Source organism: Helianthus annuus, chromosome 16 (assembly GCF_002127325.2).
Source record: "Helianthus annuus cultivar XRQ/B chromosome 16, HanXRQr2.0-SUNRISE, whole genome shotgun sequence".
NCBI classification, from domain to species: Eukaryota; Viridiplantae; Streptophyta; class Magnoliopsida; order Asterales; family Asteraceae; genus Helianthus; species Helianthus annuus.
In genome coordinates, this window is record NC_035448.2 from 44,842,051 (window position 1) to 44,914,139 (window position 72,089).

The following is a 72,089-nucleotide window of genomic DNA, read 5'->3' on the forward strand; positions in this document are numbered from 1 at the left end:
GAACACCAAACCGCTCTCAACAAAGCCGCTCTCCAGGCTCAAGCCGATCTTGATGCTGCCCATGCTCAACACGAACAGGATATGGTCAGCTACCGGGAAAGCCTCAAAAGTTCCGTCGTCATTTCTCTCCTCCAGGCCAGGCTAAAGATGGCCTACGAAGCCAAAACACTAGGCTTCGAATGCCCTTCTTGGGACATAAGTGCTTGGGAAACAAAGCTAAAGAACCTTGGCGGCACTTCTACCAAACCTGCTGCTGAAGAATCTTCAAAAGCAGTTGAAAAACCAACCGGTGCTAAGAAGGATGCTGAGGCGGATCCCGAGACGGATGCTGCTGAAACTACTATGAACTAAGAAGGCGCTGCTTCCTAAAACTTATTTTCTTTAAATGTGAGAATTATGCTTTCGTTTGAACAATTTTATTTCTTATCCTATGAACAGTTTCTATTTCGGTATTAAGACAATGTGATAGCCGGAGGTGGATGGGTCCTAGGTTTTAGGATGAAACCTTCGGTTATCAACTGGTATTGCTTATCTCCAATAAATTCGTCCTTCAATTGACTTGTTATTGTTTTCTGTATTTCTCAGTATAGATTTTAGCCTTGCAAAATTTCGTACAACTATCTTTTGAAAATAACCTGATCAATATACTCAGTGATATATTATGAAAAACTTCTATAGAATTTCTAAAAACTCAATCAACTTTAGAGAAAACTTCTAAAAGATAGTCCACTTTCCAATACTTGTTTGATCAAGATTTTAATTTCAAACTAGTATTACTTCCAAATATTTTAATCATATATTTTGAAACATATTTTGAAAATACATTTTGAGAATATATCCCGAAAATTTATTCTAATCAGGATGCTTGAGCTTTTGTCAAACATAGTTTCAAAAACTCAAATGATTTAAATAACGTCTACAAAGGAAAGATCATACCGGGAATAGAGTGTAACCCTATTCTCAAACTTCAATCCTTTTGCAACTTTTCCAACGAAGATGTCCCCTGTCTGAGACACTTAGTGTACTAGGTCCAAGCTTTATCCTTTGAGCTTTATACAATTGCTCTAGAAGGAATTTCCCCTGTGCATGAAGTCTTTAAACACTTAGAATAATTTAGAACATTAGTTCCAACTGTATAGATAATTCTTTTATTACAGGGGTAAAACCCAAAGATATACTGGGGATAAATCCTTAGTATCCTGGGGAGAATCCCAAATTTTCATGCGCTACAGGCGGGAGTGTATAAACTCCAAGACTTAGAAAGGTGAAAACCTTTAAACCTTAGAGAGTATGAAAATACCCATTCGCGAGAGAGGGTGATCAATCCTCATATACCTTAAGGATCCAGGGCACCCATTCGCGAGAGAGGGTGATCAATCCTCATATACCTTAAGGATCCAGGGCATAGCCAACAGTAACGAAATTGTCAGCCACTTTTACATGAACTGGTCCCGCCACCTTGAACTATCCCTGGATAACTTGCGCTCCAGGCGGGGTGTTTAAACCCAATTCGTGAGAAAGGTGAATACCTTTAAACCTGTGAAGGGATCAGGATCCCTTAAACGTGAGAGAGGGGGCCAATCCTCTAATCTTTCGAAGTATCCTGCGTGTGTATCTTGGAGCTACATCCCGAATAATATTCTGCAAAACAACCTTAAACTAAGGTGGGTGTTAGCTTGGCTAACACCCCTCCGATGCTTAAGTTAGTATTGAGTTCAAATAAAATAAATTATATTTAAAAGAGACAGAATTCATACCATCTTGAGTTAGAAATTAAGTTCTAAACTCACTTGAAATAGGCTTTGAGATGTATATCATTCCAGGATCTTGGTAGCATATCCCCCTCCATATTCTTAAGTCGGTACGCTCCTTTTCCTGATTCTGATTCAATCTCGTAGGGTCCTTCCCATTTTGGAGCTAATTTTCCATCGGCTGGATTGGTAGTATTCTGAAAAGCTTTTCTCAACACCCAATCTCCGACTTGAAACCTCCTAGTTGTTATATTTTTGTTGTATGCTCTGGATATCCTCTGTTGATATGCCGCCATCCTTAGCTTTGCTGCATCCCTTGTTTCATCCACAGTGTCTAACTCATGGCACAGGGGTTCAGGATTCTGCTCAGGATCCTGAAGATTGGATCTTGCCGTAGGTATCACCATCTCTGTTGGAATTACTGCCTCTGTTCCAAATACCAAAGAAAATGGGGTTTGGCCCGTTGCATTTTTCACCGTTGTTCTATCAGCCCACAAAACAAAGGGTAGTTCTTCTGCCCATCTTCCTTTTTTGGCTCCTAATCTCTTCTTTAAATTGTTGACAATTATCTTATTTGAGGATTCAGCTTGCCCATTTGCTTGAGGATGTACCGGGGTAGACGTAATCATTTTGATTCCCCAACTTTTGCAAAAGTCAGTAGTCCTCTTGCTTATAAACTGGGATCCATTATCACAAATGATTTCAGCTGGTACTCCAAACCTGGTCAGGATATTTCTCTTTATAAAGGATACTACTTCCTGGTCTCTGACTGGCACAAATGCTTCAGCTTCCACCCACTTGGAGAAATAATCAGTCATTGCCAACATAAAGACTTTTCCTCCTGGAGCTTTTGCTAATTTCCCTACTATGTCCATCCCCCATTTCATGAATGGCCAAGGGGAAACTATAGGATACAATGGTTCAGCTAGTTGGTGCAGAATGTTGCTATGCCTCTGACATGCGTCACATCTTCGAGCATATTCCGCAACATCTTTCTTCATTGTCGGCCAATAGTATCATGTCCTTGATACTTTCGAAAATAATGACCTGCCCCCAGCATGGTTACCACAATCCGCTTCATGTATATCCTGGAGTACCTCTTTGGTCTCGGGATCTTCCAGGCACCTCAGATACGGACCTTCAAGAGATTTCTTGTACAAAACGTTATTTATAATAGTAAATCATGAAACCTTCATCCTAAAGGCCTTAGGATTCTCATCTTTGGGGATATGTCCATCCTTGAGATATCTTGTGATTGGAGCCGTCCAGGACTTAGGATCTGATGTGCGTGTAGTGTAATATATTTTTGGTATATATTTTAAGCCCTTTTTACACTTTTTAGCCAAGTTTTAAATTTATAAAACACGATATTTACTAACACTAAACACACATATGGGCAAGTGCACCCATCGTGGACGTAGTATAGTGTTGGTAAGATACCGAGGTCGTCCATGTGACAACTCGAACTTTAGACTTGCTTTGTGTAACGATACGTGTTTATGTGAACCTTATTTGATTGAATGAATGTTACGGTTAAATGTTTAAATGTTGCGTTATTGGACCACACAACACTACACCCGATCCATAAATCAATTGGGCTTTACTATTGTTTGCAAACCCACTCGGCCAACATAGTGGACTCGAGACCCATGTGGGGTTTCGGCCCACACCTACTCTACGTATAAATACACATCCACATCTTAGGGTTTTAGTTTTTACAATCTTTGCAACCACAAAGCAACACACACACAAGCTCTCTCTCCCTCTCTCTCGGAAATCGTCTCTCTCTCGGAACCGGAGATCACACCTTTGAAGTTCTCGGATCCGTCTTTTGTTTTACATCTCGGTTAGTATCAAACTTTTGGTTACGTGTTTATATGTTGTTGTTAGTAATAGGATTTGCATGATTTAGGGATTATTGTTACATGATTATTGCTTATGAACCGGATTGTAAGTTGATGTTAATTCTGATTTCTAATCGATCCATGTATGTGTTAATCGGTTAGGATGAACGATAGGTCTGCATGATTGAAACCAAACAAAATAAGATATAACCGATTACTATATGTTTGATTACGATCCGGTTGTATGTTTGCTTGAAGATGAATTCACTGTTCTTAGTGGATATGAATGCTCATGATCGCTGATTAACTATTGTTTGATTTGGAAATTGATTGTGTTTGATCTGAATTGTGAAACTTCTTAATTGTTAGCTGATTTTTCGGAGCTGACTGAATTGTTGATAAAGAAACCGTTACATAGCTTGTTGCGACACGGATTGCGAGTCGAGACCGAGTTTGCGAGTCCAGTTGCGACTCGGAACCTCACACCCAGCAGCACAAGCCGAAACCATGGTTGCGAGTCCCGTTGCGACTCGTAACCAGACCATGACGAACCGAGACCACCTGTTGCGACTCGTAACCAGCTGTTGCGACTCATAACCCGGTTGCGACTCGAGATCGCTGGTTGCGACTCGAGACCACCTTTGCACGTGCACTGTTTTGGGCTTTCACTGTCACGGGCCCAATCGTTTGGGCCAAATGATTTGGACTTATGACTGGTATGTTATTGGGCTGTTATGTGCTAATTGTTGGACCCGGCGTTTTATACTTGAACTGTTTAGATTGGGCTTTGATGTTTGGACCGAGTACATTGGGCTCATATCTTGAAACGCACAAGAATGTTAACGCTATGCTCTTACCTGTTCACATGCATATGTGATTCTTGCCATGATTATATGTGTATACATACGTGTAGCTTATACGTGCAATAGTTGAGTACGAACCTAACTTGCATAAGTAACCATGATAGGACGTGGTTGATCTCTTACTGTATACTTGAGCATTTTACTGTCTGCCGAGCAAACCCAGGTGAGTTCACACTCCTACTAAGGCATGGGATTCCCGGGTCGTGGGAATGGGATAAAGGTTACAATTGACTAAGAACGTACATATGCTTTTCCTAGACTATCACCTACCATGATCCTCGGATGTCAGGACGGTTCCGTAGGTTAGAATAACACCTACGTGGTCATATGCCAATTACTGCCTCGGAGGTCAGGCACGCACGTAAAACCTACGTGTACGCATTATTTACTTCTATCCTCAGTACAAAGGATACGTACGTGAAACCCACGTACACCCCCGCGTCTCCTATCCTCGGTTGTGAAGGATACGTGCGTAAAACCTACGTACACCCCATACGCGCTACTGTTCTCGGAAGAAGAACAGGGATGATACGAGTAGTTGATACGAATAGTCTAGTGGTCACATAACATGGGAAGCCCCCACCTATATAACTTATTATCAGCCCAGTAGAGCCACCCGTTACTTACTGTTATGCACTTACTTACTGTGAACTCGCTCAACTAGTTTGTTGATCATTCTGTTACATGCCTTGCAGATCGTTAGGTACATGGAGCTTGCACAAAGAGGAGCCGGTCGTTGTGGACAAGGATCGTATTACTTTGTTAAACACTTATGTCATTTCAGTATCTTTAACTTGGGTTTATAACAATGCTTCCGCTACTTAAAAAATGCTTGGTTTTGAAACATCGATCATGTCATGAAGAACTACTTTAATAACTTTTATTATTATTAAATGCTATGTTTGATATGATTGATGGCTTGATCCTCAACGATCCACAACGACGCTTTTGCTCCACGTGCAAGACTCGACATCTTAGGTAATAAGGTTTATGTATATTGCCTACTTGCTAGAAATACTTAGAACTTTGCTCGTGGTATGCTTAGATTACAGTGCTCACTATTTGCTATTGCTTGAGAAACCCTTGCGTGCTTACACTTTTCTGTCATCGCACTATTCGCGAACTTTTCTCACCTATTTCGCCTTTGACATGAAGATCAATGGCTAGAAGAATTAACATGACACAAGCCCAGTTAGAGGCTCTCGTTCAAGCTCAAGTTGCTGCGGCAGTTGCAGCAGCTCAAGCAGGTAGTATATCCTGCAGTATAGGCACACACTAGGATCCCTAGATCCTACATTCACTCTCGTATTTAACTTTGCCCTATTCGTACACAATAGGTCAACACGCGCAGCAGCCTGTCTGCACTTTCAAGAACTTCATGGACTGTCGTCCAAACTCTTTCAGCGGCACAGAGGGGGCGGTGGGACTCCTCCACTGGTTCGAAAAGCTAGAGTCCGTATTCGAAATGTGCGAGTGCCCTGAGGCTCGCAAGGTCAAGTTCGCCACCGGCACTTTAGAAGGAATCGCGTTAACCTGGTGGAACGCGCAGGTGCAAATTCTGGGGTTGGCAGCTGCTAACGCCACACCCTGGAACGATTTTAAGGAGCTTATCAAGAGAGAGTATTGTACGCGTGAAGATATTCACAAGCTAGAAGACGAGCTGTATAATCTGAAAATGGTTGGGTCGGAGATTGAAGCGTATACCAAGCGGTCAAACGAGCTGGCCGTGCTGTGTCCAACTATGGTCGACCCTCCATACAAGCGCATTGAGATGTATCTCAAGGGGTTGGCACCAGAAATCCAGAGCCACGTTACCTCGGCTAACCTCGACAACATCCAGGAAATCCAGCGTCTCGCACATCGCATCACCGATCAGGCAGTGGATCAGAATAAACTGCCTAAGCGTGTCAGCGCTACTGCTACAGTCACTCCTTCAGCTACTCCCGTTACCCTCAGTGACAACAAGAGGAAATGGGAGGGGGATTCAAGCAAAGCATCAGTTTCGGTTCAGTCCCAGAATCAGCAGCGAAAGACTGACAACTATCAAAGCCCTAACCAACAATCGTCAGGTAGCCACAGGCAGGGTGGATATCGCGGAAATCTTCCAAAGTGCAACAACTGCAACAGGCACCACAACGGCCAGTGTACCAAGGGTCGTTGTCAAAGATGCCTCAAGATGGGTCACGAGGCCAAAGACTGCAGAAGCCTTCGTCCTGCGAACCAAAATCAGCAGCAGCCTCACGTTCAGCCTAACCAACAACAGGGCAACAAGGGATGCTACAATTGTGGTGCTGAAGGCCACATCAAGAGACACTGCCCACAGCTCAACAGGAACCAGAACAACAACAACAATCAGGGCAATGGCAACAACAACAATGGGGGAAACAACAACGGCAACGAGGCAAGGGGCCGTGCATTCGTACTAGGTCGTGGCGACGCAGTGAACGATCCCAACGTTGTTATGGGTAAGTTTCTCCTCGACAATATTTACGTTACTGTTTTGTTTGATTCGGGTGCGGATACAAGCTATATGTCTGTGAAAATGTGTCAACTGCTAAAACGTGCACCAACACTTTTACCCACCAAACATGTAGTAGAGTTAGCTAACGGTAAAAGTCTGGAAGCCACGCATGTAGTTCAGGGTTGTAATCTTATCTTAGCTGGTCAAGCCTTCTCTATTGATCTCATTCCCATAGTTTTGGGAAGTTTCGACGTCGTGATTGGGATGGATTGGTTATCCCAACACCAGGCAGAAATCTTATGCAGTGAGAAGATCATTCGTATTCCACGTTCTGGTCAAGAACCTCTCGAAGTCCAAGGCGACAAGAGTGGTGCTGTGGTTGGCATCATCTCATTCTTGAAGGCTCAGAAGTGCTTACGTAAAGGTCACACAGCCATTTTGGCTCTTGTTTCAGACGCATCAGTAAAGGAAAAGAAATTGGAGGATATGTCACACCCCCAAAATCCACACGCGGAGTATCACCGCTTGGGAGCGTGACTGACCAGGATCAAGCCACCAATCATATTGAACATGTAATTAATATTAAGTAAAATAAATGTAAACCATCCATTCAATAAGATAGGTGTTCAAAACATAACCATAGTTTTAAAGTGTAGCGGAAGCATAGTAAATAAACCAACAATAGTTAATAGTTTTAAATGTCATAATAGTTCAACGTAGAGACCACGATCCTTGCCCACAACGACCCGCTTCTCCAGTGCAAGCTCCAAGTACCTAACGATCTGCAAGGCATGTAACAGAATGATCAACAAACTAGTTGAGCGAGTTCACAGTAAGTAAATGCGTAATAGTAAGTAACGGGTGGCTCTACAGGGCCAATAGTAAGTTATACAAGTGGGGGCTTCCCATGTTATGTGACCACTAGACTATTCGTATCATCCCTGTTCTTCGTCCGAGAACAGTAGCGTGTATAGGGTGTACGTGGGTTTCACGTACGTATCCTTTGTATCGAGGATAGTAATTAGTATATGACCACGTAGGTGTTATCCCAACCTACGGAAGAAGTAAGTAATGCGTACACGTAGGTTTTACGTGCGTGCCTGACATCCGAGGCAGTAATGGCATATGACCACGTAGGTGTTATCCAACCTACGGAACCACGTAGGTGTTATCCCAACCTACGGAACCACGTAGGTTTTATCCCAACCTACGGAACAGTCCTGACATCCGAGGACCATGATAGGTGATAGTCTAGGAAAAGCGTTTGTACGTTATAAGTCAATTGAAACCTTTAACCCATTCCCACGACCCGGGAATCCCATGCCTTAGTAGGAGTGTGAACTCACCTTGGTTTGCTCGGTATGTTTGGTTATGCACTCACAAGTAATTAATCAAGTCCTAGTGTATGCACGTATAACAAATCAGTTCATGTTCACAATGATACGCATGCAATTTAGTGTTCACATAACAGTCAGTTTGCATATCGGCACAACACGTATTATTTCACATTAAATCATCAGCTAGTGTACACGAATACAAATGTTAACATTCATCACCAAGCATAGCATGCCAAATAAATCAAGCATATATCCCATCATTCAAAGTATGTTCATAACCATATATCTTTCGATCCACCCTTATCTTTCGGTACATTAGTGATCTTTCGACACACAGTTATCACAGTTATCCTTCGGACCGAATGTTATGTTTCGAACCAGTGTCATCTTTCGGTCAATGCTATCCTTCGGTCAACACTACTATGGTTCGGTCAAAGCTATCCTTCGGTCAACACTACTATGGTTCGGTCAAAGCTATCCTTCGGTCAACACTACTATGGTTCGGTCAAAGCTATCCTTCGGTCACAACTATGTTTCGAACAACTAGTATCTTTCGGTCAAAATCAGTTACGTTTACTCAAAGTTTCCAAGTTTAACCGTGATTATCAATTAACACAAATTTCACAAATCAGCTAACATCAACAAGATCAAACAAGCATGATTCCCATGTTTATCAAGAACCCTAACCTGAATAACAAAATCATTCAAACTATCCGATTTACACATAGGTGCCGATTACATAAACATGTCCGATTACAATATTCGGCCGATTATAAACCTGATTAACATAAACATCTTAACAACCATGACAATTCAATTCGTATATTATCCGATCATCGTGCAAATAATGTCCGGTTCTAACAACATTCTATCGATTAACAAGCAAGTCCGGCCGGTTATCAGGCATATCCGGCCGATCAACAAAGCTAAATCAACATGTTATCATCAAATCGTATTATCAATCACCCATTTAACAAACATCAATTCCTATCCGGTCGATCACCCTGACCTGATTAACTAGCCGATTAACAAACCAATTCGTAACATTGAACATGAAATCATTTAATCAATCAAAACAATACAATTAAACACTAACCGAAAATCTGGATGACGGAATGAAATCCTTCGAACAGGGAATGGGTCTGCTATGCCGTCACACACACACAAGGAAACTAGGGTTTTTGGAAGTAACTATCGGTTTACATGCATTCACGTATATAAACGTATCACAGGAATGGGCCAAGCCCATTAGAAAGACTGGGCCGAAAGATGTCGAAGGATAGAGTCCTTGGTCGAAGGATATGTTTCGAGATCCTTCGAACCGAAAGTTGATCCTTCGAATCGAAGGATATGTTTCGAGATCCTTCGAACTGTATGTCATGTTTCGTGATCTAGACTAAGTGTTTTAATAATAATTCTAATATTATTTTCCACCACAGCAAGTAATCACATATAGGCAAAACGACAATACGTTTCATTAAAACACAACGCGTACAATTTCAAGTCCACAATCCAAACAACTAAACAGTCAAAGTCAACGCGCATTTAATGCGAAAGTGAAAGTCAGAAACTCGAGTTGTCACATTATCCCCAACTTAAAAGAAATTTCGTCCCGAAATTTGGTACGCACTCACTGAGGAAGCTAGGTAAGTTACATCGTTCACTGGTTTTCCTGGGGTGTCACATCATCCCCCCGTTGATTTGGAATTTCGTCCCGAAATTCAGTAGTAGTAGCTTCAGCCTCAGAAGTGGATGCATTGATTTCGAATAGCTGGGGGTACTTTTCTTTCATCTGATCTTCGCGTTCCCAGGTATACTCTGGACCACGCTGGGAGTTCCAACGAACTCGAACAAGAGGGATTCTCTTGTGTTTGAGGACCTTAACATCCCGGTCCGTGATTTCAACTGGTTCCTCGACGAACTGCAACCGCTCGTCGATAGTGAGTTCCTTAAAAGGAACTATGAGGGTCTCATCTGATAGGCATTTCTTCAGATTCGACACGTGAAATACATTGTGAACTGCACCGAGTTCAGGAGGTAGGTTTAACTTGTAGGCTACTTTGCCAATCTTTTCTAAGATTTCGAATGGTCCGACGTACCGCGGATTCAGTTTGCCTCGTTTACCAAATCGAACCACACCCTTCCAGGGTGAAACTTTCAATAAAACCCGGTCCCCGACCTCAAATTCCAATGGTTTTCTACGCTTGTCCGCGTAGGCTTTCTGACGGTCGCGTGCTGCCGCCATGCGTTGTCGTATCTGCGCAATCTTTTCTGTGGCGTCCACTACAATCTCTGGACCCGTAATCTGGCTATCCCCCACCTCTGCCCAACAGAGAGGTGACCGGCATTTACGTCCGTACAATGCCTCGAATGGAGCGGCTTGAATGCTGGTATGGTAACTGTTATTGTACGAGAACTCCACCAAAGGGAGGTGTTTTTCCCAGCCGTTGCCGAAGTCTATAACGCATGCCCGAAGCATGTCTTCAAGAGTTTGGATCGTTCGTTCAGACTGCCCATCCGTCTGAGGATGATATGCTGTGCTCATGTCTAATCGTGAGCCGAAAGATTTATGCATTGCTTGCCATAGCTCTGACGTGAATCGTGCATCGCGATCCGAAATAATAGAGGTGGGCACTCCGTGCCTCGAAACAACTTCTTTAAGATAGACGTCTGCGAGAGTGGAGAACTTGTCCGTTTCCTTGATCGGCAGGAAGTGTGCAGACTTGGTGAGTCGATCAACTATGACCCATATTGTATCGTTCCCACGCTGAGATCTAGGTAGACCTGTAACAAAATCCATGGAAATTTCTTCCCATTTCCATTGCGGTATCTTAGGCTGCTGAAGTAGACCAGATGGTTTCTGATATTCAACCTTGACTCTCGCACAGGTTAAGCATTTTCCAACGTACGTAGCGATGTGAGCCTTCATACTAGGCCACCAATAAGTAGTGCTGATGTCGTGGTACATTTTATCCGACCCTGGATGTACCGAATAGCGAGACTTGTGAGCTTCATCCATTACAAGTTCGCGTAAACCGCCATAAAGTGGGACCCAAATACGCCCCGTTACATAGTAGGCGCCGTCTTCCTTTTGTTCCATGCGTTGCCTTGAGCCGCGTAAGGCTTCAGCTTTGACGTTTTCGGGTTTCAGTGCTTCTAACTGAGCAGCTCGTATCTGTGCAGGAAGACTGGACTGAATAGTAAGCTGTAGCGCTCGCACGCGCTTAGGTAGAGTGTCTTTCCGACTGAGGGCATCAGCCACAACATTGGCCTTGCCTGGATGATACTTGATGGCGCATTCATAGTCGTTTAGAAGTTCAACCCATCTCCGTTGACGCATATTCAAATCCTTTTGCTTAAGAATATGCTCGAGACTCCTGTGATCGGTGTAAATCGTGCACTTGGTACTGTACAGGTAGTGTCGCCATATCTTAAGCGCGAAAACAACAGCTCCCAGCTCCAAATCGTGCGTCGTATAGTTCCGTTCATGAACCTTGAGTTGCCGAGAAGCGTAGGCTATCACTTTATCACGTTGCATCAACACACAGCCAAGACCCTGGATGGATGCATCACAGTATACCACGAAGTCATCTGTGCCCTCTGGCAATGAAAGAATAGGTGCGCTGCAAAGCCTATCCTTTAAGTACTGAAAAGCGGTCTCTTGCGTATTACCCCATCTGTAAACGACACCTTTCTGTGTTAGCATAGTAAGTGGTTGCGCGATCTTGGAGAAGTCTTTAATAAATCGCCTGTAGTAACCCGCCAAACCCAAGAATTGGCGTATTTCAGTCGGTGTACGCGGTGCTGGCCAGTTTCTGATCGAATCAACCTTGGATGGATCGACATGAATCCCATCCTTGTTCACCACATGGCCTAAGAAGTGGACTTCACGAAGCCAGAAGTCGCATTTTGAAAACTTTGCGTACAGTTGCTCTTTTCGAAGAAGTTCCAAGATAAGACGTAAGTGCTGCTCGTGCTCCTCCTGACTCTTGGAGTAAATCAAAATGTCGTCGATGAAAACGATAACAAACTTATCAAGATAAGGTTTGCACACCCTGTTCATAAGATCCATGAAGACTGCAGGCGCGTTTGTAAGCCCGAATGGCATGACAAGAAACTCGTAATGACCGTAGCGAGTTCTGAAAGCGGTTTTGGAGACGTCCTCATCCCGGACTCTCAGCTGATGATACCCTGACCTTAAATCAATCTTGGAATAGTAACACGACCCTTGCAACTGGTCGAATAGGTCATCTATGCGCGGAAGAGGATAACGGTTCTTCACCGTCACCTTATTGAGTTCGCGGTAGTCGATGCACATCCTGAACGTACCGTCTTTCTTCTTCACAAATAACACTGGAGCTCCCCAAGGCGAAGAGCTTGGACGAATAAAGCCCTTTTCCAAGAGCTCTTGTAGCTGCTTCGACAGTTCTTCCAGTTCGGTTGGAGCTAAACGATACGGTGCGCGGGCTATTGGTGCTGCTCCAGGAGCTAACTCAACCTGAAACTCGACTTGACGATGAGGAGGTAAACCAGGTAAATCTTCAGGAAACACTTGAGGAAAATCACGCACAACTGGTATATCCTCCAGCTTCTTTTCCTTTGCTGATGCGTCAGTGACAAGTGCCAGAATGGCAGTATGCCCCTTTCGTAAACATTTCTGCGCCTTTAAGAATGAGATGATGCCAACCACAGCACCACTCTTGTCACCTTGTACTTCGAGAGGTTCTTGACTGGAGCGAGGAATACGAATAACTTTTTCTTTGCATAAGATCTCCGCATGATGTTGGGATAACCAATCCATACCGATGACGACGTCGAAACTACCCAAAACTATGGGTATGAGATCAATCGAGAAAGTCTGACCCGCTAGAACAATACTACAACCCTTGACTACCTGTGCGGCTTCTACACTTTTACCATTGGCTAGTTCTACGACGTGTTTGGTGTCTAGGGGTGTTGGTGTACGTTTTAATAATTTACTCATTTTCAATGACATATAGCTTGTATCAGCACCCGAATCAAATAAGACAGTAACATAAATATCGTCGAGAAGAAACTTACCCATAACCACATTGGGATCATTCACTGCGTCTCCTCGACCCAACACAAAAGCACGACCACGAGCTTCATTGCCGTTGTTGTTGTTGTTTCCCCCGTTGTTGTTGTTATTGTTCCCGTTGCCCTGATTGTTGTTGTTGTTCCGGTTCCTGTTTAGCTGGGGGCAGTGTCTCTTGATGTGACCTTCAGCACCACAATTATAACACCCCTTGTTGCCCTGTTGCTGATTCTGCTGTGCCGGTGGCTGCTGCTGGTTCTGGTTCGCAGGTCGAGCGCTTCTACAATCTTTGGCCTCATGACCCATCTTGAGGCATCTTTGACAACGAACCTTATTACACTGGCCACTGTGATGTTTGTTGCAGGTGTTACACTTTGGAAGGTTTCCTCGATACCCTCCCTGTCTGTGGCTGCCTGAGGAGTGCTGACTGGGACTCTGGTAACTGTCTGTCTTTCGTTGCTGAGCTTGTGACTGTACTGAAGCTGACCCCTTGCTAGAATCCCCATCCCATTTTCTCTTACTTTCACTGGGAGTAGCAAGTGTAGTAGAAGCAGTAGCGGTAGCAGTAGCACTGACACGCTTAGGCAGTTTATTCTGTTCCACTGCCTGATCGGTGATGCGATGAGCGAGACGCTGGATTTCCTGGATGTTGTTGAGGTTAGCCGAGGTAACGTGGCTCTGTATTTCTGGTGCCAAACCTTTGAGATACAACTCAATACGCTTGTATGGAGGGTCCACCATAGTTGGACATAACACAGCCAACTCATTTGATCTCTTAGTGTAAGCTTCGATCTCCGAACCAACCATTTTCAAGTTATACAACTCGTCCTCCAACTTGTGAATGTCTTCTCTAGTGCAGTATTCCCTCTTGATCAGTTCTTTGAAATCATTCCAGGGTGTGGCGTTAGCAGCTGCCAACCCTAAGATCTGCACTTGTGCGTTCCACCAAGTGAGCGCAATCCCTTCAAGTGTGCCAGTGGCGAACTTCACCCTGCGAGCCTCAGGGCATTCACACATTTCGAAAACCGACTCGAGCTTTTCAAACCAGTGGAGGAGTCCAACTGCTCCCTCCGTGCCACTGAACGAGCTAGGACGACAATCCATGAAATTCTTGAAGGTGCACCCAGGCTGTTGCTGAGCGGGTTGACCTATTGTGTACGAATAGGGCAAAGTTAAGTACGAGAATTAATGTAGGATCTAAAGATCCTAGTGTCTATACTGCAGGGTATACTACCTGCTTGGGCGGCTGCAACTGCCGCAGCAATGAGAGCCTCTAGCTGGGCTTGAGTCATGTTAATTCGTGCGGCCATTGATCTTCACATCAAAGGCAACATAAGTGAGAAAGGTTCGCGAATAGTGCGATGACAGAAGAGTGTAAGCACATAAATATTCTCATGCAATGACAAGTTGTGAGCAAGGTAATGTAAGCATACTACGAGCAAAGTTCTATGCAAATTCTAGCAATGTAGGCAATAATCATAAACCTTATTACCTAGGAAGTTGAGTCTTGCACGTGGAGCGAAGCGTCGTTGTGGATCGTTGAGAGCACTGTTCTGGTTATAGTCTGGTTTTAATAAAAACGTTTTTCCATATTAAAACCAAGTTCTCTATAACCAATGGCTCTGATACCAATCTGTCACACCCCCAAAATCCACACGCGGAGTATCACCGCTTGGGAGCGTGACTGACCAGGATCAAGCCACCAATCATATTGAACATGTAATTAATATTAAGTAAAATAAATGTAAACCATCCATTCAATAAGATAGGTGTTCAAAACATAACCATAGTTTTAAAGTGTAGCGGAAGCATAGTAAATAAACCAACAATAGTTAATAGTTTTAAATGTCATAATAGTTCAATGTAGAGACCACGATCCTTGCCCACAACGACCCGCTTCTCCAGTGCAAGCTCCAAGTACCTAACGATCTGCAAGGCATGTAACAGAATGATCAACAAACTAGTTGAGCGAGTTCACAGTAAGTAAATGCGTAATAGTAAGTAACGGGTGGCTCTACAGGGCCAATAGTAAGTTATACAAGTGGGGGCTTCCCATGTTATGTGACCACTAGACTATTCGTATCATCCCTGTTCTTCGTCCGAGAACAGTAGCGTGTATAGGGTGTACGTGGGTTTCACGTACGTATCCTTTGTATCGAGGATAGTAATTAGTATATGACCACGTAGGTGTTATCCCAACCTACGGAAGAAGTAAGTAATGCGTACACGTAGGTTTTACGTGCGTGCCTGACATCCGAGGCAGTAATGGCATATGACCACGTAGGTGTTATCCAACCTACGGAACCACGTAGGTGTTATCCCAACCTACGGAACCACGTAGGTTTTATCCCAACCTACGGAACAGTCCTGACATCCGAGGACCATGATAGGTGATAGTCTAGGAAAAGCGTTTGTACGTTATAAGTCAATTGAAACCTTTAACCCATTCCCACGACCCGGGAATCCCATGCCTTAGTAGGAGTGTGAACTCACCTTGGTTTGCTCGGTATGTTTGGTTATGCACTCACAAGTAATTAATCAAGTCCTAGTGTATGCACGTATAACAAATCAGTTCATGTTCACAATGATACGCATGCAATTTAGTGTTCACATAACAGTCAGTTTGCATATCGGCACAACACGTATTATTTCACATTAAATCATCAGCTAGTGTACACGAATACAAATGTTAACATTCATCACCAAGCATAGCATGCCAAATAAATCAAGCATATATCCCATCATTCAAAGTATGTTCATAACCATATATCTTTCGATCCACCCTTATCTTTCGGTACATTAGTGATCTTTCGACACACAGTTATCACAGTTATCCTTCGGACCGAATGTTATGTTTCGAACCAGTGTCATCTTTCGGTCAATGCTATCCTTCGGTCAACACTACTATGGTTCGGTCAAAGCTATCCTTCGGTCAACACTACTATGGTTCGGTCAAAGCTATCCTTCGGTCAACACTACTATGGTTCGGTCAAAGCTATCCTTCGGTCACAACTATGTTTCGAACAACTAGTATCTTTCGGTCAAAATCAGTTACGTTTACTCAAAGTTTCCAAGTTTAACCGTGATTATCAATTAACACAAATTTCACAAATCAGCTAACATCAACAAGATCAAACAAGCATGATTCCCATGTTTATCAAGAACCCTAACCTGAATAACAAAATCATTCAAACTATCCGATTTACACATAGGTGCCGATTACATAAACATGTCCGATTACAATATTCGGCCGATTATAAACCTGATTAACATAAACATCTTAACAACCATGACAATTCAATTCGTATATTATCCGATCATCGTGCAAATAATGTCCGGTTCTAACAACATTCTATCGATTAACAAGCAAGTCCGGCCGGTTATCAGGCATATCCGGCCGATCAACAAAGCTAAATCAACATGTTATCATCAAATCGTATTATCAATCACCCATTTAACAAACATCAATTTCTATCCGGTCGATCACCCTGACCTGATTAACTAGCCGATTAACAAACCAATTCGTAACATTGAACATGAAATCATTTAATCAATCAAAACAATACAATTAAACACTAACCGAAAATCTGGATGACGGAATGAAATCCTTCGAACAGGGAATGGGTCTGCTATGCCGTCACACACACACACAAGGAAACTAGGGTTTTTGGAAGTAACTATCGGTTTACATGCATTCACGTATATAAACGTATCACAGGAATGGGCCAAGCCCATTAGAAAGACTGGGCCGAAAGATGTCGAAGGATAGAGTCCTTGGTCGAAGGATATGTTTCGAGATCCTTCGAACCGAAAGTTGATCCTTCGAATCGAAGGATATGTTTCGAGATCCTTCGAACTGTATGTCATGTTTCGTGATCTAGACTAAGTGTTTTAATAATAATTCTAATATTATTTTCCACCACAGCAAGTAATCACATATAGGCAAAACGACAATACGTTTCATTAAAACACAACGCGTACAATTTCAAGTCCACAATCCAAACAACTAAACAGTCAAAGTCAACGCGCATTTAATGCGAAAGTGAAAGTCAGAAACTCGAGTTGTCACAGGATATACCAGTCGTACGTGACTTCCCTCAGGTGTTTCCTGAAGAGTTACCTGGTTTACCGCCTCATCATCAGGTTGAATTTCAGATCGAGCTCGCTCCTGGAGCAGCACCTATAGCTCGCGCGCCATATCGTCTAGCTCCATCAGAATTGGAAGAATTGTCAAGGCAGCTACAAGAGCTCTTGGAAAAGGGCTTCATTCGTCCAAGCTCTTCGCCTTGGGGAGCTCCAGTGCTTTTTGTGAGAAAGAAAGACGGTACGTTCAGGATGTGTATAGACTACAGGGAACTGAACAAGGTGACGGTGAAGAACCGTTATCCTCTTCCACGCATAGACGACTTATTCGACCAGTTGCAAGGGTCGTGTTACTATTCCAAGATCGACCTACGGTCAGGATATCATCAACTGAGAGTCCGCGAGGAGGACGTCTCTAAGACAGCATTCAGAACTCGCTATGGTCACTACGAGTTCTTGGTTATGCCGTTCGGACTTACGAACACACCTGCAGTATTTATGGATCTTATGAACAGGGTGTGCAAACCCTATCTCGACAAGTTCGTCATTGTCTTCATCGACGACATCCTGATTTACTCCAAGAGTCAGGAGGAGCACGAGCAGCATCTTCGCCTTATTTTGGAACTCCTTCGAAAGGAACAGTTGTACGCCAAGCTTTCAAAATGCGACTTCTGGCTTCGTGAAGTCCACTTCTTAGGCCACGTGGTAAACAAGGATGGGATCCATGTCGATCCATCCAAGGTAGATTCGATCAGGAACTGGCCTGCACCGCGTACACCGACAGAAATACGCCAATTCTTGGGTTTGGCAGGCTACTACAGACGGTTTATCAAAGACTTTTCAAAGATCGCGCAACCACTTACACTACTGACACAGAAGGGTGTCACCTACCGTTGGGGCAACACGCAGGAAACTGCTTTTCAGTATCTAAAGGATAGGCTTTGCAGCGCACCTATTCTTTCATTGCCAGAGGGCACAGAAGACTTCGTAGTATATTGTGATGCATCCATCCAGGGTCTTGGATGTGTGTTGATGCAACGTGATAAAGTAGTAGCCTACGCTTCTCGTCAACTAAAGGTTCATGAACGGAACTACACGACGCACGACTTAGAGCTGGGAGCTGTTGTTTTCGCGCTTAAGATATGGCGACACTACCTGTACGGTACCAGGTGCACGATTTACACCGATCACAGGAGTCTCGAGCATATTCTTAAGCAGAAGGATTTGAACATGCGTCAACGACGATGGGTCGAGTTACTTAACGACTACGAATGCGCCATCAAGTACCATCCAGGAAAAGACAATGTTGTGGCTGACGCTCTAAGTCGAAAGGACACCTTACCGAAGCGCGTGCGAGCGCTACAGCTTACAATTCAGTCTAGCCTTCCTGCACAGATACGAAATGCTCAGGTAGAAGCATTGAAGCCCGAAAACGTCAAGGCCGAAGCCTTACGCGGCTCACGACAACAAATGGAACAAAAGGAAGACGACGCCTACTATGTAACGGGCCGGATTTGGGTCCCTCTCTATGGCGGTTTACGCGAACTGGTAATGGATGAAGCTCACAAGTCTCGCTATTCGGTACATCCAGGTTCGGATAAAATGTACCACGACATCAGCACCACTTATTGGTGGCCTAGCATGAAGGCCCACATCGCTACGTACGTTGGAAAATGTTTGACCTGTGCGAGAGTCAAGGTCGAATACCAGAAACCAGCTGGTCTACTTCAGCAGCCTAAAATACCGCAATGGAAATGGGAAGAAATTTCCATGGATTTTGTTACAGGCTTATCTAGATCTCAGCGTGGGAATGATACAATATGGGTCATAGTTGATCGACTCACCAAGTCTGCACACTTCCTGCCGATTAAGGAAACGGACAAGTTCTCCACTCTCGCAGACGTCTATCTTAAAGAAGTTGTTTCGAGGCACGGAGTGCCCACCTCTATTATTTCGGATCGCGATGCACGATTCACGTCAGAGCTATGGCAAGCAATGCATAAATCTTTCGGCTCACGATTAGACATGAGCACAGCATATCATCCTCAGACGGATGGGCAGTCTGAGCGAACGATCCAAACACTTGAAGACATGCTTAGGGCATGCGTTATCGATTTCGGCAACGGCTGGGAAAAGCACCTCCCTTTGGTGGAGTTCTCGTATAATAACAGTTATCACACCAGCATTCAAGCCGCTCCATTCGAGGCATTGTACGGACGTAAATGCCGGTCACCTCTCTGTTGGGCAGAGGTGGGGGATAGTCAAATTACGGGTCCAGAGATTGTAGTGGACGCCACGGAAAAGATAGCACAGATACGACAACGCATGGCGGCAGCACGCGACCGTCAGAAAGCTTACGCGGACAAGCGTAGAAAGCCTTTGGAATTTCAGGTCGGGGACCGGGTTTTACTAAAAGTTTCACCCTGGAAGGGTGTGGTACGTTTTGGCAAAAGGGGCAAACTGAATCCGTGGTACGTCGGACCATTCGAAATCTTAGAAAAGATTGGCAAGGTAGCCTACAAGTTGAACCTACCAGCTGAACTCGGAGCAGTTCACAATGTCTTTCATGTATCGAACTTAAAGAAGTGCCTATCAGATGAAAACCACATCATTCCTTTTAAGGAACTCACTATCGACGAGCGGTTGCAGTTCGTCGAGGAACCAGTTGAAATCACGGACCGGGATGTGAAGGTCCTCAAACACAAGAGAATCCCTCTTGTTCGAGTTCGTTGGAACTCCAAACGTGGCCCAGAGTACACCTGGGAACGCGAAGACAGGATGACAGAAAAGTACCCCCAGTTATTCGAAACCAATGCAACCACTACTGAGGCTGAAGCTACTACTTCGGAATTTCGGGACGAAATTCCAGATCAACGGGGGGAGGATGTGACACCCCAGGAAAACCAGTGAACGCTATAACTTACCTAGCTTCCTCAGTAAGTGCATACCAAATTTCGGGACGAAATTTCCAATTAGTTGGGGATAATGTGACAACTCGAACTTTAGACTTGCTTTGTGTAACGATACGTGTTTATGTGAACCTTATTTGATTGAATGAATGTTACGGTTAAATGTTTAAATGTTGCGTTATTGGACCACACAACACTACACCCGATCCATAAATCAATTGGGCTTTACTATTGTTTGCAAACCCACTCGGCCAACATAGTAGACTCGAGACCCATGTGGGGTTTCGGCCCACACCTACTCTACGTATAAATACACATACACATCTTAGGGTTTTAGTTTTTACAATCTTTGCAACCACAAAGCAACACACACACAAGCTCTCTCTCCCTCTCTCTCGGAAATCGTCTCTCTCTCGGAACCGGAGATCACACCTTTGAAGTTCTCGGATCCGTCTTTTGTTTTACATCTCGGTTAGTATCAAACTTTTGGTTACGTGTTTATATGTTGTTGTTAGTAATAGGATTTGCATGATTTAGGGATTATTGTTACATGATTATTGCTTATGAATCGGATTGTAAGTTGATGTTAATTCTGATTTCTAATCGATCCATGTATGTGTTAATCGGTTAGGATGAACGATAGGTCTGCATGATTGAAACCAAACAAAATAAGATATAACCGATTACTATATGTTTGATTACGATCCGGTTGTATGTTTGCTTGAAGATGAATTCACTGTTCTTAGTGGATATGAATGCTCATGATCGCTGATTAACTATTGTTTGATTTGGAAATTGATTGTGTTTGATCTGAATTGTGAAACTTCTTAATTGTTAGCTGATTTTTCGGAGCTGATTGAATTGTTGATAAAGAAACCGTTACACAGCTTGTTGCGACACGGATTGCGAGTCGAGACCGAGTTTGCGAGTCCAGTTGCGACTCGGAACCTCACACCCAGCAGCACAAGCCGAAACCATGGTTGCGAGTCCCGTTGCGACTCGTAACCAGACCATGACGAACCGAGACCACCTGTTGCGACTCGTAACCAGCTGTTGCGACTCATAACCCGGTTGCGACTCGAGATCGCTGGTTGCGACTCGAGACCACCTTTGCACGTGCACTGTTTTGGGCTTTCACTGTCACGGGCCCAATCGTTTGGGCCAAATGATTTGGACTTATGACTGGTATGTTATTGGGCTGTTATGTGCTAATTGTTGGACCCGGCGTTTTATACTTGAACTGTTTAGATTGGGCTTTGATGTTTGGACCGAGTACATTGGGCTCATATCTTGAAACGCACAAGAATGTTAACGCTATGCTCTTACCTGTTCACATGCATATGTGATTCTTGCCATGATTATATGTGTATACATACGTGTAGCTTATACGTGCAATAGTTGAGTACGAACCTAACTTGCATAAGTAACCATGATAGGACGTGGTTGATCTCTTACTGTATACTTGAGCATTTTACTGTCTGCCGAGCAAACCCAGGTGAGTTCACACTCCTACTAAGGCATGGGATTCCCGGGTCGTGGGAATGGGATAAAGGTTACAATTGACTAAGAACGTACATATGCTTTTCCTAGACTATCACCTACCATGATCCTCGGATGTCAGGACGGTTCCGTAGGTTAGAATAACACCTACGTGGTCATATGCCAATTACTGCCTCGGAGGTCAGGCACGCACGTAAAACCTACGTGTACGCATTATTTACTTCTATCCTCGGTACAAAGGATACGTACGTGAAACCCACGTACACCCCCGCGTCTCCTATCCTCGGTTGTGAAGGATACGTGCGTAAAACCTACGTACACCCCATACGCGCTACTGTTCTCGGAAGAAGAACAGGGATGATACGAGTAGTTGATACGAATAGTCTAGTGGTCACATAACATGGGAAGCCCCCACCTATATAACTTATTATCAGCCCAGTAGAGCCACCCGTTACTTACTGTTATGCACTTACTTACTGTGAACTCGCTCAACTAGTTTGTTGATCATTCTGTTACATGCCTTGCAGATCGTTAGGTACATGGAGCTTGCACAAAGAGGAGCCGGTCGTTGTGGACAAGGATCGTATTACTTTGTTAAACACTTATGTCATTTCAGTATCTTTAACTTGGGTTTATAACAATGCTTCCGCTACTTAAAAAATGCTTGGTTTTGAAACATTGATCATGTCATGAAGAACTACTTTAATAACTTTTATTATTATTAAATGCTATATTTGATATGATTGATGGCTTGATCCTGGTCATGTCACGCTCCCAAGCGGTGGTACTCCGCGTGTGGGAATTTGGGGGTGTGACAGTCCAAGGACACAAGAGCTTTTAGTACCGGTTTATCCTCAACGTCTAATCAAATCAAAATGTTAGAAAAAAGATTTTAAACTAAGAAAATAAAACTAACTAAATGTTGAAAAATAAAATAAAAATAAAAACAGATAGACAAGATGAATCACTTGGATCCGACTCGTGTATTAGTATAACCTTTGATTATTTTCGCACTTTTGCACTTGTTTAAGAGATTTTCTTAGTTATTGTAGTAGTCCCCTCTTTTGAAGGCGACGTTACCCTCAACCCAGTAGTTTGAGTCAGCAAGGATACAATCCTAAAGGGTCAGATTATTGAAAGATAATGAATTAAGTTATTATTGCAAATTATGGTAGGCCCCTCTTTTGGAGGTGACGTTACCCTCGACTAAGTAGTCTGAGTCAGCAGGGATACAGTCCTAAATAGCCGGGTTATAGTATTAATAGTAGCTTACTTATGAGGGGGTCAAAGAGTTTGGATCCCCGCCATCCAATACCTTTGGGTATTGAAGGAGATCCTACTAAATTTGACCAAGGTCCCTTGCAGGACCTCTAAACGCTGAATATGGGCAAGACCTTTACCAAACCATTCCCTTAACCCCCGACCAGGTAGCCAACATACCTCCATATAGACCGTGGAGATATGAATGGTGAAAATCTTTTATTTTATATAGACAGTAAAATGATGCCAAGACACCACAGACAAACGATAAGGAAAAGTCACCTTCAACATAAGAAACTAGTTATTAAAGTCATTAATACAAAACTAAATAAAAAGTGCAAAAGATTAAAAATAAAAAGTATTATACTAAACACTTGTCTTCCCAAGTGATGTAAGAGACTTAGGCAAACATGGCCTTGATTGTCAAGAACTCTTACGATCAATCTTGGATCCTGAGACGACTCACACACTCTATGATGGACAATGGATGATGGTGGTGGATGATGGTGTTGTGATGGTGGTGGGTGGTGGATGAAGTGTGAGAGAGGTGGTGTGCCAAGGGATGAGTTGAAATGGCTCCAAGCACTCCTATTTATAGGCTGAACAGAAGCCTAGGCACGGCCCCGTGCCCGCTGGGCACGGCCCCGTGTCCGTCTGACACTCTCTCTCTTCATTAATTGTAATTCGCAATTACAATAAATGCGCCTGCAACAGTCTGACCACGGCCCCGTGTCCGCTGAGCACGGCCCCGTGGTGGGCGATGGAAGCTTCCACAGGTTTGTCTTTTGTGCCAAGGCTGACCATGACCCCGTGTTCGCTGGGCACGCCCCGTGTTGAGCTGGACACGCCCCGTGTTGAGCTGGACACGCCCCGTGTTCAGCTGGACACAGCCCCATGCTCAGTTGGGCACAACCCCATGCTCAGCTTTCTTCTTGTTTTTTCTTTGGGAGATGTTGTTGAGGAGTCGGGCATGCCACGTTTCTTCCTTTTCTTTGTATTTATGTTGGATTTGGCTGCATTTTTGCTTCTTTTGTTCGTTTAAGCTCTTTTAACCCTGAAAATACAAAAGGAAGACAAAAGCACACTTTTTCCAACATCAGTACTTAAAAAGGGTTAGTTTTATGCCTCATTTGATGTAATTTATATGTTGCATTTTACACACATCAGGATCCCTGTCGGGATACTTGTCCTCAGGATCCTGAATACTTATTACTTCCTTATCCTGAGGATTCGTCGCAGGATACAAGATATGTAATATTGGTATTCGGGTTCCTTCCGGTATCCTGACCAATGATCCCAGATTTGCCAAGGCATCAGCTTCAGCATTATCCTCTCTTGGTACCTGTTCAAGTGTAAAAATATCGAAATATCCTGCTAATTTTTTGAGAATCTCGAGATACTCGATTAACTTCTCTCCTTTAACTGCGTAGGTTCCATTAAAATGATTAGTGATTAACAAAGAGTCCACATATACTTGCAAATTCTTGATACTCATACTTTTAGCCAACTCTAATCCTGCAATCAAAGCTTCATATTCTACCTCATTATTAGTAGCAGGAAATTCACACCTAATAGCCTGGGGTAATATGTCCCCCTGTGGCGATTTTAGTAGTATACCTAGACCTACACCTCTTACATTAGATACACCATCAGTATATAATATCCAGGATTCTAAGTTTTCTGCTAGCTGTTGTACTTCTAAGTCTACTTCAACCTAAATGTCACTACTGAAATCAGCCACAAAGTCGGCTAGAGCTTGCGATTTTATGGCATTCCTAGGTTCATATACTAAGTCATAAGCACTCAACTTCACTGACCATTTAGCCATTCTACCGGACATTTCTGGTTTCCTAAGCACATTTTTAACGGATAATTAGTTTTAACATGAATCCTATGTGTCTCAAAGTAATGTCTGAGTTTTGTTGATGCCATAACTAGGGCTAATATTAATTTTTCTAGGTGATAATACCTAGTTTCAGCGTCTAACAAACTTTTACTAACATAATAAACAGGATACTGCTGACCTTCATGATCCTTTACAAGGACAACACTTATTGCATTCCCTGATACTGCAAGATACAGGGATAATGGTTCAGCATCCTCAGGCTTCATCAATAGAGGTGCGGTTGAAAGATACTGCTTCAAATCCTGCAAGGCTGCTTCATGCTTCTCCCCCCATTCAAACTTATTATTTTTCTTCAGGATATCATAGAACTCCTTGCATTTTTCTGAGGATCTTGAGATAAATCTATTTAACGCCGCTACTCGTCCCGCCAGTCTTTGAACATCCTTCATGTTAGAAGGTGATTTGATATCTAGGATGGCTTTGATCTTTTCTGGGCTTGCTTCTATCCCTCTTTTAGTTACCATATATCCTAGAAACTTTCCTGCCCCCACTCCAAAATGGCACTTAGAAGGGTTCAACTTCATGTTGTACTGATCCAGGATATCAAATGCTGCTTTAATATCCTGAAGATGATCCTCAGCCTTCTAAGACTTTACTACCATGTCATCAATGTACACCTCCATAGTGTTCCCCAGTTTGTCTTTGAACATCATGTTTACCAATCTCTGGTATGTTGCACCTGCATTTTTCAAACCGAAAGGCATAGCGGTATAACAATAAATACCTGTTGGTGTCATGAAGGCAGTATCCTCCTGGTCCGAAGGTTCCATCTGGATTTGCTGAAATCCTGAGGATGCATCCATGAAGGTTAACATTTCATGGCCAGCAGTGGCATCTACCATTGAGTCAATATGAGGAAGAGGAAATGGGTCCTTTGGACAAGCCTTGTTCAAGTCTGTATAATCCATACAAACTCTCCATTTCCCGTTTTTCTTCTGTACCACTACTACATTTGCTAGCCACCTTGGAAATTTGACTTCTCTGATCATTTTCACTTCAATAGTCTGTCTACCTCTTCTTGAATAATTGCATTTCGTTCCGGAGCAAATTTCCTTCTTTTCTGCTGGACAGGCTTAAATGACCTGTCAATACCAAGCTTGTGTGTTATAACATCCTTGGAAATACATGTCATATCCTCGTGCTTCCACGCGAATGTTGACATCCTGCATTTCAAAAAGTTAGTCAATTGATGCTCAATATCCTGAGGGATATTGGTCCCTACGAGCACAGAGATATCCGGATTATCCTGATCCAAGATAACTTTTTTCACATCTTGCTCCGAAGCTTCCGCAATATCCTGGGCCCGTATCTTTAATTGCTATGCTGCATTAGGCTTGGTAGAGGATTTCATGGAGGATGAGTAACACTCCTTTGCTTCCTGCTGATCACTGTCTACTTTGACAACCCCCCAAGGTGTAGGGATTTTGATGCATTGATGATAAGTCGATGGCACAGCTTTCATATCATGGATTCATGGCCTGCCCAATATAATATTATAGCAGGATAGGGAGTCCATCACACAGAAGCGTTGTATCGAATTGACCACTTCAACATATACTGGTAATTTAATCTCTTCCACGGTATTCCTAGCTTCTCCACTAAATCCAACGAGTACAGTGGATTTTGAAGTGATATCCATTGGGGATACATTCATCCTCTTCAACGTCTCTAATTGGACTATGTTGACGGAGCTTCCATTGTCCACCAATATCCTGTGTACAAAATGGTTAGCCACATATAATGTTATTACCAGAGCATCATGGTGGGGATCCTGGACAGTATCCCTATCATCGCTATCAAAAGTGATCACTTTATCAGCTGTGAGGGTTGTCATCCTGGTTGGTCTCTCCCCTCTTTCGGCTTTAGCCTCCTTTGCGTGACTCTTGGCCGCCGAATATGAAGTTCCACAAATGTCGGATCCCCCCTGAAATAAAGTTGATTATCTTGGCATCCGCAGGGGGTGGTGCTGCACGTTCAGGATCCTTCTCAGTATCCTGACCCTTGTTTTTCTTTCTTCCCAGGAGATCCTTCAGATAACCTTTGCTCAGTAGATAGCTTATTTCCTTCGTCAAAGCAATGCAATCCTCCGTAACATGCCCAAAATCCTCATGGAAGGCACACCATTTGGACTTATCCTTCCAATCATCCTTTTGTTGATTCTTCCGAGGCCACCTGGCTTTGTCTCCTAAACCCTGCATAGCATACATTAGTTCAGGTATGTTAACAGAAAAACAATATTCAGATAACTCAGGATACTCCTCAGGATCCTCGTCTTCAACAGCATTCACTTTCTTGTTATCATTTCTACCATACGGCTTAGAGCGGTATGGTTTGTACGTGGATTCTGACTTCCTGTTAGTTGATTCATATGTTGAGGACGCATTCATCCTCTCTTGCATTTTCTTATCATCCTCTAGCCTGATATATCTCAATGCCCTGTTACGAGCTTCATCCAGATTCCTGCAGGGATTCATAACAAGATCCTGGTAAAACTGGGAATCTTTCTGCAATCCCATCTTGAAAGCCTGCACAGCTGTTGCGACATCAAGGTGCGGGATATCCAAGGATTCCCGGCTAAACTTATTCACATAGTCCCTCAAGGATTCCTGAGGTCCTTGAGTTATCCTGTAAAGATCACTGGTTAATTTCTCAAAAATCCGGCTGCAAGATAATTGACTATTAAATAAGTTAACCAAATGAGCAAAAGAAGTAATTGAGTGAGGATGAACGTTTAACAGCCATTTTAAGGCTGATCCTGTTAGGGTTGAGCCGAAACCCTTGCATAAGCATGCTTCCTTAAGTTCTGGAGGGATAGGGTTGATTTCCATCTGTTCGCTATACTGGGCAATATGCTCCTCAGGATTCGTGATTCCATCATAAAGCTTCATGTTGGGAGTTTGGAATCTTTTCGGGATTTCAGCATCACAAATGGGATGCACAAACCGTGATATCCTGTGGCTATCCTGGGATACTTTAGGGATCAGCTAAACCACCCCAGGTACACTGGATATCATATCCTTTAGCTTTTGAAGCTCCCTAGATAATGCCGATGTCACACCTGTATCCTGCAAAGATCCAACACTGTTAGTGGCAAGAGTATTATTATTATTAGACACATTACCAATCTAAGGATTTTGGCCATATCCTGAAGCATATCCTGAACTCCTCATAGTTGACACTCTAACCGAAGAGGGCATCTCAGGAGTAGGATTCTGGGGATGGCTAGGCACAATATTTCCCCGGTTATCCTCGGTGTAAACTGCAGAACTGAAGTTCAAAGCCCTGGGCTGTAGAGGAGTGACGATATCTTCAGTGGATCTGCTCGAACCAGATTTTAAGAGTTGTATTTCCCTTAACAACATTTGGTTTGTTTCCTGTTGCTGCCTCATTTGTTCCTGCACGCTTCCGAATAAGGTTAGAATTTCATCATTAGAAGCTAAAACGGGAGCAGATCCTTGGATACTCCGAGTAGGGATAACATCCTGAGGTTGTGAAGGAGCGGGCATCCTTGGAGGAGGTGGTGGAAGCACCGAACCAGTAGTAGCAGAAGCCGTAGCAGACACAGTGGAGGAGCTCATGCTTGATCTCGAGGCCATTGAAAATAGTGTAGCAAAAAGTTTTGAAAATAGAAAACCAATTAATGATTTTACAAAGCTTTTGAGTAATGATAGCACCACTTGCCCCACGGTGGGCGCCAAATTGTTTTGGTCAAAAATTACAGAAGCAATTAAGTGATCAAATTAGTTAAGTGAGGTAGTGTGCTAAGAGAATGTGTTCAAAAATATGTTACTTGAGTAATTTGCAAAAACAGTTTCAGGATACGGCTCAGGATATAGAGCTGTATCTGTGATCAAACAATGAACAAAAAAGTAAAGGTTGACACGTGATGTACGAGGAAAGCCCTTGATCAATCTAGATCTCCGGCACAAAACCTCGGGAGCGGACAATCACAGCTGCCGTGTTCTTCTTATTACTTCAATTGTCAGGATACAGTGCAAGATGTAGTGCGGATCAACTAAGTGTTACAATTTAATTTGGGTACAAGTGTTTGCTAGAAGCTAGAGAGCTAAAGTGTACGAAAGAGTGCGAGTGTAAAAAATAGTGTGCCTTAATCTGATCCGCCCCATCTATTTATAGTAAAAGAAATTGAACAAACTATCCTATTAAGCCGGGATCCGGCGAATATTCCCCACTTGAACGTTGTAAACCTGGTCTTTCGGGTCCAACGTCTCTTAAACAACTGATTTGCCCGAGTCTCTAGGAGAAGAAGTCCATCTTACCGTTAGTGACTTGTAGCCTCTTACCTGCACGTGAATTATTAAGTTAACACCAGGATATCGCCCGGGATGTTACCAATATCCCGATTCAATATCCTGATCACAAACAAACAGTCAAAAGCAAGATATTAGTCAGGATATATAGGCTCAGAAAATGGCCCATAACATAAGTATGACGCAGTAAATTAGAAAGCAGTTAAGTAATTCAGCACAGTCATCAAGCACTTTAATTATCATTAATAAATCGTACGGATACATGCAATAATGAGGGTTGTCATAAAAGCAAAAACAATGAATATGTGTAATATAATATGCACATATAATCTTAAAATAAACGGAAAAAGAATCATATAACAAAAACTATTTGGAAACTTTTTAGCCACAAATGACGACGATAGTCGATAGATATAAGGCCTTTGTGATAGAAGCCTCGATTGTAAAGAATGAAGCTATGACCGTGGCAAACACCAAGACAACAATAAAGAAAAAAAATATTACTTGTATGAGTAATGAGAAATTTGATAGGAAAAAGAGAAAGCTATTGTCTATCATTAATTAAGTATTTAAAGTAATATATAGAAAGATAATTATAAAAAGAGTTAATTACTTGGATGGTCCATATGGTTTGTATATATTAAACCTATATATTTAACCAATGGCCCTAACTTACACAGATGCTCATGGTGGTATGAATTTTGTAACTATGGTGGTCATTACCCGTTAGCACCATTAAAATTTTCAATTAGTTCAGTCTGTGTAAAATGACCAAACTATTCTATATATTTAAAAAGCTAACAAAACAAAAAAGAAACAGATAATCATATGAGTATGCAAAATTACCCCCTGGGGTTTGGGCACACTGACACCCTTACCCGCTATTTTCAAAAAAATGATGCCTTACCCCCCGACAACTTCCAATTGCATTGATGTGGCCTTCTATTATCTGTCCATTTGTTGGAAAGCTAGTTTTAGTTGAAATTACCTATTTACCCTCCTTCGTTCTTGCAAACCCTATTTTCCCCCAAATCTTCATCTCTTACATTCCCTTTGCTCCTGCATCTTGTTCGTATGTTCAAGGCTTCATCTATTGCGACAATGTCTTGTTCGTCATCCTCCAAAGGAAGCTCGGAGAAGACCGGACCTAGGAATAATTTGTTCTTTTGGTGGGCTTACAATTTACAAGATCTCTAGGTTGAAGGCTAAGCCTAAACGCCGGTATCTATGTTGTGTAAGTGATTATATTATGCAATTTTTGTACTTTTTGTGTTGTTATACACCTTATGATGTTTGATTGTAGCTAGGAGCTTGTCGGTTTCTTCGATGGGCTGATCTCGATGATGAAAAAGGATATTAAACTTGTCGTGAGGTAATTCCTGCGTTAATTCAAAGTATGGAAGATAAGGATTGTAACGCTCCGCATTTTTGTACTTTCTGTATTTAGAAAGTGTAATCGTATTTCTATTTTTGGAAACTTGTAATCATATTGTATTCGTATTTCGTTTCCAATCTTGTATTCCAAGACTTTGATCATAATGAAATTCATACTTTACACATACATGTTTCACTTACAAATCAATCGTTAAATACGTGTTTACTTGCAAACCGATACTTATGATATGTGCAATTAATCATACATACATTCATGATACACGAATTATACTTACATACGCTTTCCATACTTGAAAACATGTTAAATTACAAAGTTTTAGGTTAAAATGAGGAACATATAAAAGTTCAGGGACTAAAATGCAATAAAACAAAAAGATTGGCTAAATGAGGTGTGGCGCTACGTGACACCTCACCCCATTTAGCTTGGTGGGGCGCCAAGCCCCTTGATCTGTAGAAACTTGTTTTCAACTCCAAGATTGGTCATATTCTCCTTCCCCAATCACCATACAACCTTCTTTAACACTAACCTCTAATCCTCTATTATAAAACTAAGCCTCCATCACCCCATTTTCACTTTCCCAACTCCTTTACACTCTCAAAACACTACCAAATCAGTTGCAAACACAAGAAAAGGCAGAATTACTCTAAGTTCAAAAGTGAGCTCTATCTCACTTTTCTTCATCTTTACTTCCACTTCAAAGCTTGGAACACCTCTAGGAGTGTTTCCACAAGTTTACCATGGTAAACTATGGTGGGACATCACCATTTTGAGGTCCGAACTTTCTATTTTGGAAGTTATATGATGTGAACCTTTTATAAACTTAAATTTTGTTGCATGAATCTTGTGCCTAACATGTTCCTAAACTCATCTATGGTTATGGGTTCCTAAACTCATCTATAGTTATGGGACTTGTTTAATGTTGATTATTATGAGTTTAGAGGTGCAAACACCTGTAGGATCATTTTGTGACCCAAACGAGTCATTCAGAAGAGTTCTTATCTATACGAAAGGCGGAAACAGACGTATAGACTATGAAACAGCTTGAATATCACTTTAAACGTCTTGTATATTGATTTGATAACGATTACATGCAGTAGACAGACCGGCAGCACTTCGGTACACAAATCTGATTCCGTTAAAAATGACAACACAACTTGGAAATTTATAGTGGAGCTGATTCCGCTTGAAAGTGGCACTGACCATTTCAAGCGGAATTAGAATAATTCTAATTTCCCTTGAAAGTGGCACTGACCATTTCAAGCGGAATTAGAATAATTCTAATTTCCCTTGAAAGTAGCAGTGTCAATTTCAAGCGGAATTAGAATAATTCTATCCCTTGAAAGTGGCAGTGTCAATTTCAAGCGGAATTACCCACTTTAACACAAAACCTAGTTTCTCGTACAATGTGCCCTTATCTAACAATTCTAGTACAAGACTCGATACAAGACGAAGTCGATAGACGTAATGCACCAACAGACTCCCCCTCGGATATTGACGAGTCTTCAGTGTCGAGTCTTCACAATCTTCAGTCTTTATCATTCTTTGGGCTTCCAGAATCTCGATCTGGTTCTTGTCTCACTCTAACTCTTTTTTTAGCTAATCTCCCCCTCGGATGATGCTCTATCAATCTCTGGCATCTTCAGGATCAAATTCCTAGATCTTGCATCTTCAGACTCTCTTTCTCTAACAGACTCCCCCTCAACTTGTGCTGGGATCGTAGTCTAGCTCAAACTCTGCTCACATATTCACAGGTTCAGGTATCGCAACCTGGCTCACCTGCATATTCTCTACCTAAAACATAAGTTTCATAAAAATAAGATATAGCAAATTCAAAAATCCTGCTAATCACTTGAAGACACAAATTTAACACATCATTTTTAAGTATCAATCAATAATGATTTATCATGGTAATCTCCGATGAACCACTTGTATGTATATCAATTTCTTTTCAAACACTCCCAAACTTGTTCATCATGTTTAGTACTTAGAATTTTGAAAATCAGCTTTCTAACATCAGTTGTCTAAAATCTTTTTGAATTTTTCAAAATTATGCTAAAACACACCGAAAATCTTTTTGGATTTTTGATATAATATGAAATGTAGTACAGAAATATTTACATACCATATTTTTGTGAGTTTGTGTAAGAGGATCATATCAGATTTTGAGACAAATCACCAACACCGTTAAGCTTTAAACATTTTAAGTTCTAAACAATTCACTTAGATTGTCAGTATACTGATCCACATAAATTTTCACACAAAGTTCAACTGTTTCGAGATACGAGATTAATGTCTTAAGCACTTAAACTTATTCGCGTGTCCCAACTCTTGAATATACTCCCGTATCCAGATCCCAATATTCAGTCTTACAGGTGAGTATACCTAGATGATATCTGTTAAAGGGTTAAATGCGAAACCGTGAGAGCTCAGGTCAGAACTTCCGTTCAGCAGAGAGATGACGATTCGAATTTTGGTGTGTCCCCTTTAGAGGATCTTTTCTTCAATAGCACATGATTAGCATTTTGCAATGTTTCACCATCTTTTGTACTGGGGGCGATGCTATATTTCAAGCAATTTGCAAAGTATTATACGGGGACTAGGCCATTGCTTCCGCAAAATCAGAAGTCCCGGGATAATACCCCAGATATCACTGAGTATAAAGACCTAGTATCTCAGAAAGAGGGACCTTTCAAACAATGTTGGGATTGAACCCTAACAGAGGAACAGATAATGTAAAGCCAAAACCGGATCCCATCGGTGGACTTCAAATAAGCAGCAATTTACTCTAACCTCTCCCCTTGACAGTGGTTATCTAACAACTGATAATCTTAAGTGCTGCTCAACTACAACAACTGATAAACAAAACTCTGATGATTACCTAACAACTGCTAAAGACAAACTCTGTTGCTCTATCTACTGTTGTCTCCTAAGTGTTGCTGAAGACTCAAGCACTGCCCTCTCAAAGACTGATCACCTTTGAAGAAAGCATTGAAGACTCAACATCTGTGCTAAGGATACAACAGTGGAACGTGAAGCAGTAGTTTTCATTTTGTTTTGTATGTTAGTAAATATCAGATGTTACATAACAGTAGTTTGTATAGGACAGTATTTGTAGTTTGTTAGGTCGTTAGATGTCACTATCATGGTGACGTCAGCTGAAGTATATCAGTAGTTTGGTTTGCCTATAAGTATGACAGTACTCTGTACTGTTACACTTGATCGTTTTGAGTGAGTTCTTCTCCTCAATTCATCCTTTCATCTTGGGCAACCAACTCTGGTGTATCAGGCCGAGGGGGAGTTTAGATTGTAAGCTTTTACTGTAATCATTTGCTTTGTATTTCAATCATTTGACTCAATGAAAAGCAATTGTTTATCAATCTCTACTTTCCTCTGTTTGTGTTTACTTTGTTTGCAACTCATTTCCGCTGCACTTATTAGTTTTATGCAAACAAACACTAATCATGACAGCCTCAGATCCTAACAATTGGTATCAGAGCTCGGACAGTCAAATTCGATCTAACAATCAATTTGACATAACAGTTCAGCTCAAAATTCATTGATACTAAGGATGGTTGCATTCAGTTGAAAAACAGAGTAATAAGCAAATCAAGATCAAAATGGTTATTCAAAAACTCTGTAAATCAACCAAGATGTCATATGACACACAAATCTCACACAACAAATGTTTTCATACATATGTCACTCATAGTTTTCAAATCTGAAAAAGATCTGATAAATTATGAGTTCGTTCGATGTTTTCAATATTGATTTCATTTGTTGTTCTGATGTTTGTGATGTTTGTAATAAACACTAAAGTATGTACCTCAGAATCAGCAAAACCCGTGTTCATCTAAAACACCTGCATACTGCTGATACTAAAGAGAGGGAGAAAAACTTTAGTCAAAATCTCTCATATGTTCAAAGGCAAGTTGAGTACCTTCAAAAGGACCAAATCAACTTCGTCTAAAACATATTGAGAAAAATAAAATGTTAAAACAGTCCTAATCATAAGTAATGTGAGATCTGAACTAAAACATGCTCAAACATGGTCAGATGTCTTAAAACATTGCTTCAAAGTGATTATGGACAAAGCATGTTCAAAATATTATCTCCTAGTGAGTGATTCTGAACATGTAAATAAACAGGGTAAAAAGGGAAAATGAACAAATCCCAAAGTGTAGCTATCTCAAAACTTTTGAAATCAAAAGAAGAGAGCATAAGCAGAAAACACTTTTGAGGTTAAAGTTAGGTCATCAGTGGTCATCATGCAACTGTGTGCATTTATCAATACAGAAATTGTTCTGGTAACAACGGCATCTCAAGTGATTGTGCTTAAAATGGATTTACAATCAATTGACAAGAAAATGACCCAAACAATGGTCAAAATAACTTGAGAATAATATGATCATGAATTTACTGGTATATTGTCAGATCCTTTTTATTTTTTTTTCAAAACTTCCTTTGATTTTTGTTAAGGTGTTTTCTTCTATAATAAAAACCAGATATATTTTATTCTTCTATGAAATATATTTTGTTCTTTTACTCTTTTTAATAGTAAAAGTTCATCTCTGGTCTGGATGTAATTACCTTGTTTTTGTGTGTAATTACTATCCCTAAAACTGGTCAAGAGGAAATGACATACATACCAAGGTCATGTTAAGCTCAAGTTAGGTTTCCACTGATCATAAATTGATTGCAAATTGACTTAGACTACTGAGATACTCATGTTCTAGTTCCAGTAATTAGACACAAAATGAGCAGCTCATGTAGAAATGTCTTCATCATCTGGGATGCTAAACCACTGTCTGAAAAATAGACAGATGGCAAAACCTTGAATAAAATTTCTGAGAATCACTGCTGACAATTTAATCTTGATATTATGCATCTAAAATGTGTATTATTAAGAATAGCAATTCTGGTACTCAACAGATGATAGACAAGAGATTGTGCTTTTACAAGAACAAATCATTTTCTACATCTGAACAAACAGGTGCTAAAAGAATTTGTCAAAAGTCAAAACACTGCCGCACAAACAGTTGTTAAATATATGACCCTAATTGGTGTTTATCCACTGTTGTTCCTAAAATGCTGTTGTGCCATAACATCTGCTCTCTAAAGTCTGTCCACTCCTATAGTGTCAACCTCTGCTCTTCAAAAACACTGATGTTTAAAATCGTTGTTCCATCCACTGCTACACCCACCATTTCATTTTATTACCGTTGTAACTATTGATACTTGATCCATCAGTAGTTGTCAAAACAACTATCCTCCATCATTTACCATTCCATCAGATGTTTGACACGTGGTCAGTTTTTAGCCTTCAGATCAAAATAACCGCTGCCACATCAGCAATCATTTTTTCCCTAAATAAAACCATGATTAAATCCAAACAGGGTTTTACTGTCGAATTGAATTCCAAAAGTTCTCTTCTCATAACAGTTTTCCTCTCATAACTCCAAAAACTTCTTCGATCTTCTTCATCCAAAATGACGAAACCAAAATCGAAATCAAAATCAAAACCATCTTCTTCCACCACAACAGCAGATGCCACTCAAATGGCTGCTGAAACACCGGAGATTCGCTACAAATCTCCACACAACTATGTAGGTATACTCACAAAACCTACCGATAACCACACCTTCGATTCCATCCTTGACATCCTTTCTGCATCAAAGTACAAAACTTTGATAACAGCAGATGCTCCCATTTACCTTGATACCCAGAGAGAGTTCTGGAAAAACGCCACCCTTGAAAAACAAGGAGATATCATTGCTACCATCAACTCCTCGATACAGGGTAAGAAGGTAAATATTTCACCAAAATCCATCTCTGAAATCTTTAAACTCGATGATTTAAATGGAAAAACATCATTTTCAAAAGATGAGTTGAAAAACGATTTCATAAACAGGGGCTATGCAGAAGAACCCAAAAAGGATACCCTACAAAAGGGCTACTTCCCTTCTGTACCCAGATTTTTATTCCACACACTGCTCATGTGTGTTTCAAATAAAACAACGTCCTTCAATGAGATACCAACGAAAATTCAATGTCTGGGATATGCAATTTTGAACGATAAAAATTTTAACTACTCCCAGGCAATATTTGAAGATTTGGTAAAGAACGTTGATAATAAGGCTTTTCTGCTCTTTCCGAGATTTCTAAGCTATTATTTTGAACAAACATTTGTAGAGAAAGATGCAGAACTGCCCAAACAAGGTGTCTCATTCAAAATAAACTGTTTAACAATAGAAACTTTTTCAAGAATGATGGCACCTATAAAATTAAAAACAAAAGAGGCAGAGCAGGTTTTAGAAACTGCCACTGACCCTGTAGGAACCACTGCTGAGCCCACTGCTCCAGGTGATCAAAGCAGCACACCCACTGCTTTGAAACCAACACCTGCCAGTGACAACACAAAAGTCACCGGAAACCACTGTTGCTACTTCCTCACAGCAGTCGGTAGAAAGATCTCAACCCCAGCCTCAAACTCCTCCTGCATCCTCACAAAAGGATCAAGTTGTAAGCACAGGGACACCACAATATGAAGCTCTAGGTCCACTCGGATCTATCTTCCACAGTCCTGATCCCAAGGACATGTTTCTTTCTACCCCCACACCCTCACCAATAATAATGCCACAATCAATAATACCCCTGTTGCATGCAGTTGATATTGCACAGACAAAAACCAGTTCCTCTCAATCACCTATTACTGAGAGCATACCTCCACAAGTGACTGGGTCTGATGCTAATACCTCTGCTATCCCAGCAACAGTTGAGGAGGTTACACCCCTTGAGTTACAAGTAACTCTTGGTGGTAGTTCAAGTGGAGCAGCAACTACAACTGATGGATCAACAGATCTTCAGTTGGACAGTTGTTTCATAACTAAGACTCCCTTTAAGGCAATTTCTTCCATGGCAACATCGGTAACCACCAGTGAGTTAAATATAACCACTGGTACCATCAAAGGTCTATCGGTTGCTGAAGAAAGAAGTCCCCAGTACCAAGAACAAGGGGCATCAATGGATGATATTTGGGATTCACTTCCTAAGTCAAACATTGATACAACCACTGCTGGTGGGGATTCAGATGATCCTGTTAATTCAGGTGATGATTCAAGATATAATGAATTAACGGCCAGAGTTGAAAACCTGGAATCTTCAGTTGCAGAAATAAAAGATATGGTGCAGCAGCTGTTAGAAGCTCAAATAGCCCAATCTTCTGCTCCTCCTGCTCAAGCACCTGCTCCACAAGCATTTGCTGCAAATGAGCTATGGAATATTCTCCAACCACTGCTTGACCATCAGCAACAATTGGCTGCTAAACAGCCCGCAAATCAAGTAAAAATGCTGACCAACATGGTGGAATCTCGGTTCAAAGACACTCAAGCAGACATCAAGGCTATAAAGGCCAGCATACAACAGAATGCTCAAAGTGAGAAAGCTCCTTCCGCCATTTTCTTCATGGACACACCCCTGGCAGATAATGCCAAAAAGGGGGAGAAAACCAGGTTGAAAAAGAAAGGTATAGAAGATGGGGTGTACATTGAACCAGAGAAACCCAAAACCTCACAAACTTCAACAGCTGATACAACAGTAGTTACAAAAACTGCTGTCAGTAACCAAACAGCTGCCATTACATCAACATACACACCTCCAACACACACAACTACTGTTTCAACACACACCACTACAACTACTGCTCCACCACCATCATCATCTGTGTCTATAACACAAAAACCACCACTATCATCATCTACAATCACATCACCACCACTGCCTCCTGCCATAAAGCAGAAGACAGCAGATGTTACAACATCTGCTGTAGTGACAACAGTGATTGAAACACCAGTTGTTTCAACCACTGTTAGTCAATCACAATCACAAACCACTGATCCACCCAAAACATCATCAGTCTCCTCTTCAAAAAGAAGAAAGGTCTTCATTCCTGATGATGAGTCACCACCACCATCACCACCTTCAAATATCATTTCCCATTCTCCATCCCCTGCTCAAAAGCAGAAGACATCTGCTGACACATCAGCAGTTGTAATGACGACAGCAGTTGAGACACCAGTTGTTTCAACAGTTGTTAGTCAACCATCCACCACTGCTCTATCCTTTCCTATATCTCAACCAAAGCTCTTTAGCAGGAAAAGAAAGCCAATCACTGCCGATGAAGGGATACATGATCCAAATGCTGAAAAATATCCACTAGAGCTTGACGCCATCAAAGATGAGATGAGGCAGTTCTACACAGAAACAGACCCATCAAAAAGAAAATTCTCCTCACTCATCGGCTATATAGCTCCAGAAGATATAAATGATTATCTCAAGATAAAGGCAAGGCAAGCTAAAGTTAAAACCAAGGTTGACAGTGAGAAAGAAAAACTAAGCGAAGAAGGCATTGCAAATAGACTGGAGTTCTACCTTGCAAAGGTTAAGCAGATGGAAGAATATGCACAAGAGCTAGACAAAGAAAAGGCTGATCAAAAGAAGAGATTGAGAGAACAGCTTCTAGCCTTCATTATGAAAGAAAAGTTCTATCCAGCTGAAGAATCCCAGTTTAAAGAATGGCCATTAGTAGCTTTGAAGCATGAGGCTGAAAGATCCAAAAGGTCAAAAATGATTCATCAAAAAGGAAAACTGCTTCAAACTGGAGTAAGTACAAAAGACTCATTGCTGATCTCACTGCTAAGTATAAAAAGAAGAAAATGGAGTTGGTGGATGCTAAGATAGGCACTGCTGAAGCCATATCAAAATGGTCTAGGCAACAAACTGATGAAGCTTATGAAAGACTTGAGAAGAAGAGGATGAAAGCCTCTAATTCTACTAAAAGGTCTGACTACAAAAAGCTTCAAGAGCAAGTCAAACTTTTCGAAACACAGATCAGCACAGCAGAAGATTTTGTCACAAAGCTTAGAAAAGAAAAGAAAGAAATGCTATCTGCTGGAGTAGAAAAGGACAAAGAAGCTGAACAGATTGAAGAAGCTATGAAGAAAATAGCTTCAGATAAAGAAAGATTGGCAAAACTACAAACCCTTGCTAAAAAGGTTAAAGTAGTAAGCCAAAAGTCATCAGCAGGCATCACAAACAGTGAGCTGATTGACAAAGAAGTTGAAGCAGATATAGCGGAAGCCAACAAGATCATTGAACAAGCATTCATACGAGTGTCTGAAGCTCATGATGCTGCTCTTCACTTCTTCAGGCCAATCACTTCAAGTTCATCAGATAATAAATCTCTCCCAAGAAACCCATTGAGTTCAAAAATACTAAAGTGGATGTCTGATCAAAAGACCCACGTATTGACTTTGCTCAGATTCAATGGTGAAGTGAAGCATATATCAAGGAATCAGGCACTAGGCCTAAGTGCTGAAGATCTACAGGATCTCCTTGAGCTTACACTGTGCAGGGATGAGGATGATACAAGTTCCAAGGATTTTGAGGAAGAATTTAAAAGAAAAGCAAATGAACTTCTGATGAAGAATAAAGGTCCTGAATAAGGAAGGGTTTTGGCATTATCTGTTCCAGGGGGAGATTGTTGGGATTGAACCCTAACAGAGGAACAGATAATGTAAAGCCAAAACCGGATCCCATCAGTGGACTTCAAATAAGCAGCAGTTTACTCTAATCTCTCCCCTTGACAGTGGTTATCTAACAACTGATAATCTTAAGTGCTGCTCAACTACAACAACTGATAAACCAAACTCTGATGATTACCTAACAACTGCTAAAGACAAACTCTGTTGCTCTATCTACTGCTGTCTCCTAAGTGCTGCTGAAGACTCAAGCACTGCCCTCTCAAAGGCTGATCACCTTTGAAGAAAGCATTGAAGACTCAACATCTGTGCTAAGGATACAACAGTGGAACGTGAAGCAGTAGTTTTCATTTTGTTTTGTATGTTAGTAAATATCAGATGTTACATAACAGTAGTTTGTATAGGACAGTATTTGTAGTTTGTTAGGTCGTTAGATGTCACTATCATGGTGACGTCAGCTGAAGTATATCAGTAGTTTGGTCTGCCTATAAGTATGACAGTACTCTGTACTGTTACACTTGATCGTTTTGAGTGAGTTCTTCTCCTCAATTCATCCTTTCATCTTGGGCAACCAACTCTGGTGTATCAGGCTGAGGGGGAGTTTAGATTGTAAGCTTTTACTGTAATCATTTGCTTTGTATTTCAATCATTTGACTCAATGAAAAGCAATTGTTTATCAATCTCTACTTTCCTCTGTTTGTGTTTACTTTGTTTGCAACTCATTTCCGCTGCACTTATTAGTTTTATGCAAACAAACACTAATCATGACAGCCTCAGATCCTAACAAACAAGATTTCGGGGGTTACCCATATATCCAAGAAATGTTCCCCACGATATAAGCAAGTTTGAAATTTAGGTTTATATCTCGAATACAATCTACTGACTATGTAAAAACCTACTGACACATCCACAGAGAGATTGTTTTTCACATTTTTAACTTTCCATTTCCTTAGCATGTTGTGATAGTCCACCGATGTACTATCATTTCCTCTTTTCACAACAAAACTCGTTTTTGATTTTATCATGTTTTTGTCTTTTTCAAATTTTCTAATGTTTTTGGATTATCTAAAATTTTTACTCCCCCTAAAATGCAAACACATTTAAAGAAAACTTGAAAACAAACTGTACAAGCAAAATGACAACATGATGTGAATCGCTTCAATTCGCCATCCATTTGGCATAAACAATTAGAACTCCACCTCACAACAATCTATTTTCCCATTAAGATTTCAAAACACTTAAGTTTGTTTTAATCAAAATGGTTGTTCCGGAAAATAAGTTGTGTTGTAACCACTTGTAGGTTGGGGTTCATTTCATCACATTGTTTTCAAACACATGCATGAGGATTACATCAAGTTCAAATTAATGACCTTGATTAATCACTTTGTTAGAACAAACCTCTGTACCACTTGTAAATAGGCACAATCAAAACTGTTATGAAGAATGATGCCGAGTCCTGCTCCACTCTTACCAACCTGGGAGCTCCGGCAAGTCAGGTGTTTACTCAAACATTATGTCCACCCAAGCCTGGCCAGCCTTGGGTGATTTTGGTACACATCTATCCCACCAACATTTTGATTTGTAAAACTCTTTGGCACCTTTTACCTTTCTGTCAACCATCTTACCAAAAATATGCTTGACTTTTCCATTGAAAGCCTTCTCAACATCAAATTCTCCTTTACCAGTGAAGAATTGATTTGAGATCTCAACCTTTCCAACTTTCGACTTCAGATTTTCCTTTGATAACGGAGGAAAATTTTCATCATTCACCTCTGGAATGGAATTCACATCACTTTTCTCATTTTTCTCAACAACTGACTCCTCTGATTTTATGGAATCAGATTCATTGTCAGAATTACTCTCAGTTTTAACAACCCATTTTTGCTTGTTCATATCACCTTTTCTTTTGTAAAACCGTTTTGAACTTTCACCTTTTTCAGAAATTGAATTTTCAAACAGTTTATCCTTTTTCAAAAAATTTTTTGTCTTATCAACAAATTTCCTTCTTGAATCACAGTTAGAAGAAACTCCTTGTTCTTTGTAGTTGGACTTGGGACAATTCCAAGCTATATGTCCAACTTCTTGGCATTTGAAACAGGTTCTTCTGTCAACTCTTTTAGCAAACTTTCTCACATTCTTCTTCACTTCAGCAAGAAACTCCAGGTTTGACTGCTTCCAGAAAGGTTTCTTCTGTTCATCCTCTGAACTTCCACCTGCAACAAATTTTGTTTTTGGTTTAAGATTTTTCTCATTTTTATAATTTTCTGGTGGTGTAAACCCTAAAACTTTCTTTTTGAAATTACTATTATGGTTTGGTCTCTGTTGAAAACCATAACCAGAACCGTAACCTTTTTTCTTGTTCATTCTTTGTTGAACTCTTGAAGTGTATTTTTTAGGTTTTTAAGAAAGATTTAAATCTTTTATTTCAGAAACATTAATTTCTGTTAATTTGAAAATCTGTTTGATCTTTTCAGTTTTAACACTTCTTATTGGGAATTCCTCATCAGAATATAATTTGTCTGAAGCATTCAACGTATATGCTACTTTGATTGATCCGTCATTCAAATTAGATTTTGATAACATGTCACACCCCGTTTTCCACGTGTATCACCGGTGGGCCCGGTGGGGGATTACCGTGACGTAGTTGGCAACAAAATAGTCAAACCACACAATTATATGAATGCACAGCGGAAGCATAAAGATAAATGTAATTCAACCTTTTGAATGTAATATCAAGTGTATTACAGAAGTCGAATTGTATCCACAGGGGATCATAAATAAAATAAAGTATTGTTCAGTCAGATACAGCATCAAGTTTGCGAGACTATTCGTGATGCTAGGAAGCTATTACCAGCCAAATTTCGTGTAGTACCTGCACTTAATCTTTTGGGGAAAATACGTCAGTTTACACTGGTAAATACGTTCAACTGACACATTTGAAAATGTTTATTTAAATTGATTTGAATGCACGAGGCACAAACTCTTTTATAACTTGGGAAAATTATTAAAATCTTATGAACGAATTATATGTCCTTTTATGCGTTCAGTAGCCCGGATCCTGTCCGGGTTAAAGATTAATAGACACACCACATTGCGTAAAACCGTGGTGTAAAAACCAACGGCTACGTCTTTTAATAATAATAATGTCGACATAATATACCGGGTGTACGCCTACACCGGGATGTCGAGATCGTGGCCATTTCGTAAAATGATGCCAAGGATATCCGGGACAACGGTCATTAACCCCCCAAAGGCTTTTAAGTAACAAGACTGTTTAAATGAGCCGATCACATTATTCAATTAACCACCTAAGCGATGGAAGATATGATGCTCAATCAAGCGGTAAATATTATACCGTATCCCAAGCCCGTATAGGGAAAAGAAGTTAAAAGTATTTACCTTTGCAAGTATATTCCTTAATGGATTACGTCACAGATAGCTTTTACTGGGGCTCCTATTCTGGAACGAAGGTTTTAATTAACCTATTAGAATCCTAACGGGTCTTTATATTGGCCGTAGCCTAGACCGGTTGGTTCCGAAATATAAATATGGTTTAATCGCGCGAAAAGGCGAAAACCGAGAATAGAGTGTGATTCCGACCCAACAAGTTCAGAGACTTGTTTTATATGGGTTCAAGGTTCACACTCTGGATTTTGGGGTCAAAATAATATGGTTTGACCCATGTCGGCTAATTTATGAAAACCAGTTCCATAAGCCGAACCGTGCGCACAATAGGCGAAACGGTTAACCATGAGAGTCCTACGTTTATTTCCTAAGTCAATATGCCTTAAAGAGGTTGTGGTATCAGTAGGATACCTTCCGTGATGCCCGTAACGAGTTTAAGTTAATATTACGCCCCGTAGGGTTTTTTCGGTCATTTTAAAGACTTTTAAAGAGCTTTTCGAGTTCTACAGGAAATCTGAGTTTCCCGAACAGTTTATAAAGTTTAAAATACTTTATTTATTATCTAAAATCAGTAGCAACTGGAATCGGGTCAAAAGACCTTGTAGAACTCAAGTTTTGGCCGAAAAGGGCATATTCGGTATTTACCGAACCGTAGCCATAACCGCAGGTTATGAGCAAGGTAAAAATTATTAAAAATCTTTAAAATTCCAGAAATATTATTTCATAACAGTGGGTAAAAGTTTTAGTGACGAAATCTTGGTTTAGATAGGTGTTATGCTAATTGCGTCGTTTATTATAAAAGTTTACTTTAATTGCGCCATTTAGCATAACTCTCATTCTAGACCTCGGATTGACGTGAAACTTTAAGGACATGCTTATAATTTAGTAAGCAAGGTTATGGTCTGTTCACGCGTTCGAAATACTCGCTTTATTTTAATAATGGCGTTACGGTCAACTTTTAGGCGATTAACGGAAATGCGTAAAAGATTCGGACAAATCATGAACCGGTCACAGAGGTTTATACCATCATGTAACCTGGTCCTAATAGAGTCCTAAGGCATATCTATACCTCACTAAAACGTGTCAGAACTGAAGTCATAGCAAAAGTCAAACTTTTGCGACATTCGGCTCCGAACCGGGTCAATATAGCAAATGGTCGATTCAAACGAGCGTAAACAAGTTTATATACTTAATATCATGTTTTATGAGTGTCTAAACAGGTTGCATATCATTTATATCACAGATTATGCAAGAATCGCAAAAATAGCTTTCTGTTGACTTTTTAAGCATTCGTTTGACTCGACATTTGAGCTAGTTAAAGTGGTGATCAGAGGGAACCCTTTTAGAGGTTTATTACCCACATAAATACCAACTCATAACTACTTTTGATCCGTCATAAGACTGAGCCATTACGGATTTATTTTGAAGTCAAACCGTAGTTACGACGGTTTGGTTTTTAGCTATATTACTAAGTAAAATTGAACCACAAAGGATCTAAATGACTTACAGAAGCTTAGGCTTGCTTAGAGAACAAAGAAGGAAGCTTGAGAGCTTTTGAAATGACCAGGGAAGTGTTTTTGAGTTGTGATGAACTTATGCACACAATGTGCTTATTTATAGTGAAGAAATGCTTCTAAGATCATCACACATTGGTCTACAACTGATCATGGATGATGGGCAGGTGTCCCATGGTGCTATGGGTCGAGTAGGGGGCGCCCATGACTCTGGAAGACCCATCATTTATTGTTTTGCCGCTTACAACATCCAACAGCCAATTTTCTGTCGCTGGGCATCGCTTACGGACCGTATGGCTTCGGCCTTGCGGTCCGTAAGCCAGAGGCGGATCAAAATCAAGCATTCCCCTCCTTACGGTCCGTAAGGGGATAAAATGAATATCTTTTTAAATCTTTTGTAATGATTATAAAATCTTGGTAATTAATTACCTGACCTTTCGGGTTTGAAGGGGTAACTTTGCGATTTGGCCCTCGGTTAATTACAATTAAGGACCTCGCGTTATTTACCCGTATTGTTAAGCCCCCGGTTAATTTATTTGTTATCCGGAAAGTCTTAAATTATATTATTGACGCTTTTAACCCTTCTCATACGAATTTGATCATAACTTTCTCGTTTTAAAACGGAACTTCGTGGAATTTATATAGTATATTCTGGTGAGCGTATAATACTGTTACAAAGCCTCGGGAACATTAAAGGGTCACTCAGAGGTATAATTTAAACATGTTGACACGGTTAACCCCTGTAGCTCGTAATCTCTCACTTTCTTCCGCGTTTCGCTTCCGTACGATCCATGATTTATTCGTTTGAAGGTACGAGCATCATTTAGGGTTACTATACAGTACATTTACCCTTTGCTGACATTTATAACCCTCGAATTTACATACTTTCAAGGCTTGTCAAAATTAGTCCTTTACTTAATATCAATGCCACGTGTAATCAAATTACACGTGTTAACACATCATTGGACACAAAAATTCGAGGTGTTACATCCTCACCCCCTTAAAATAAATCTCGACCCGAGATTTACTCATATAAATAGGGGTACTTTTCTTTCATCGTGGCTTCGACTTCCCACGTGTATTCGGGACCTCTACGAGCATCCCATTTGACTTTTACAATTGGTACGTGCTTTCTTCGAAGCTTTTTCACCTGTCGATCTTCAATCGACAAAGGCTTCTCTACAAACTTTAAGCTCTCATCTATATGCATATCCGTGTGTGGGATCACCAATGATTCATCGGCGAAGCACTTCTTGAGATTGCAGATGTGGAACACATTGTGAATTCCATTGAGCTCTTCGGGCAAGTTCAACTTATAGGCAACTGACCCGACACGTTCAATGACCTCAAAAGGTCCTATGTATCTCGGGCTCAGCTTGCCCTTCTTGCCGAAACGCATCACCCCCTTCCAGGGTGATACTTTAAGCAATACTTTTTCACCTACTTCGAAGTGAAAATCCTTACGCTTCGGATCAGCGTAGCTTTTCTGCCTATCGCGGGCAGCCTTGAGACGTTCCCGAATCTGAACAATTTTGTCCGTTGTCTGGAAAACTATCTCTGGTCCTGATAATTGGACCTCTCCTACTTCCGCCCAACAAACAGGCGATCTACACTTCCTACCGTATAATGCCTCGAAAGGCGCAGCCTTTATGCTGGTATGGTAGCTTTTATTGTAGGAGAATTCGATTAGGGGTAGATTCTTATCCCAGTTACCACCTAAATCGATCGCACATGCACGAAGCATGTCTTCTAACGTTTGGATAGTACGCTCACTCTGACCGTCCGTCTGTGGATGGTAAGCCGTACTGAAGTTCAAACGCGTGCCCAAAGATTGCTGGAAGCTTTTCCAGAAATGAGACGTGTACCTAGTATCTCTGTCGGAGATAATAGACACAGGTATGCCGTGTATGTTGATGCACTTGTGTCTGTACTTTGTCTGTATTCGGTCTATATGTAAACGATGTCTTTGTCAGTCCTGTAAGTTGACCAAGTCAACCGTCCTCCTGGTTTGACTTGGCTCAACAGTTAGAAATATATTATGTGAAGTGTCTGAGTCGAAGGATGAGCAATCGAAGGATTATGTCTATCCTTCGATTGGCTCGAAAGATAAACCACGAAGGATACTGATGGACTTCGAAGGATATGCTATCCTTCGAAGTATATATGGATCCTTCGATGGCAATTGTGGTCGACAGATAGTCCTTCGGACAGTCTGTCTAATCCTTTGACCAGACCTGCTGTGTGTGGGTATAAATACCCATGTAGTGTGTTGTGTTAAGTTAGACAAGACAAGAGACTTGAGAGGCTTGTGAGATAGATGCACACATAGAGAGAGCTTGAGAGCATCTATCCAAACACACACACACACACTAGAGAGTTTGCAAGTTAGATTTGTAAACATTGTGCTTGTAACCGGAACCTTCATTCGTATTAATACAGTGGTGTTAATCGGTGAATCCTTGTGTGTTTGTGTTTGTGCTTGTCTCAACCCGGTTTGCTTGCTAGCTTGGATTCCGCACTCGCTAGTGGGTTTGTATAACAAGGTTTGAGGTTCGTCATCCTCCGGAAAGGGACCTACAAGTGGTATCAGAGCTAAGGCTCTTTACCTTGTTTAAAACCGGGTTTTTGTTCAAATTTTGGGTTGTTTTTCGTCAGATCTGGAAAACTACCTGCTGCTGTTCTTGAAGTTCTTGATATCTTCATACTTCGAAAGATATCTTCATAGTTCGAAAGATCAAGCTAAAATCTCGAAGGATATTCACAGTGTCGAAGGGTCAACCCAAACAGGTTCGAAGGGTCAGATCTTTTGAAAGATCATCATTATTTCAACAAAGTCAACGAAAAATTTACTTTTCAAAGGACCGCCAATTTTGTCGACTGCTGTGCACCATCATTGTGTTGTTTGTGCACTGCCCAAGATATTAAAGGGACCCATTTGATGGTTGTGGTGCACCGTCCCAACCGTCCAATAAACCTTTGGTTGTGTGTTTTTTTGCTCCACCAAAAAAAAAATTGATTGGTCAATAGGTTAGTGCACCGCCAATTGTTTTTCGACTGTTGTGCACCATCATTGTGTTGGTTGTTGTGCACCGCCTAAACCACTACCATTTGTGTTGTTAGTGTTAAATTAATTTAGGCCAACCCATGTGCCTCAAATGAATTTGTGTATTCACGGCCCAAGAACCGCCCACAATAAAATAAAGTTTGGTTGTTTGTTAATTGGTGTTCACTGCCCAAAAGGCACCGCCCAAAGCACCGCATCTCTTTTCAACCGACTGCCAATTTGATTGTTTGTGGTGCACCACCCCAATTGACCAATAAAATTCGTTTGTTTGTTCTTGTTGTGCGCCGCCCCAAGTCACCTTGATTGGTTGTTGTTGGATTCAAGTCAAGGCACCCCACAAGAAACTAAATATTAAATTTGGTTGTTTGTTGTTGATACTCACCGCCCAAGTGACCCAATGGGCTTTGCTTGTTTGTTGTTGTTGGATTCAAGATAAGCCACCGTCCAACAAGTTCTTGTATGCCGCCCATATTAACCAACCAACAAGATCCTTTGTGCCGCCGCATTTAACCAATGATTGGTTGTTTATGACCGGCCACAAGAAATTAAAATAATTTACACACCAACAATTTCGAAGGATTCGAAGGATCATTGTCTAAGGCATTCGAAGTTGTCGAAAGATTAAACAACTTCGAAGGATCATCTCACATATTTCGAAAGTTGTTGTTGACCTGTTTGCTTCGAAAGATAAGCAATTCAAAAGGCATCTATTGGTTGTGTACACCGCCCAACAGATTGATATAATTTCCAAAGGGCTGCCATTTGTATCAACTTACGAAATATTATCCTTTGAGACCGGTTTGGTGTTTGTCTTTCGTGTGATTTTTCAGTTGATCCTTCGACAGTGGAAAATACACGTGTACAAATTGTATCTCCATCAAGGGCCGAATCTCCCACATCATCTCGAATAACTGCAGAAATGGGAATAAACGGTCAATGGGATCCATCCGCATGGTCTTTGAATCCGTATTCATCTAATACGCAATCATCTACTTCTCAATCTGATCAAGATTTCAAGAATGCTTGGATGCAGGCTATAACCCCACGTTCAACTGCCATGATATCTGCAAATCAGTGGGCATCAGTTACAATTCAAAGGCAAAGTGAACCGAAAATAACGACAGATTGTTTTGGAAATCCAATACAAGTTCCTGTAAAGCCGGCTCCAACCACAGATTTGAATGGAAATCCATTAACCCCAGTTGGTTTACAACACCATCGTTCTACTGTAGAACCATCATCTTTTGATTCAAAGAACAGTAGTCAGACAAAATCGGCGTTGTATGCTGAAATTGTCAAAGATGCAAGCAATGGTGAATCCTCGGGAAATGATGACAGTTCTGAACATGACAGAAGTTCAGATGAAGATGTTTCAACTTCAGTTGAGGGTGATACGATTTCAAGTTCAAACGAGAATGGATATGAATGTGAATCATCAAGGGAGGTTATTAATTCTGATGCAGAAAAGCCAACACCTGAGAGTGATTCCAGTCAGGTATGTGATTCTAAACCTGATTCTATTTCTGCTGTTGTTGAATGTGAGAAATGCTTAGATTATGCAGAAAAGGAAAGTAAGCTTGAAATTACACTGCAACACAATCAACAATTGATTGTTGATCTTGCTAAAGCATCTGAGGCTAACTTCTTCTTAACCAAAAATGAAAAAGAGTTTAAAGAAACAATTAAGTCACTTAAGCATGATGTTTCTGAACTTCAAAAGGCTGTTTTAAGAAAACAATATGCTAATAACAACTTAATTGACACAATTGAGAAACAGATGGTTGAGCTAGCCACAGCAAAGTGTGAATGTGAAACAATCAAGCAGAAATTGGAAAGTTATTCCAATTCCCGCTATGTTTTAGATCACATTATTGATGTGCAAAAGAAAAAGAAGGATGAGAAATTCACCGGGGTAGGATTCAAATCATGTCCTCCTCCAATGAATCATAACTATTCCAAGATGCCTGATCACGAGGAGATGCCCCGGTTTGAACCTACAGTGCAACTCAATCTTGATGATTTTGCAGTAGGCCTTGGGTTCAAAGCAGGTGCATCATCCTCAGGGCAGTCTGAGTCTGAAAAGGTGGAAACTTCATCGTCTGTTAAGGAACAGAGTCCTCCGATCATTGAGGATGCTGATTCTTCAGACGATGAATCTGAAGAAAATGAGAAACCACAATCTAACTTGGTTGCACCTGAAATTCCAATTGAGAATCACATCTTGTGTGATCCCCCGGTGAAACCAAGTAAGATTGAAACACCAAAGGCAATGAAGCCCAATGTACCTAGCATTGAAAAGAATAACTTGTTGTATACGCTCAAGGGAGACAGTAAAATCTATTCTGACAAAGATTTTCCAATCAAAAACGTAAATCAAGAGTTAATTGAGAAAATTTTTGAAGGAAGAACTGACAAGTTTTTGGGAAACAAAGGTAACAAAGTGACGGTCACTCAATGTGAACCAATTCCATGTGAGCAAATAAGAAAACAATGTGGAAACCAAAAACTGCCAGTTGAGCGGAAACAACAAGTAAATTCTGGAAAGGGTAAGGGCAAGGTACAGGGAAAGAAGGCTCAGAACAAGAATGTTCAAGCACCAGAAATTCAGCAGCCTAAGACTGAACAACCAAAGGTTCAACAACCTAAAGTTGAGCAGTCTAAGGCTACTCAACCTAAGGCTACACAACCTAAAATTCAACAATCTAAGGTTGGGCAACCTAAGGTTCAAAGGGTGCAAAACAAAAGAGCTCCAGCTAAGAAAAGAGAACAGAAAGTGAACTTTGTTGGATCAAAGGGTACGGACAAACTTGAAACATTTCAAAATAAATCTAACATTGATTTTGTAAAACAAGTTAGAATTTTAAAACGAAATGATCAGAACAATTATACCCAACACACAAATGGATGTGACTTAGGTCCAAGCACATCTAGATCACAAAGTTCAGTGTCTGGTTCTCCGTCTGGTCATCAACATGTTTCTCCGAGGCTTGTAGAGCGGAGAATGTGTTTTGAATGTGGTACAATTGGACATATAATTCGAAATTGTCCATATCTTCATAAGTTGAAAGCAAAGGTTGATGATCCCCATGAACAACATCATGCCGCCCAAGAGAATAGAAAAGGCAAACAGGGCGAAAACAAGAAAAAGGATCGGAAGATAAACTTCGTGAAATCAAGAGGGACTGATAAAATTGATACTTTCAAAAACAAATCCAACAAGGATTCTGTTAAACAAAGTAAAATTTTGAAAAGAAACAGTCAAAACAACTATACACAACAAACAAACGGTTGTGATGTAGGACCAAGTACCTCAAGATCACGAAGTTCATCATCCAGCTGTTACAGTTATGATACTCCGAGGTTTGTTGAGCGGAGATCATGCTTTGAATGCTGTGAGTATGGACACATCATTAAGAATTGTCCATATCTCACCAAGAGAAAGTCAAAAGTTGATGCCCCCCATGGTAACAATTACCATAAAAGACCTGTTTCACCAAAACAGGACCCTCGTTTTGTTAAACAACGAGAAAAGAAACAGAAAAAGAAACAAAGAAAAGAAGTTGAAAAAGTTTTAAAACCGGAGGTCATCCAAACAAAATCTGTTAAATCGGATGTTAAACATGAAAAACAGAAACAGATTTGGATACCAAAACCGGTAACTGTTTCAGGGGGAGCTGCATCAATTCCGAATCATCGGGAAATGGATGTTACAATTCTCGATGATGACGGACGACCCAAGTCTGTGAAGGCTTGGGTCCCCCTCTCCAACTAATCTCTGAATGAGTGTGCAGGATGTTCCAGGAGGAACTATTGATAGTTTTAGGATTGTTGATAGTGGAGCGTCCATGCACAAGATTGGCGACATAGACTCCGAAATATTGATACATCTAGGAGAATGATGTTGTCATTGATGGAGAGAAAGGAAAGAAAAGGAAAAGAAGAAGAATATGTTGGTGAAAGAATGTGGTTGAATGAAGTTGCAAAATTCGACCAGATGAAGAATGCACCAAAATTTGGTTGCTATGGTTTTTAATCGGGTTCTCAGGAAAGAATACAATGAACGATGTGCAGATGTCGTGGTGTAGATTGAACATTCGCACACCGCTTCTGAAAGAGAAAGACAAAGACCTTCGCTGGTACAATGTGGAAGACCAGCCGGAACAAAAGGTTTTTGATCATGTTGCTGTGAAGAGATTTCTCAGTAGCTGCAGATTCGACTTTGAAATCCACACCGGGTGGATATCCAGTTGGGAGAGCGCTCAGATTCCTTGCAATGCATGAAACAGTTGCAGGATACGGTTTTAAATTTCTAATCTCTCCTATGCTTGTCGATATTTAAGCTGCTTTATGAATTATATCGTCTCGTACAGCACTCTTTGGCCTGACACGTTGATCTCGCATATCACCTCACACGTGATTGTTTCTCTATGAAACTCGTCAATGTTGTTATGGTCCGCACCGCTTACCGACGTGCCAACTGATTTTCCCAAAATTCGATAAATTTTTTTCTGATAAAAACTTAATTTGGGTAACCGGCATTAAGGTCAAGCAAGAGTAAAACCAACATCGGAAAATCATTTTTGTAAATACTTTGTGTTTTTAAATTTGTCTTAGTTTATTGATTTTAGGGGGAGTAAATCCAAAAATCAGAAAATCCAAAAACATCGAAAAATTTCAAAAACACAAAAACAATAGAAAAACAAAAATGAGTTTCCTGGCGAGCAAAAGAGAAAATGATAGTACATCAGTGGTCTATCCAAACCTCTTTAAACCTTAAATGAAAAACGATAAGCAGCTCTATATAAGATGTATCGGTAGGCTCACAATCATTTTAAAGTGTGCAGGGTGATATAAATCTTAACCGACTGAAGACCAGGTGGGAACCATTCATTGGCATATGGTCTTAGTACCGAAATTTCGTTTGATAGATTGCCGAGGTTCTGAGATATTCGGTCTTTATGCTGCTTATCATCTGGGTATCATGGTTGTATCTTTTACCGAAAAATAACGGGGACGCAAGTCTAGATCTTCCATGATACTATACATACGTGTACATATTGCATACTGCTTTCGACCTCAATAAGTGATAAACAATCACATGTCCATATCAAATAAGTGATAAAATATCACATTTATCCGGGTGTCAAGTTCGTCTCTCTGCTGTACGGAAGTACTGACCTGTTCACGGACTTGCACCTGTGCCCTCATGCATATGAAAATCAAGTTCCTCATCAATAAGTGATTATATCACAAAGGGCTTGTTTTCAAATCAAAATAAGTGAGAATCTCACATCAATATACGGTCAAACAGATGATAATCGGTATACTCACCGGTAAGATGAACCCTCGTGCATACCTTGATACGGGAATGTGTCGTGATGTGGATGAACACCGGTCGGTAAGTATAAATCATACATTAACGTATCCTCTAAACATGATTACATCTGATAAGTTGAGCTTAAGTGGACAACAATACCGATAATTGTTATAGGATGCTTATCTTAATGTTAACTAACTGAACAACAAGAGTGTTTTGGCATGACCGTACACTGATATGATTCTCTTACCCTCGAAACTCGCAAAAAGAATGTATGTATATATATTTATTTACTGCTTTCAGTATTTACATTTAGAAAAGTCAAAAATACCAAAAAGATTTTAGGTGTGTTTTAATTTAACCTTTATAAAAGCCAAAAAGATTTTATTTCTATTTTATTTTCGATCGTACGATGTTGGAACTCGAGTCTTCGTTGCCTGAAACCTGAACGAAAACCGAAATGACTAAATCTTCATAAACAGTCGAAATTTGCATGTTTTGAAAGTTGAAATCTGAAATTGATAAATTTGAAAAACTTTCAAACTGTCGGACGGTGTTTGATTGTGACATGGTCATCCGTGTGTCACTTGTTTATGATTAACTATATTCCAAGCAGTTGTTCTCATTACGCGTTTAGATTTCTTGCATGTGCAGATTCTAAATGCTAGGAGAACATGGTCGATGACAAGCTTCGGAATGAAGACACGACGTGAAGGCACTCAACTGATGAAGATGATCGAGTTGCCGCTGGCCATCATCAACACCACAAGGATCTCACTTCATTAAGATAAAGTATTTCACGAGCATAACTCAAGGGGGAGCTTATGTTAAGGGGGAGTTTGTCAACACACTTCCTATATGATACGGGTAGTTTGTTGATACACTCTCTGCTCTCAAGATGTGAAGACTTTCAAGATCCTCCGACATTGAAGACATCAAAGGCGAATCTTGTGAGTAGTGTCCAAGGGGGAGTTTGTTGATACATATTTGTGGACACGACTCACGGAACGAGAACTCGAAGACCAAAGACCATCGAAGTTCGAGATGAGTTTACAACTATAGAAGATAAAGACAAAGCTACAGCCAAGGGGGAGATTGTTGATGCACTTGTGTCTGTACTTTGTAGGTCCAGGTTTCGGGACCGAAACCGTGATTTTCTGTTTATGTTCATAGATGGAAGAGATAAGAGAGGATAAACATAACAAACTTTGTATTAATCCGGTAGTAAACATTACAAGTCGGCCCGGTTACATGACAACCGAACTAATACCAAAGAAGTATACATCCGGGGAGAAACCAAGTGGTGATTTCTCCCGGTGAGGTCTCAGACCTCCATTCTCTCTCTAGCACACACTTGTGCTCTCACTCTTATGTTGCAAATGACAAAGTGTTGGTATTTATACCAAAACACAGGCTGCAGGTCGAAGGATCAGACTGACTGGTCGAAACATCATCCTTCGATCAGACAGTCTTCGAAAGATACTCACATACCTCGAATGATATCCTTCGATATCCTTCGAGGTCCATCCTTCGATGGGTATCTTTCGAGCTCATCGAAGGATATTCATAATCCTTCGATGCCTTATCCTTCGACACCAATAACAACACAGCAACTTTGTCTAGCAACACACACACACAGTCAAACCAACAACCCTCTCGTTTGACCACTTCAAACGAGCGGGTCTATACACGTTCGCTTGACCGTTTCACTAACTATTACAAATTCAGCATAAAATAAAACTAATCTATTCGACAAGCATCGGACACAAAATCTGCATCAACAAATTCCCCCTTGTCCGTTGCTGTCGAATGCTGAAAATGCAACTGCAATCGATCTTCAGCCAAGTATTCATCTTCTCTGTGTAGACAAATTCCCCCTTGACCGATGATCCAGGTAAGTAGCATCCTGATGCTCATTGTATAAGATTTCCCCCTCAAAGTACGCGTATCCGTGTTGAGTGTTGTGCAATTTCCTCAAAAGGATCAATTGACCGATCTTCCGCTGATCTTCCAATACTCCAACCGGCATATGATAAAGGTTCCATTCTTAAACAACTGCATCAAGTCTTGATCTTCAAGTGTCTGTGCAAAACATTCCACGCTGAACCGTTTGAATCACCAGAGGATCATAAACTCTACCACCTGAGATTGCGTTTAGAATTTTGCCGAAGAAATTCAACAAATGAAAAAATTTTTATCCCCCCATTTCTTTGGCAAAATCTCTAAACCTTAACAGATTCTTTCCACTTCAAAGAAACTGTCGTCAAATATTCACCAATTCCCTCCACCAAGCGGAACTGTTGTGTTTGGCCCATAATAGTCACGTTACCATGTTTGTCATTGCATCGGTAACCGTGACTACCCCACATTTTCAAACATCAAGTCTTCATCATCTCTTGTGTTCATCATGCTGCATCACCCCGCGTGTTCCCAAATCCCGTACGAATTTTGATGTTGAAACTTTGAAGCCCGGTATGAATAATCCTTGCGAGCACCCGACCCGACTCCAAGTGAATTAAATGATTAACCCCAACACACTGTCTGAGTTCATAAAATTCCACAACATCTGGATCCTTCGAAACATCTGCATCAAACGAAAGATAAACACCAAGACAGCTTCGAAAGATGATCTTTCGAAGTCTTTCGAGCACATGTCACATATCTTTCGAGCACATGTCACATATCTTTCGAGCACATGTCACATATCTTTCGAACACCTTTCGAAGTTGGACATGGCTGATCCTTCGTACACTTCAGAATTGATCCTTCGAAGTCTTTTTGATCCTTCGAAGAACCTTTTGATCCTTCGAAGAACTGATGATCTTTCGAGCACTCCTGTTCATCTTTCGAATCTCCTTGATCGAAGGATGATCTTTCGAGGTCGAAAGTTATCCTTCGATGGTCCTGACACAAGGACAGAAAGTACGACAGGTGTCAGAAAAGTTGATGTGGTAGGTGACCAACTTTCGCAAATTTCGAAGCATGAAAATTTGAAATTTGAATTTTGTTTGATCCTTCGAAATCTGGTCAATCTTTCGATGGACAACCAACATCTTTCGAGACTTGAAGCTGTCAAGAACATCATGAACACGGAGGACTGTTCATCTGCAGATCCGACGAAAACACTTGTACACGTTGTTTTGATGAAGAAAACTTGAGTATTTTAGAGAAAAACATAAAACCCAACACCCGGTTTAGCACAGATCTGGATATCCGGGTCCAGATCTGGGTTTTTCTCATTTTCACCTTTTTACATCTTGAACAAAAACCCACAAAAATCACAGATCTAGAGCACATGTGACTTAGTAAACGGTTAGTTTTACTAAATCGGGCACCATGGCTCTGATACCAATTGTAGGTCCGGTTTCGGGATCCAATCCGTGATTTTCATGATAATGTTCAGAGACGGAAGAGATAAGAGAGATGATAACAAACAAACTTTGTATTAATCCGGTAGTAAACATTACAAGTCGGCCCGGTTACATGACAACCGAACTAATACCAAAGAAGTATACATCCGGGGAGAAACCAAGTGGTGATTTCTCCCGGTGAGGTCTCAGACCTCCATTCTCTCTCTAGCACACACTTGTGCTCTCACTCTTATGTTGCAAATGACAAAGTGTTGGTATTTATACCAAAACACAGGCTGCAGGTCGAAGGATCAGACTGACTGGTCGAAACATCATCCTTCGATCAGACAGTCTTCGAAAGATACTCACATACCTCGAATGATATCCTTCGATATCCTTCGAGGTCCATCCTTCGATGGGTATCTTTCGAGCTCATCGAAGGATATTCATAATCCTTCGATGCCTTATCCTTCGACACCAATAACAACACAGCAACTTTGTCTAGCAACACACACACACAGTCAAACCAACAACCCTCTCGTTTGACCACTTCAAACGAGCGGGTCTATACACGTTCGCTTGACCGTTTCACTAACTATTACAAATTCAGCATAAAATAAAACTAATCTATTCGACAAGCATCGGACACAAAATCTGCATCAACAGTGTAAGGCTACAATCTTATCAACATAAAGTTGGGCTAACATATCGGAGCTATACGTCTCCTTGATGGGTAGGAAATGAGCTGATTTAGTCAGCCTATCGACTATGACCCATATTGTGTCGTTTCCTTTCCTGATTTTTGGTAACTTGGTAATAAAATCCATCGTTACGCATTCCCAATTCCACTCGGGAAGCTCAGGCTGTTGTAGCAAGCCAGACGACTTTTGGTGCTCGGCTTTGACTTGAGCACAAGTCAAGCACTTTGCTACATGGGCGGCTACAGACTTTTTCAAGCCTATCCACCAATAATTTGCCTTTAAGTCCTGATACATTTTGTCTGCTCCAGGATGGACAGAATATTTGGAACTATGGGCTTCCTGGAGGATAACATCCCGTAGTCCTCCATAAATCGGAACCCATATTCGTCCGTTCAATCTAAGGATTCCATCCTTGCTAAGAGTTAACTGCTCTTCAGTTACTCCTGACTTTTCCTTAGGATAATTAGCTTCCAACACAGCCTCTCGCTGTGCAGCTAAGATCCTTTCAATCAAGTTATTCCTGACTTCAATGCTCTTGGCATTGATCCGAATAGGTTTCACCCTTTCCTTTCTGCTCAGGGCATCAGCGACTACATTCGCTTTGCCGGGATGGTACCTGATCTCACAATCATAATCATTCAAGGTTTCCATCCAACGGCGTTGCCTCATGTTCAACTCCTTCTGGTTGAACAGATGTTGAAGGCTTTTGTGATCAGAATAAATCACAAATTTAATACCATAGAGGTAATGCCTCCACAATTTTAGTGCAAATACAACGGCACCCAACTCCAAGTCATGGGTGGTGTAATTCTTTTCGTGCAGCTTTAATTGTCGTGAAGCGTAGGCAATAACCTTGCCCTTCTGCATAAGCACACACCCCATGCCTGTGTGTGATGCATCGCAGTAAACTACGGATTCTTCTGTACCCTCAGGTAAAGTCAACACAGGTGCGTTGCTCAGCTTTTGCTTCAGGATTTCGAAGGATTCTTGCTGCTTTGGGCCCCAAATGAACTTTTCTTTCTTCTTGGTTAGGGAAGTCAAGGGCGCAGCAATCCTCGAAAAATTCTCAATAAATCTCCTGTAGTATCCTGCTAACCCCAGGAAACTACGAATTTCGGTAGGCGTCTTTGGCTCTTGCCAGTTCATGACTGCCTCCACCTTAGCGGGATCCACCTGGATACCATGCTCACTTACAACGTGTCCCAAGAATTGGACTTCTCGTAGCCAGAATTCACATTTAGAGAATTTGGCGTAGAGTTTCTCACACTGTAGCAATTCGAGAATACGACGGAGGTGTTTCTCGTGGTCAGCTTGGTTCTTGGAATATATAAGGATATCGTCGATGAAGACGATGACAAATTTGTCTAAGTACGGCTTGCAGACGCGATTCATGAGATCCATGAACGCAGCCGGTGCATTTGTGAGCCCAAAAGGCATCCCTAGAAACTCGTAATGACCGTAGCGAGTCCTAAATGCTGTCTTATGCACGTCTTCATCTCTGACCTTTAGCTGATGATAGCCCGACCTTAAGTTGATCTTCGAGAAGTAGCTCGCTCCTTGCAGTTGATCGAACAGATCGTCGATCCTTGGCAAAGGATATCTATTCTTTATGGTAACTTTATTGAGCTCACGATAATCGATGCACAAGCGCATCGATCCATCCTTCTTCTTTACAAATAGGACATGTGCTCCCCAGGGAGACGAACTAGGTCTGATAAAACCTTTTGCCAAAAGTTCATCCAACTGGGTCCTTAGTTCCTTCATTTCAGTAGGAGCTAGCCTGTAGGGCGCTGGTACGTGCATGACTACACATATTTTTACAATGAAATTACACACGAATTGGTTTTAAATTTATAAAAGTGATTATTACTTTTACATCAAAACACACATGAAAGGGCAAGTGTACCCCGTCACATATGTAGTAAAGTATCGGTAAGAACCAAGTATCGATCCACGGAAATGGGCGGAGAAATAATACTAGACCTTTGCCATTAAATTACCGGTAAAAACATACGTTGTTTTGGTTTTAATCAAACTAAAATAAGCATAAATAAATACTTATAAAACATAGTAAATTATATATTAATAGCCTTGCTTAATACACAACCACAGCATGTCAACTAAGTCAGTTTTGGCACTAGAAGCATTCGGTCAATTTTCCATTTCGAGACAATTAGTATCCCTTTCGGGAATCCTAACATGACAATCATTCGGAAAGTTAAAACGATAAACACACTTTAACCACCTAAAATTGTTCTTTAACGTGCAATTGATTAATGTCTATGAAAATCTCCTAAAAATAAGTTAGTCATCCGTTAGGAGTTTTCTAACCTCACTTAATCAAGGAAAGCAACACCGATAAACACAATGCAACCACCGAGACAAGCATAAACTAGATTAAATCACAACCGAGTTCATTTTACAAATCTTGCACATAAATTCACCAAGATAGCAATTTTGGCCGAAACTACTAACTAAGCTAACAAATCATGGCAAGAATTCGTAACAACACCATTTAACCCGTTAGAGTCCTTCCGTGAGGGCAAGCTCTCTTGATTAATAATAATTGCATTTTATTAAACCACTAACCCGTTAGAGTATCATGGTGCCTACATTTTAACCAAGTTAAACTAGTTAACCAAATTAAAAGTTTACTAATACATGATTAAATAAGCTTCATTTTGCAACTATCTTACCTAACCAAGCACCAATCATCCAACACAATTACTTATAATCAAGAAATCAATATCAATAACAAGGTTGCAAACTAATCATCAAAGATAATCATAGAAAACACTTCAAAATGTCATTACAAACATAGATTGACATACTACAAGCTATAATCAAGCAAGGGATTGTTGTGTTTTTGCCCAAAGGCTTACATTAATCCATAATAATCAGTCTAGATGCTTGAAACATAACAAAATTATGGAAAGATTTGAGAAACCAAACCATAAACAAGCATAAGAATGAGAATCTGGATAGTAAATGAGCAAAACCGGGCAATGTGGCTTGAATCCGAGTGAAAGCAGCAGCCTTCGGAGCCTCAAAATCGCCTGCAGAGCTCCCAAAATGTCCAGAGTTACTACTAAAATGGTTCTGTTCTGTTTAAATGCTTTTTCGAAGTTGCACGGCCGTTCTCCCGATCGCACGACCGTGCACTTTAAGCATTATTGGTGGTGGGCCACCGTACTGCATGACGTCACAGATCGTTGACTGGTCTTCGGTTATGCACGGGCGTTCCACATTTGGCACGAGCGTTCCACACCGGCATTTTGTTGCACGCCTTGACTTGTGGTCGTTCAGCTCCGAGGTGTTCCTGGGATGTCGGATCCGCACGACCGTTCTTGATTGGGAACGGTCGTTCCATATCGGGCTTGCCTGCAGTGCCTTGCACGGTGGGTTGCACGCCTGGTTCACTGCCGGGTCTTCTTGGTTTGTCGGATATGCACGGTCGTGCATATGGCCGCATGACCGTGCCAAACGCTCCGGTCAGTTTTCTTCACAGAATCTTCGCAGCCTCGTCGTTTTGTCCGGAAAGTCCTCGTTTTCGCTATCATCTTGTCTGGTATGCTGTTTTAGGCCTGTAAACAAAAATGTAGATAATTAAGTATCCGAATGACGGTTTTACGGCCGAAAACGCATAAAATGGGGGTAAAACGGGGGACTAAAATATGTGTAAATTAGCGAATATCAGGCGCTCTTGCTATGGGAGCTGCTCCAGGAATGATATCTATTCTGAATTCCACTTGTCTATCTGGTGGTAACCCAGGTAGTTCTTCGGGGAAAACCTCGGGATATTCAGAAATAACGGGAAGATCCTCTATATGCAATTAAAAACTACCATAAACGGTTAGCCGGTTTGTCGAAAGACGTCATCAAAAGACTCAAACCCAACAAGCATATGCAATTAAAAAGCGACAACCAAAAAGTCGTGACTTCACATTTAATTGACTCACATGCTAATCTTCACACGACTCATAATGTTCACACACTCGGTTTTATTTATGAAACATATATAAAATGTGTATGTGTAAACACTCAACGCCTAGTCAATGAAACATGCAATATCATAAGCTTGTCATAAGATCTCGTCGCCACCAACTAACATGCAAATAAGTGTAAATCAAGAGGTCTTTACGGGTTGTAACGTTAGGCTTGGGCGAAGGGTATGGAAGTGGACATTTAAAGTGGCGAAAATGGTTAAAACTCGGTTTTAGCGTTTAACTAGCAAGAACATAATACAACTATACATACAAACGCCTTAAAAAGGTGTCTAAAGCGCAATCGAGCTTATCAACGAAATTTTAACATTTAAGCATTCAAAATTGCTCGATTTCTATCAACTTCACCCTATTTTAGGGTGTTTTATTTTCTGGGTTGTTTTTGTTTTTTGTGTTTTTTTTTCTATATATATATAAATAACTATACAATAAACCGAAACAAATGCTAGTTAAACGATTATTTTGTCCGAGTTTCAATACCAAAAAGGGTTTAAAACATACAAAGGCTAAATTTGGCTAAGTGGGCGATAATGTGGGTAAACAAAGGTAAACGGGAAGGCTCGACATGGTTAATCCTAAAGGGTAATATAAGGTGAACGGAAAGCACAACACAAAGAACAAGGCTTACAACAAAGGGGTAATCTAAGTGCCTCTATCACTTTTACACAAATTCACAAGTTCATGGTTTTAACAAGCATACTAGTGACAAGTTCTATATTACACATAACATCCGGCTCACTCCTATATCCGAAATGAACAAATATATAACAATAGGCTCAAATATGCTCACGTAACGGATGGAATGGGTAAAAGTGTGAAAACTATCATGTAAGTCTTTCTTTGTTTGTCACGCTTTCCGGTTTCCTTTTTCAAAAGTATTTTGCTTGTCGAGTTTTTATCAAGTCCGATGCTTTCTAAAACACAATCAACCGGTTTATTTACTAAAATATATATAAAATACAGGTATTTTTTCTGATTTTCTGATTTTTTTTTCTCTTTTATTTTTTTATTTTTAGATATATGAGGACAAACAAAGTTAACAAAGTTAACCCCCTCCCCACACTTGAACTTCGCATTGTCCCCAATGCGAAACCCGAAATATAGAGAAAAAGGATAATAGTACTCCCCTCAAGATGATATCTGATGAACCGAGGCTTCCAAAGCTGCGTCTGTCATATGCTCCGGTCAAAGACTTGATAGCCATAATCTGCAAATATGTCATATGGTACAGCGCAACAGAACAGTAACAGAATAAACCCAAATAAACCATAATGTACATAAATACTACTAGTCCAAACAAAGACACAACATAAAGTAAAGAGTTTTAAAATACAATACAATCCGAGGGTGTTCGAAATAGTATGCAAAAAGAACACCCGAAATAACAAGTACTAATAATAACCATAAAAACCACCAAGGGAAATCACCACCAACTCCTACTCGTCATCGCCGTCATCGTCTCTCGTGAAGGATGGGCCCGCACCACCATAACCAGGTGGGTTCCACGGTGGGAACTGTGGAGGGTGCTGGAAGTAGTTGGGATATGCATGGTGCATCTCCCCGAATAAGTACGAAAACCCGGCACTCACCCCCTGGTATAAGCTCTCATGGCTCTGTCTCAACTGATCCTGCGTGGCCCTGAGCTGATCCTGACTAGCCCGGATCTGGTCCTGGCTGGTCCTAATCTGATCGATGTACGCACCATGCTGTTCCTGCGTGACACGCATCTGCTGGAACTGCTGATAAAACTCAGGCCAGTCCTGGTGCTGATAGAAATCATGGTGCTGCGGCTGGTGTGGCGGTGTCTGGTGTGGCGGTGTGTGTGGCTGGTGCTGCTCCTGCATCTCTACATCTTCTTCCTCTTCTTCTGCTGGGAGTGGGGGTAATGGGTCCCAGACCTCGTTATTCAGCCCCCTCAACCTATCCCCGTGATCAGTCTCAACAATAACCCCCATCGCCTTCAGCGACCTGATGTCAACATGCACTCCCTCAGTAATCAGGGTGAGACTCTGAAGTACCTCGTCAGTCATGAGGTGTTTGTTGTATGCAAGTTCGGTCACATATTGACCGCCATGTATCTGACTGTTAGGGGTCCTTCCTGAGCCCTTCACAAAGTATTCAGCCATACGCGTCGCTAAATTAATTGGCGCCTTCTCCACCAATGCATACAAAAAAATCAAATCAGGTGTTGGACAGTTACCAAGACTGTCCATGCGCCCGCATATGGTGTGGCTAAACACATGGTGCATCACTCGCACCAGAGGGTCTCTAAGTCGTGAGGCCTTTGACATCCTTGGGTTGTATGGGTCCCCAACAGCATTTGCAGCCCAAAACTCATCCCTTGCTGCATCAGACGGGAAAGTGAACTGCTCTGTGAAGACACTGGCATCATCCATGTCTTCCCTAGTGTAAATACCGAGTCTCCTTCCCAGACGACCAACCGACCACCGGTGCCATTTACCACACAATCGGAAAGCTATCCGCTCCTTGTGGCGGAATTTGGGTCTTCGCGCAGCAACTGGCTTTTCATAAGCATATGATGCAAAGAACTCTATGGTAAGCTCCAAGTACACGGGTCGGTTGCAACCGACCAGATTTATAAGTGGACGACTCATCATATTTTCTAAACGGTCGTATTGATTAAGTTCTTGCATAACTTCCCAATCAAGCCATCTAGGGACTCCGAATTGCCCCCTCCGGGCCCATAATTCATCTCTTTTTGGAATACATAAAGCTTCACGCTCGTTATTGGGGTCAAACTGTAGGAAGGGATGATCCATCTGTAATGGGGAACATTGTTAGAAAGATAGAAACAGGAGAAAATGGAATTGAAAACAACCGAGCAGCAAATTATGAAGCTTCTGTCAAACTGATCTGGGCGAACGGCACGGGCGTGCGGCGATATGCACGGTCGTGCATCACCGACGATGTGCACCATCGGCCCAGCAAACTCGGAACCGCACGGCGTGCGAACATCGGAACGACCGTGCAACTCCGAACCAACATCAGAAGCACTGAACACCCAGAAAGGCACGACCGTTCCATACAAGAACGACCGTGCAACGCCGATTCTGCAGTATTTCGAACCCCTGATTTAATAACAGCCTGATTTTTCGCAAATTTCAACAAGTATTGGGCCAACAGGGGTCGGAATCACAATCGGGTGTTCACGATACTTTGATTCAACAAGGGTTAGGGTTTCGATTTGTTTATGAAGAGAACCCTAATAAATCCCTTGTTGAATCGGAAGAAATCTAACTAGAAAGCAAGAAAACAAGAAATCTAACACTAAAGACGTACCGTGCGAAGTTGGGTGCGAGATCGTGCGAAAAACCGTGCGATTTGGTGTAAAAACCGCTCTGGAACGGCTGCAGTTGCTAGGGTTCGCGAATGAGGGGTTTTGCAGCAGATGAGGGTATATATAATGTGCAAAATGACAAAAATGCCCCCAGCCTGCCGCACGGTCGTTCGCCGTTTGGCACGGTCGTGCGAATCCGACGACTCTCATTTTCCTCGGTGATGCACCGAAGGTGCGACCCACCGTGCCGGAACCTCGAAAACGCACGGTCGTGCGGATCCTGGCACGGGCGTGCATCAGCTGCAGATCAGAATTTTCTGCAGAAGCTATTTCCAGCAACTGTTTTGGCCGTTTTTCGCCATTTTTTCGACACACCAACTGTTCTAACAATATTGCAACATAGAACCCTCGCTCGGCACGAATAGAAACTGTACAAACTAACGGAAACTACCTAACTAACCTAAATTACGCTAAAACTATAAAAACATAAAAATGGACAATTTTGCCCCTATAGCGCCGAAGACGCTCCTGCTACATTTTTGTCGGCGAGTCAGTAGCGTAGACTCATGCTAAATTTTTGTCGACGAGTCGATAGCAAGACTCCAAGCTAAAACTAGAAAATAAATCCTAAATGACTAAACTACCCCTAAAGCGCAAAATACGCTCTTGCTGCATTTTTGATCCACGAGTCAGCAGCGTAGACTCTCTCCTCCCCACGCTTATGATGTGTGCGGGGTTTGGAGCTCAATGACCTCCATCACCGACTCTGTCGGCCCGGCAACGTATAACTTCAAGCGATGCCCATTTACTTTGAAAATAACACCGTCCGCGTTCTCTATTGCAACAGTCCCATACGGAAATACCTCTTTAACCGTGTATGGGCCTGTCCAACGTGAATGGAGCTTTCCGGGAAATAAGCGCAACCGCGAGTTGTAAAGAAGGACAAGATCGCTCGCTTGAAATTCTTTGTGGTCCTTCAAGCGTTTATCATGCAATCTCTTCGTGCGCTCCTTGTACAACACGGAGTTCTCATAAGCGCGCTGTCGCAACTCTTCCAACTCGTGAATCTGGAGGAACCGGGCTTCACCTCTGGCTTTTAGGTCCAGATTTGCGGTCTTTAGCGCCCACATCGCTTTATGTTCCAGCTCAACCGGTAAATGGCATGCCTTTCCGTAAACAAGCCTAAAGGGAGTAGTCCCAATAGGCGTCTTGTAAGCCGTACGGAAGGCCCACGACGCTTCATCAAGCTTATCTGACCAATCCTTGCGGTTTGCACCTACTGACCGCTCAGGGATTCTTTTCAGCCCCCGGTTCGTGACTTCCACCTACCCGCTTGTCTGTGGATGATAGGGCGTGGATAGACGGTGATGCACACTGTAACGGGACAAGGCTCTCTCGAGCTGAGTATTGCAAAAATGCGTCCCTCTGTCACTGATAAGCGCTTTCGGAGCGCCGAACCGGGCAAATAAGCTTTTCAAAAATCTCACAACCACCCTGGCATCATTGGTGGGCAAGGCCTGTGCCTCCGCCCACTTCGATACATAGTCAACCGCGACCAGGATGTACTTATTACCTCGTGAGGGGGGAAATGGTCCCATGAAGTCTATCCCCCAGATATCAAAGACTTCACAAACCTGAATCCAGGTCTGAGGCATTTCATCACGTGCCGATATATTTGTCGCTCTCTGGCAAGCATCGCACGCTCTAACCCAACTCTGCGCATCACGAAATACAGTAGGCCAATAAAACCCGGAGTCCAACACTTTCTTGGCGGTAAAGTTGGCTCCATGGTGGCCTCCGGTAGGTCCCTCGTGACAGTGGCGCAGAATATCGGTCGCCTCCTTTCCTGAAACACATCTCCTAATCACCTGATCAGCACCAACCCGAAACAAGTAAGGGTCATCCCAAATGTAGTGCTTGACATCCGAAAAGAATTTCCTCTTTTGCTGGTGAGTCAACCCTTTAATCAGAATCCCGCAAGCAAGGTAGTTCGCAAGGTCAGCGAACCATGGCGACTCATCGCATATATCAACACTCATCAAAGACTCGTGTGGGAAGTTGTCATTTATGGAATCCCAACGCGCGTCCACGATGTCTCCATGCTCTAACCGAGATAGATGGTCAGCCGCTACATTCAACGCACCCTTTTTATCTTGAATCTCAATATCAAACTCCCGCAGCAACAAGATCCACCTGATCAGACGTGGCTTAGCGTCCTGCTTGCTGAAGAGATATCGGATGGCAGCGTGATCAGTATACACAACGGTTTTCGAAAGCACAGTGATCAGTATACACAACGGTTTTCGAAAGCACCAAGTACGATCTAAATTTGTCAAATGCGAAAACGACCGCCAAGAGCTCTTTTTCTGTCGTGGTATAATGCTCCTGAGCGTCGTGAAGAGTTTTGCTCGCATAATAGATCGGGTGAAAGTGCTTTTCTCTCTTTTGGCCAAGAACGGCCCCTATAGCGTAATCACTCGCGTCGCACATAATCTCAAACGGCAAACTCCAGTCTGGTGCAACTAAAATAGGGGCCTCAATCAACTTTTGCTTGAGAAGGTCAAAGGCTCTCAAGCAATCATCTCCGAATATGAACGGAGCGTCTTTCTCCAACAGACGGGTCATGGGTCTGGCGATTTTTGAAAAATCCTTGATGAATCGCCAATAGAACCCGGCATGACCGAGAAAGCTCCGTATCGCTCTAACAGAGGTGGGAGGCGGAAGTCGGGCAATGATATCCACTTTAGCTGGATCGACTTCCATACCAGCATGCGAAATCTTGTGCCCCAGAACTATGCCCTCCTTCACCATGAAGTGGCATTTCTCCCAGTTCAGGACCAGATTCGTCTCCTCACACTTCTTCAACATCTTTCTCAAATTTTCCAAGCAGTGATCGAAGGAATCCCCAAATACCGAAAAATCATCCATGAAAACCTCCATGGAATCCTCGATCATGTCATGGAAAATTGCAACCATGCATCTCTGGAAGGTCGCTGGTGCATTACACAACCCAAAAGGCATCCGCCGGTAGGCGAATGTGCCGAAGGGGCATGTAAAGGTAGTCTTCTCCTGATCCTCAGGAGCGATAGGAATCCGAAAGTACCCAGAGAATCCGTCAAGGAAACAGTAATACAACTTCCCCGACAGACGTTCCAACATCTGGTCGATGAATGGAAGCGGGAAGTGATCTTTGCGAGTAGCATCATTGAGCTTGCGGTAGTCAATGCAAACTCGCCACCCAGTGACGGTACGGGTAGGAATTAGTTCATTCCTATCATTTGAAACTACAGTCATACCACCTTTCTTAGGTACAACCTGCACCGGACTCACCCATACAGAGTCAGAAATAGGATAAATCATGCCGGCATCCAACAATTTAATCACCTTCTTCTTCACCACGTCCTGCATATTTGGATTTAAACGTCTCTGATGTTGTGCACATGGTTTGTACTCGTCTTCCATCAGAATCTTGTGAGTACAAAAAGAAGGATTGATGCCCTTGATATCCATGATTTTCCATGCAATGGCTCTCTTATGAAGTCTCAAAACCTCGAGAAGCCGATTTTTCTCATCCTTTTCCAATGATGCTGAAATTATGACCGGTAGGCGACGCTCCTCGTCCAGAAATGCGTACTCGAGATGTGGCGGGAGTTCTTTCAACTCCAAAGGCGCCGGATCATCAACCGAAGGCTCTGCTTCCCCTTTTTTCACATGGTCAATTTCAAGAAATCTCTCCGGACTCTGGGAACCATCGTCACCAATCTGATAGACTGGCTGCTCGAAATCGTGGCCCTCCTGCGTAATGCCAATCAGGTCCCCACACGACAGACGTGTGTCCGAATCAATCTCATCAATAGTACCTTGAAAATGAGAGCACACACATGCATCGACAATGTCGACGTAATAAAGCTTGTCATCGTGACATTGCGGATGCTGCATCGATCTTTTGATATCGAATGTCACGTGCTCATCATTCACTCAGAGTGTGATTTGGCCAGCTGCCACATCAACAATCGTCCTCGCTGTATTGAGGAAAGGACGTCCAAGTATCAAAGGTACCCTTGAATCTTCATCCATTTCAAGGATAACAAAGTCCACGGGGAAAACAAATTTATCGATTTTTACAAGCATGTTTTCCACAAATCCGCGCGGATACTTTATTGAGCGATCTGCCAACCGAATGCTCATCCTAGTGGGTGACGGCTCACCCAGATCCAGTTTAGTAAAAACCTTATATGGCATAAGGTTAATACTCGCTCCCAAGTCAGCCAATGCATGGCTAACAGACATGTTTCCAATCAAACACGGGAGCGTGAAACTACCAGGATCTCCCATTTTTGTGGGCAGACGGTTTTGCAGAACGGCGGAACAAGTCTCATTCATCACCACACATGATATATCCTCGAGCTTCTGTTTATTCGAGAGGATATCCTTAAGGAATTTCGCATACTTTGGCATCTGGGCCAAGGCTTCAACAAACGGTATATTGATGTGTAGTTGCTTAAACAACTCTAGGAACTTACCGTATTGTTCTTCATTCTTCTGCTTCTTCAGCCTGCCTGGATAAGGTACCGGGGGAGTGTAATCTTTGACCGGCTCCTGGACTTGTGCTGTACTTGCTGGGCGTAGCCTGGCTTGCACCTCGTCCGGTGTGTCAGTCGGGACCGCTTCAGTGATCGGTACTGAGTCCGATATGACGGGTCCGGTAGTTTTTCCACTCCTGGTCATGACAGCATTCACATCCCTGTGTCCACCCGGGTTTGGTTCTGTATTACCCGGAAGACCGCCTGGGGGTCTTTTGGACATCATCTGTGCCAGCTGACCAACCTGATTCTCGATATTCTGAATCGAGGCCTTCTGACTCCTCATTTCTCCCTCGTTAGCTAGAAAACGATCTTCGCTTTGTTGGTATCGTTTTTCAGAGCTAGAGAGAAGCTGAGCCATCATATCCTCCAGCTTGGAACTAGACTGAGGGGCCTGCTGCTGGGAGTTACTCCCAGTGCCCTGATTCTGGTACGAATATGGACGCTGCTGGTAGGGTTGGTTGTACTGCTGGTACTGCCGACCCTGCTGAGGCGCTGGAGCACGCTGAGTGAACCCCAATGGGTTCTGATTTCCTGCGTTCGCTCGCCACCCAAAATTTGGGTGATTTCTCCAACCGGGATTATAGGTGTTGCTGTACGGGTTGTTCTGCGGCCTTACTTGATTACTCACAAAATCTACTTCTTCATGGCCCTCATATACGACTCCCTGAAAACATGCCCCAGGCTCGTGTGACACTCCGCACTGGTCACATCCCGAGCCAGCATGCGCAATCATCTGGGACTTGTCGAATCTCGATGTAAGAGCCGATAGTTGTGCAGTAATGGCCGTGTAGTCGTCTACAGCATGAACTCCTGAGCGAGATGATGATGATCGACCTCTATCTCCATCCCGACGCGAGCTGGATTTCAACGCAGCTTTTTCTATAATATCATACGCTTCAGTCGGCGTCTTAGTTCCAAGATCGCCTCCCGCGTTCACGTCTAATCGCTCTTGCGTATTATAGCTGAGCCCCTGATAGAACGTCAAAACCAGCTGTCGCTTGGAGAAGCCATGATGTGGCACATCAATCAATAAATCTTTGAATCTCTCCCAAGCTGCATGCAACGACTCGCCCTCGTCCTGGCGAAAGGAAACAATCCGGTTCTGTAGTTTGTTCGTTTTCTCAGGTGGAAAATATTTCTGCATAAACTGCTCCGCCAACTGATTCCAGGTCCTGATGGACCCGGCAGGAAGTGACATAAGCCAAGCTCTAGCTTTGTCACGTAACGAAAACGGAAACAACCTCAACCGAATTGCATCCTCCGAAACACCTGTAATCCTAAATGTCGAACAGACAGCGAGAAAAGCAGCGATATGTCTCCCAGGATCCTCATGCTCACGTCCGTCAAACTGTACAGAATTTTGTACCATATTAATAATACTAGGTCTAATTTCAAAAGTAGGAGTATCTATAGTAGGCTGAAGGATACTCGGCTCCAGGCCTGCCCTTCCGGGCTGGTTTGTTTCATTCAGCGGTCGGTCGTCGTCCGCCATGACGACTCTCTCCTCGTCCCCTGAGCTTTCGTCTTCAGAGATAATCACTGGCTCGTCGATTGCATTTGCTATGCGTTGTGCAACGACGAGCGACCTTTCGCGCAGCCTCTTACTTCTTCTAAGATTATGCGCTGGTTCTTCAGTCGGCTCAGCAATAGCGGGTGCGGGAGTTGAGGACATCAACCTGCAAACGAAAAACTGACACAATGAATATTTTATTAATAAAATAATGCTTTTTTTTTTGAATAGAAGCAGAATATGTATAAATATGGGCTGTAAAATTTATAAAAATCCGAAAATGGGCTGAAATTTTTATAAAAATTAAAGCAACGAAAATAATCGAATCGGCTAGTACAAGAATAATTTTTAAGAGCCGAAAACTCAAAGAATAAATGAATAAATAAATCCGGATTTGAACAAATAAATAGAATAAAAATTTACAAGTGTACAAAACAATCACGAAAATGAATAAATTGAATTAAAAGCAAGAAATATTAACAAATAAATCAACAAATAAATAATCACGAAAAATATACACAAATATTAACAAGTATATACACCGATAACACAATGACTCGGGTCGTTCCTAAAACTCGCCATTCCCCGGCAACGGCGCCAAAAACTTGTTACGTGCATGACTACACATATTTTTACAATGAAATTACACACGAATTGGTTTTAAATTTATAAAAGTGATTATTACTTTTACATCAAAACACACACGAAAGGGCAAGTGTACCCCGTCATATATGTAGTAAAGTATCGGTAAGAACCAAGTATCGATCCACGGAAATGGGCGGAGAAATAATACTAGACCTTTGCCATTAAATTACCGGTAAAAACATACGTTGTTTTGGTTTTAATCAAACTAAAATAAGCATAAATAAATACTTATAAAACATAGTAAATTATATATTAATAGCCTTGCTTAATACACAACCACAGCATGTCAACTAAGTCAGTTTTGGCACTAGAAGCATTCGGTCAATTTTCCATTTCGAGACAATTAGTATCCCTTTCGGGAATCCTAACATGACAATCATTCGGAAAGTTAAAACGATAAACACACTTTAACCACCTAAAATTGTTCTTTAACATGCAATTGATTAATGTCTATGAAAATCTCCTAAAAATAAGTTAGTCATCCGTTAGGAGTTTTCTAACCTCACTTAATCAAGGAAAGCA